Here is a 71806-nt window from a genome sequence, read left to right on the forward strand (position 1 = left end):
CAGAGCCAGACTTTTTACTGATTCTCATCAAATAAGATCTCTTTATTCTCTGCGTGGCTTCCTCTCACAATGGCAGCTTTACCAAGGCACAAGCCTAGGGTGTCTCTGGTGCACACACACCATGTGCAGTGAGAAGACAGTCGGCATTCCATCAGGACAGAAGCTGGTACCCCAGACTCGGGGAATTTCTACTGGAATTTCTAGAAGTGCTTACCTTTGGTCTTTCCCTGCATACGAACACTAACATCTGTTTTCACAGACTTGGAAATCTTCACAGAAACAAAAGGCTTAAAAAGAAAAATACTAGATTTTATTCAAGATAAGCAGAGGATTAGAGTGACTTATCAAATGAAACCATCCAAATATTTCTTGATAAAATATTTCACAATATTTCATCAAGAATCCCACCAGTGAAAGCCCAAAGAACCAGGACTAAGCTGTACATGACACATTTTTACTTTTATGAAAATGACAAGAGAACAAGCCTCTTCCTTCAGGAGGCATGGAGGGGGTTTCTGGGGTGGGCACGTGGGGAGTTCAGTGCAGCTTTCTATAAATGCAACTTGATAAAAACAGGAGATTATAGACACGCCATTTTTCAATGGTTTATTACAAAAGGAAGACAATTCCCACAGACAAAATTTCTAAATCCGTTTGCTGTCTTTTTTTGTTGTTGTTAAACTTCTGAGATGTCACACCCTTCACAACCCCACAATCTGCCCAGCCCACACTACAACCCAACTCCTTGGCTCCTGGTTGCATGGGACAGAGGTTCCAACATCCTGGACCATGGCCAATGCACCCTCTAAAGTGGCTGAGCCCTGTTAGAAAACATTAAATTTTTTTAAAAATTTGATTTTATAGAGAAAGGAAATGAGGGAGAGGGAGAGAAGGAGGGAGGGAGGGAGGGAAGGAGAGACAGAGAAACATCGATTTGTTGTTCCAATTTACGCATTCAATGGTTGCTTCTTGTATGTGCCCTAATTAAGGATTGGTTTAAGGGGACGATGCTCTAACCAACTGAGCTACTTGGCCAGGGCTAGAAAAATTTAACCAGCTGCTAACTCATTCTAAATAAACAGTGGATGGATTACTTTCACCCCTAAGATTCAATCCTGAATATCTGATGCTCCAGCTTGGGTCTTCCTGTTACCACTTGACCCCTGAAAAGTATGGTAGAATATTCACCGATTCGTTCATCCTAGGAGTGCTACTTATGATCCAGATGAGTCAAAATAAACAGTCAGGATATTGTCTAAAAAGGCCACGATGGCCCTTTTGGCTGTGTCACCAGCCAGTGCCTGGACACTGCTGATGTGCTCCAGGGCCGTTCTGACCATCTGGTCTCTTTCCTGTGGGCTGTGGGGCGCTCCAGTGTCATCTCCCTCTGCTCCTGATTTTAAAAACTGTAGGAAATAGGACTGGACCATGTCTCCATTCAATTCAAGGGTTTCTTTGATGCAAGGAAGGTCTGAGGCACTGGCCAAGCTCAAGAGGTGAAGCAGCGCCTGACAGATTTGGGCCCGTAAGCTGGCGCAGTACTTGAATTCCAAGAAGTCTGTGGTGTCTTCACTCTTCTGTAAGGCAGTGACCAAGGCGTTCCAGATCTGAGCGTACTGGTCCACAGACCCATAGTGTTCTCTCTTGCCTGGGATGGAAAGGGCGGTGGCAGACCGGATGCGCACTTTGAAATTCTTGCATGATGTCACAACCGATGTCAGGGCATGGTAGGCCTGGGAGGTCCACGCAGCTGTTCCTAGAAGAATCCAGTCATTAAAGGGAATGAAGATTTAGAAATCAACAGGGGGAGAAGGAGAGGGGCGTGCAGAAGGAAACATATACATTAGTGCTCAAGTTGTCAGTTTATGGGTTTTTTTTTAAAGAATTATAGCCACATTTTTTGGGTACTTAAAAAAAGATTTTTAATTGGCCCTAGCTGGCTTTTTCTCAGTGGTCAGAGTGTTGGCCTGGGACTGAAGGGTCGTGAGTTCGATTCCAGTCACGAGCATGTACCTGGGTTGCAGGCTTGGTCCCCAGCCCTGGTCGGGGTGCATGCGGGAGGCAACCAATTGATGTCTTTCACATCAATGTTTCTCTTTCTGCCTCTCTCCCTCCCTTCCATTCTCTCTAAATCAATGGGGGGGAAATATCCTTGGGTGAGGATTAATAAAAAAAAAATATATTTATACATATATATTTTTAAATTGATTTTGAGAGAGAGGGGAAGGGGAGGGAGAGAGAAACATCAACGGGCTGCCTTCTGCACACCCCCTACTGGGGATCAAGGCTGCAGCTTGTGCTTGTGCCCTAACCAGGAACTGAACAGGCAACCTTTCAGTGCACAGGATGATGTTGAAACAAGTGAGCCACACCAGCCAGGCTGTAAACATCATTTTAAATGGCAACAAAATATCCCAATGAATATATAAACCATGGTTGATCTCAGACAGTTCCCCTAAACTTGGGTGTTCAGTATGTTTCCATTTCTTCTAATACTGTGATAAATAATATTGTGATGAACATCTTTAATAACAATATAGATGGTGTGTGCTGGCCAAAGAGGCCCTCCACCAGAGGGCAGAGGAGAACTTTCTTACCTAATGGAAGAGCAGGATTTTTAAATACATTTCCCACAGCATAACAAGCATTCCATCGGACTTTCATGGCAGCCTCAATCAGAACAGTAGAAATCAAGGCCTGTATAGACTCCTCGATGATTTCAGCAAATTGGGGTTTCTCTATATGAGATGGTTGTAGAAAATGAAGCAAATTTCCAAGGGCCCGGACTGCATTACTTTTTACCTAGAATAAACGTAAAAGCATTAGAAGCCTGTTTTGCCAAAGAGATATTGCAGAAATTATAATGTCGGCTTTAAAATACACAGGAGGCCCTAGACGTCTTGAAGCCAGAGAACTAATGAAAAACGCAGCCCGTAAAGGTGCGAGTTCTCAAAATTCCGCAAGGTCTGGCCTGGCTCACACTCTGAGCCTCCAGAAAGGTGAGGTTCTCAGAGGTCCCTCACCCTGACATTTTAGTGTCAGACTGGACTTCAGAGATATCCATCTCCCTCGAGTTAGAGATGGCAGGGAGCCCCGGGGCAAGAGGACACCGTCGGTTTGCACAGAGCTGGGGGAGACGCTGGGTTTCATAATCCCAGTCCATGCTTTTCTACTAGAGAAAAATAGTTTCTTCTTTGTAGCATACTAGAATCATCTGGGAGCTTTCTTTTTTAAAACCAATTCCCAGACCCTGACACTAGAAATTTGGATTGAGTTAGTCTGAGGTAGGGCTTCCCAGGTTTTCAGAACCAATACTTGATATCGGTCAGGTACTGTGTTAGGTATTTAAGATTAGATATCTCAGAGTCCAATGAGGTATATGTAACAACTTCCATATTAGAAATGAGGAAACTGACCTTCACAGAAGTTAAATAATGCACCAAAGGCCACCCGCCACTAAAGAGCAAGCCAGGATTTGAACCATGTCTGCCTGATCCTAAAGCCCAGGATTATGCTTTTTAAACTTATTAGAGTAACAGCGGATATTAAAAACCAAGGCTGCTCACCTTTCTGACTTGTCCATTCTACTTAAAGATTTTTTGAAAAAAACTGGACTTATATTAAAACATGGACATATCATGGAGTAGCATTACAAATGGCACTGATGTTTTTTGTTTTTTTGTTTGCCACTGATGTTTTTTATGAGATAGGAGATAAGAAACCAACTGTACAAGTACAGGGCACTTTATACCCTGAACGCACACTTACTCTCCTTGAAACAGGGATCTACCTGGTGGAATGAAGCTATAATACACTCAGTATCTACCTGACAAACACTAGATTTTGTTGTGCGTCTACCTTGTCTTTATCCTTGGAAGCTTCTATAGCTGATCGCAACATCTTCAAGAGCAGGAGGCCAGAGAACTCTTCCTGGAAACTGGGGTCTGGTGTTTCCCTGTTCCCCCCAAAGCAGGCAAAACATGTTAAAAGGTAAAACCCATTAAAATGTAGATACAATGAAATATATTCACTTAGTATAACTATAAAAACTTTAGGAAAACAGCTTAACAAATCTGTCCTGCTTATACAGAGAACTTATAGTTTATACCTTTTGACCTAGAAGGTCCACATTTAGGAATGTAACCAATAGAAATAACTTAAATGGAGATTTCATGCAAAAGCCTAACACAATGTAAATGTCCAATAATAGGAAATGGTTAAATAATCATTGTACGGTGATGACCGCAATAAGTAATGATCTATAAAAAGTCAGCAGAAATCAGGAGAATGCTTATATATGTTATATGTTAAAGGTAAGCGACAAAAAGCAGGACACTTTAAATTTGTATATGATTGTATGAGAAACAAGTTGCCTCTGGGGAGGGATACTAGATTAAGATAAAGGCTTCACACTGACTATCCCTTTGTACTGTTTGATATTTTTTAACCTGTGAATATATTACTTAAAAACATGCAAACATGGCCCTAGCCAGTTTGGCTCAGTGGATAGAGCGTCAGCCTGCGGACTGAAGGGTCCAGGTTTGATTCCAGTCAAGGGCATGTACCTTGGTTGCGGGCACATCCCCAGTGGAGGGTGTGCAGGAGGCAGCTGATTGATGTTTCTCTCTCATTGATGTTTCTAACTTTCTATTCTTCTCCCTCCCTCTGTAAAAAGATCAATAAAATGTTTTAAAAAAACAAAAAACATGCAAATGTGATATTTAAAAAGTAGGGCAACCATTACAGAGGTTTTGGATTTCCACTTTTGTGTTTCCACATTTTCTATAATGTTGGATATATTTCTTACCAGCATATAGTATTTTTATACATATATTAAGAGGCCTGGTGCACGGATTTGTGCACCGGTGGGGTCCCTTGGCCTGGCCTGCACCCTTTCACAATCTGGGACCCCTCAGGGGATGTCAGACTTTGGGTTTCGGCCCAATCCCTGCAGGTCAGGCCAAGGGACCCCACTGATGCACTGGGACTCTAGTATGCATATAAGATCTTTGGTTAATCTTTTCCCACCCTCCCCCTCCCCCTCCCCTCTGAGATTCATCAGTCTGTTCCATGTTTCCATGCCTGTGCGTTGAGCGTCTGCCCCTTGGTGGTCAGTGCGTGTCATAGCTACTGGTCAAACGTCCAATGGTCCATGGTTGCTTAGGCTTTTATATATATAGATATTAAGCTTACTAATCTCATTACTTCAAGGAATATAAAACAAACAAGCCAGGAAGACTGACTACATAATATGAGGAAATTGTTGTTAATTCCTTTATAGTAGGGACCTCAGCCTCAGAAGTTACACAGGGGAAATGAGCTGAGTCACCTACATGTTGACAATCAGAGTGTCTGTCAGGTTGCCCAGGGACCAGGCTGCTTTGGCCCGGACATTCAGAGACTTGTCTTGAAGTGACATCAATATTGCATTTGCTGTGTCTGCAACAAATATGACATCCTATAAGATAAACAAAACAAAATGATGTAGTCACTTTAGAAGTTCACACTGCTACCTTGGAAATTCTCAGTTTATTTTCAGATAAAGTAATAAACCTTTACCACAAATTTCTATTTGGAAATCAAAATTCATTTACTTCATCCATTTACTATTCTTTGTATATATTACAATGTGGACACCCATTAAAATCCCAGGGGAAGGTTTCCCATGATTTTGGTATGTGCCACACACACCTGAGAAGCCTAAGCACAAATACCTTATTCCCTGGCCTGCGAGAGTTACCTATGAATTCTGTGCTTGGATAGATCTCCACCTTGAGAAATGTTGACAATGAATGCATTTCCAAAACACATCCTATTTACTTAGTGAGATGTCACAAGTAAGAGAAATTTATTTCCTTCTTAGTAAAAACTCTATCAGCCTTCTAAATTATTACTACCACATGGTAATGCCTCATCTCATGTTTTTCAGTTATTCATTACACATTTACTGGGCATCTAGGGTCCTGGGCTGTGTGCTAAGTAATTAAAAATAAATGAACTATAGGTATTCCCAGATTTTAGTGGCAAGTAAGGAAACCAGAATACAAAGCAGTTTCATCTCCTTTACTGTCCAACTTAAGAGCTCTACATCCACCAACAAAAAAGGACTGATATGGACTTTAAAAGAGGCGCTGAAGAGCTACACAGGCTCATCTGACCTGTCTGAGACAGGGAAAAAGCACGTAGACTCCGAGGGCCCGTGAGGCTGCAGCTTTCACTAAACGGTTCTTGCTGTCGTTCAGTCCAAGCAGCACTGTGATGCACAGGATTTGCCAGTCACTCTGCAGTGAGAAAGGTTGGCAAAGGAAAGCGAGAATGAAATAACCATGAGTGGGTCTTTGACAAGTGACTGTGGTATGTCATGTCTGTGTCTGAGTTCGCATTCAGGAGTTAAACACAACTGAGACCTTGAGGCTACCTTGGTAGAGAGCAAAGGTTCGCTTCAGATCCAGTTAATATCTGAGCACCGACTGGGTGCAGGGCACACACAGCATCTGTGCTCATTTAACCTGTACAGCTGTGTGAATTAGGTCATTTTATTCTCCTACTTCATTAAAGCTGCCTTCTTTATAAAGCTAATTTAGCCCTAGCCAGTTTGGCTCAGTGACAGAGCGTTGGCCTGTGGACTTAAGGGTCCTGAGTTTGATTTTGGTCAAGGGCACATGTTGGGGTTGTGGGCTCGATCCCCAATGAGGGGCATGCAGGAGGCAGCTGACCAATGATTCTCTCTCATCATTGATGTTTCTCTCTCTCTCCCTCTCCCTTCCTCTCTGAAATCAATAAAAAAAAAATTTTTTTCAAAAGCTAATTTATATAAGTGAAAACAGATGCAAATGCCATTGAGAACTAGAGGAAAGGAGTGGTTTGAATACCATATGGATTGGGCACCAGCTAAGTATTTTCACATACTTCTTGTTGTTACTCACATAATTCCCATTTTAGGTAGAGATGATAAAGGCAGTTTTAGAGAAGTTAAGATAATCAAAGAGCCAGAAAATGGAAAGGCTAGAATTTAAACCCAGGTCCTTCTAACTTCTGGATCTGAAATCTCTGCACGGGGAGGAAAAACTTTCCCGAGATATTAAGGTTTTAAGTTTTCCCATTGCCCTCACCCCACACTCAAGTAGAATAAGCACGTTTCCTCAGAGATGATGTGGAAAACTGGTTCAAAATGAGAAAGAATCAAAATCAAACTGGAGCTGTGATGGCACACTGACGGCTGGGAACCCACTCCTGACGTTACCCGCAGACTGCTGAAGGCTTCTGGCAGGATGGACGACAGGGCGTCGCAGGCACTCGCCTGCAGAGTCGGGTGCTCTGCGTTCTGCAGGGCTCTGGGTAAAGGGCCGCTCAGCATCATAGTCCAGAAGAGCACCACCTGGAACAGGGCAGTTACAACCAGATTCCTCATGGGCACAGAGATCAGGGTCCCGGAGTGGCTTCTGGGCCGTGAGCCAGAGGCAGAGCTGGGGATGAGTCCTTCAGCCATGGCTTCCTGTCTCTGCAACCTTGGGCGAGTCACTAAACCTAAGCTCTGGTTCCTCCTCAGTGAAGCAGGGCAAAGACATCTACCTGACAGAGTTTGTGTGATAAGAAAATGATACTGTGCCCCTCGTTGGTTTGGCTCAGTGGATAGAGCATCGGCCTGTGGACTAAAGGGTCCTGGGTTCGATTCTGGTCAAGGGCACGTACCCGGGTTGCAGGCTTGATCCCCAGTAGGGAGCGTGCAGCAGGCAGCCCATCACTGAGTCTCTCTCATCATTGATGTTTCTATTTCTCTCTCCCTCTCCCTTCCTCTCTGAAGTCAATACAAATATTTTTTTTAAAAAAGAAAAGAAAGTATGATACCATGTACAAGTTCCTAGCATAGTACTCGGTGCATGGTGGACTCTGAAATTGAGCAGAAGGCTCTGTTTAAGCATTTTGCAGAATCATCTCATTTCAAAGTCCCTCAAGGGAGGCATCTGAAGAGTACCTTTCCAATTTCCTTCCCATGCAACCCTGGCTTTCACTTTGCACACCTATCTGGAGTTTCGGTGTCTCACTTTCTGCCCCACAGATTTAGTCCTAAGTGTTGCCATGTATCCCGTGCACCAGTTCTGTCCTCCCCACAATCCTAGCTCCTGGAAACCCAGTCTGGGCCTTCCCCAGCCCAAACCAGGAGAATGTGGACAGCTGTGGTTGCCAACCTCCAAGATGGCCCACAGTGATCCTCGCTGCCTAATGTTTAAGAGGCAGTCCCCTCCCACACTGACTGGGGCTGACCTGTGTAACCAACAGGATGGTGTGGTAATGACACTGAAACTTCTGAAGCTGGGTCATAAAAACCCTGCAGCGCTCTCTCCCTCTCTCTCTCTCTCTCTCTCTCTCTCTCTCTCTCATTCTCTCTCTCTCTCCCTCCCTCTCTCTCTGATTCACTTGCTGTGGGGAAGCCAGCTTCTAAGTCAAGAGAACACTCAGGCAGCCCTCTGGAGAGGTCCTGGTGGGGAGGAAGCGAGGCCTGCTCCCAATGGCCAGCACTAACTTGCTAGGCATGTGAGTGAGTCTCCTTGGAAGATCCTCCCAGCCTGTCAAGCTCAGTGACTGCGCCCCTGCCATCATCCTGATTAACAACCTCATGAGAGTCCTGAGCCACAACCACCCAGCTAAGCTGCTCTCAATTCCTGACCCAGAGAAAGTATGCGAGGGAATAAACGTATACTGTTTTAAGCCAAGTTCAGGATAATTTCTTATTCAACAATAGATAACACAGAAAGTATATCCCATTTTTAAAGATGAAACAATACTTGAATGTGAACAGCGTAAGAGTCTTGCCCAGTCACTTGACAAACAAGGGGAGAAGTTTAGATTCTAACCCAGGTCTTTCTGATAGCAAAACTCAACTCATCTCCCTGCAAATGGTGACATTTCAGCTTTAGTAGCAGACGAAGGAAGGGACTAGGGCTAGACATTCTTAATTCCCTGCAAGGATGATGGAAACTGTGAAAGAAAAAGGATAAATGGGATGAGGAGGGCAGAGGGAGAAAACTGTTGCATTGATTTTGCTTTTGGCACTAAGTAGGAGCCTTTTTTTGGTGAGATCACGTGTTCCTTCTCCAAAGAACTGGCACAGTGTGGGGCAACAGACACAACCTAACATCTCAAGAATTTAACCGGAGTCAGGAAGGGGGTTGCAGCAGTGAGGGATTAGCATTCATTGAGCACTACTATTTGTCAGCATCTTTACCTTTCATTCCATCTTCCAACAGCCCTAGGAGTTAAGGATTTTTCTTCCTCTTTAAAATGAGAAACTATATTCACAAGCACATAATTAGGTGGTGCTCCCTAGATTTGATGTCTTGTCTTCTGATTCTAAATTCTAGGCTCTCCTCACCATTCTAGTCTGCCTCTTGGACAGGCTGAGTAACCAAACTAGATTTTGTGCAAAAGAAATCATTGGTTTTTGCATAGCTAATAATTTGTTACACATAATCTTACCACACCCTGGACTGCAAATAAACTGAAATGCAAATAAAACCTATTTATCCTAGTATCTCATTATCCAAGATAATAAACCGTAAGTTTTGACATCGGAAAAAACCATCCACTCCACTTTATCATTGAACCTAAAAAATGAACTGACCGAAGCACTAAGAAAAGAGGAATCTATGAATTGACATCTACTTACCAAGGTGACGGGCACTCTCTGTTCAGGTGCTAGGGTAGAATCTGGTTTGTACTGTTGTATTAAGCCTGTACCCAGTTCTTCCAGAAGCTGTGAAGATAAAAGAAATAGGTTATCAAAGCAGAGTATTAGAACTGTGGAGGTAAAAGACTACTTCCATGTGAAGATTACCTCAAATCAAGGGGAAAAATAATTTCCAATTGATTCTTTCTTTTCTATGTAACTTCTATGTCAGAGGCACTCTTTCCGGAACAAAATCACCAGCTATATACTGTATTGTTAATCTCTTCCCAAATCAATTCTTTAGGTTTATATAGAGAGCTGAAAATAGAGGAATGGATGACTTTCCTACCAGAAACCTCTTGAAGAAACCTCTGATGAACAGGCAACAGAAGGAAGAATATAAAAGGAAGAAAAGAAAAAGAGCCTGTGGCTTTTAATGAAAATCACCTTTGCTCCATGAAGCTGGATAGAAGGATCTGCTTCCCCCATGCACTTGCAAATCACCTCTGCAAGCTCCATCAAGTAGACCTGAGCCACTGAAAAGTAGCCCTTTGCCAGATGAGCCAATACCTGCAAAGAGAACAGAGTATGAACTCCAAGCCCTGAATGCAGGGCTCCAATACCCAGAAAAGTATTTCAATATTTCAGAAACCACTCACACTTAACAAAGTGTTGAAATATGATGTTGAATGAAATGCAGAACAACCATAACCTTTATTTTATGACTAAAATCAATGAACTATATCATATAATTTTATAGGGCTTTATAATTTACAAAATACGTTTCATTAAGGTTATCAACATTATTGCATTTAAGGAAGCCTGGGTATAATTTTTTGAGGTAGGTCTTAATTTAACATTTCAGCTGAAGAAACTAAGGCTAAAAAAGTTAAAGGTTAAAGAGGTTAATGGACATGTTTAATATTAAGCAGATAAAGACCCCAGGACCAAAACTGTCTTAGATCATACTTGAGTACAGAAAAAGCAAGTACTTTAATCTAGAGTTGTTTTCTTCCTTTGAGGGAGCAATTATATTTTGTTGTCTCTAAGCAGATAGAAGATAAAAGATTAACCACACAGCCAGTTTGGCTCAGTGGATAGAGTGTCAGCCTGTGGACTGAATGGTCCCGAGTTAGATTCCGGTCAAGGGCACATGGCCGGGTTGTGGGCTTGATCCCAGTAGGAGGCGTGCAGGAGGCAGCCCATCAGTGATTCTCATCATTGATGTTTCTATCTCTCCCTCTCCCTTCCTCTCTGAAATCAGTAAAAATATGTTTTAAAAAAAGATTACACAATTTCTTTCAGAATTACTATGTAATTATTATGTCTGTCATATAACACCTGAGGTGAGTAAAATGGCTTGCAATGAAAATGAGTGAACCTGACATTTTACAACCAAAGCCAAAAACAATCTTAACAAAACAAGCACCAATAAACAAGGCACTCACATCTACAATACAACTCCCACTGACACCGCTGACATGGCTCAGCTTTACATATTTTCACGGACTCACTCCTCACCCGCACCCTATGAAGGAAGAATAATTAACTTCCGTTCCAGAGACGAGGAAATGACACCTCCTACCTGTAAGGCCTCCAGTCGCATGGGGGATGGCATATAGGTGCTTCCTGCTGCACAGCCAGCATCGCTACCTGAACAGGAGTCCTCCTTGGGCAGCACAACAGTGGAAATGCAAAGTCGAATGAGCCAGCAGGGCTCTGCAGACCCCGCTGGGGAGCTAACTGATGCTTCTTCCAGAAGGGGTCCTTCGGGGGCTTTCTTCCACCAATCAGGGGGGCCGAGGTGGGGAGTTGCTGAATCGCTACTGCCGAGTCCAGAAGAACAGGGCTGTTGTAGAAGCAGCTGAACTTCAGGTAAAGGTGCATGAGTGGATACTATGGCTCCCAAGAGTGTGAGACTTGACACACGGACATTAACATCTGTCAAAGGAAACAGTATAAAACTCTATCACCATGGGAACAGCTGTTAGAAGGACCACAGTTATCCCTGCAAGCAACTAAGAATTATGGCCTCCTTGTTTAATCTGAATCTAATTAAACCAGACCTATTTACTAGCTTATAGGAAATACAGGGGCCAGAAACAGAAGTGAACACTATGAAGAAACTATCAGATAAACGGAGAATATGAGATATTCTACAGGGCAATTGGCTTGGACTTCTCCTAAACTCAGTATCATGAAAGAAAAAAAAAGGGGTTGGGGGCTATTCTAGATTTAAAAAGGCTAAAGGGACATAAAAACTAAATGCAATATATAAACCTTGAATGAACATAGGTGTTTTTTGTTTTGTTTTTTACAAATTTGCATGTCATCCTTGCGTAGGGGCCATGCTAATCTCTGTATCATTCCAATTTTAGTATATGTGCTGCCGAAGCGAGCACATAGGCGTTTTTTTTTTTTAAAGCTATAAAAGACTTTTTTGGGACACATGGGGAAATTTAAGTGTGAATAAGATGGTAGACAATATTATAGAATCAATATAAATTTCTTAGGTGGAAAACTGGTTTTGTGTTTTTTAGGTTATCTTTATTATTAAGATATGTATGCTAAGGTATTTAGGGTAAAATATCATACCTATAATTTACTTTCAAATGGTTCAAGGAAAAAAGTCAATATAAATATATACACATGAAAATACACATACATACACGTATTTATATATACATACACACACACTTATATATATGTAGAAAGAGACACAGAAAGCAAATATGACAAAAATTAACAATGTTAAATCTAGGTAGAGATAGAGATGTTCAGGAACAAAATGTACTATTCTTTCAAATTTGAAAATTTTTGTGGATTTGAAAATTTTATTAATAAAAAGTTGATGGAGGAGAGTCAGACACTTGAAAGGGACCTCTGAGACATGGTTTACAGATGTAGTAGAATAAACAGACGACTGAGCCACAAGACCTGGGTTGTTTTAATCTTACTTCTGTCACTAATGTGATGAGACACCTTCAGGCAAGATTTATCTTTTGGGGTCCCATTTTACACATTGGTAAAAGGAGTGAACTGGACTCAGTTTACGCCTCACTATTTCAGTTAAGCCTTATAAGTCTTACGAGATAAGTATAATGCTTCCTGTTAGGAGGAAATTAGAGTTTAGAGAGGGCAGAAGTGGCAGTTCGACTGACTCCAGGTCCAGGACCCCTCCCACGATGTCACAGAAAAAATACACACCGCCATCAAGTTCTGTAATTTTGAATAAAAAACTCAACTTTTCAGAATGTGGTCAGATCATAAAGCTTGCAAACAAAAGAAAAACAAATGTTTTAAAGGCAAGTGTTTATAGTACATAATACAGGGGTTGGCAAAAGTAGATTTACAGTTGTTCATATGGAAAATAATAATTAATAAATAATACAAAAAGATATTTCACATACTCACAACTGTAACCCAAGTTTTGCCTACCCCTGCATATTATGTATGGAAGAAGTCAGGAAATACCAAGAAATAAGACTAGTGGGGATTTAAGGTTAGTGAGGATTTAAGGTTCTGGAATTTTAACTGATCTTCAGAGGAAATAAAGTTAAAGAAGTTAGGTTTTATATTCCAGTTTTTTGTTGTTTTTTTTTTAAAAAAAGATGATGTCTGTCTATTTGACTGTCCATCCATCCTCTACTTATGACTAAAGGATATAAACTATTACAACGGGAGGGGATCCCTTGCACTTGGCTCAGTCTAAAGGGATACCCTGATTACTGCACTGAAGTAGCAAAGAGGCATTCAACGTTACAAACAATTTTCCAGCTCACTCCCATCCAGTGGTACTTCAGAGGCCAAAAGTGGAGTTCTAGCAATTTGATTCTCCTGAAAATTTGGGGAGGGTAAGTAGAGATATCTTAGAGCTGTACAATTGCTGTGAATATTTTTAAACTAATAATCTAGATTTGACAGATATAAAGAAGCAAATAGTTTTAATACTCTGGTGTCGGGTGAATTTCCCGCCAAAATATAAGCTGGCGTGGGCAATTATTTAGGTTTCCCGCGCAAAATCAGAGTTAGTTTAAAATGCCTATATCTTTTGAAGTATGGGTTCGATTGAAATGGGTATGAAACGGTTCGCATACGCAGGTAGGTATCTTTGAAACAAATATTTGGTAATACGCAGTTACAATCGGCCCGAATTTACACGTTTCCCGCACTCCACCGCAAATCTGTATGAACCGAGTTAAGACGGCTCCCCCCGAGTACGCGCAATTCACGCGAGCCGACTTAACTCGTTTCCCGCAACCCAAGTGTTAAATTCCCACCAACCTTTGTGGCGGACATAAGGCTTTATTTGGTTCCAGACTTTGGTCAGCAGGCTGAGCTTCAGACGGTTATAAGGCGAATTTGATACTAAATTTGCAAGGCACTGCAAAGCACAAGAATAGCTGCTTAACAGACCTGATTAAGCCATAACATAAAAACAAAATTTTACAGCATTTAATTTAAAAAGAAGTCTTCACATTTATTTGAAAATCACTCATTTTCTTTTCTGTCTTTGGGGGTGGGAGGGAGATAGCACTTGTTTTCTCATTGGTACAACTTAAAACTAAATATAAAGGAGTGTTCTTTGTTTTTTTGTTTGCTTGTTTTTAGTAAATCATGTATTTAGACATACAGGGTAGTAGGTAAGATCAAATAAGTAGGTACAAATAGGGTATCTTCAAATAAAATGACTACTTAGTTATATTCTTAAGTCAAGTTACTTTTCAGCATTGCAAAACATTATACACATATGTAATACTCTTTGTAATACTTTAAGCAATAAAACAATTAAAAAATAATTATACAAAATTGAAACAGATAACTTGGCACATTTACCTTAATGATCTGAGTAAGGGTCTGTGAGGATGACTCAGCCACCAACGCTAACAAAAGACATCTGTGCAACTCTCTGATACTGGAAGCGATCATGACAGAGAAGGGAGTGAAAGCCCTTCTGTGGTCACTGGTATCTTCAGCAACAGAAAGAAACTGCTTTGAGCCTTCCAAGATGGCAGACAAAGCTTGCAGAGCGCAGGCACGCGTCTGAAATTTCAGGATGATTCACATCAGTTAGTTAAAAATCAGGAGTCAGATCCCCTTCTTCCGATATACATTTTTCATTTTCAAAATTTTTAGGATAATTTTAATTGGAATAAAGGCAATGGGATTATCTACCAGGTCCTAAAAGTAGCCATGAGCTAGGCCCTTGCACCCCACACCTGGGTTGGTACTAGTAAGAGCTGTGTTCATGTAAGATTGGACAGGGCAGAGAAAACAACAAAAACAACAGGGCAGAGAAAACAACAGTAAAGTTTTTCTTCCTAGCATAACACTGAGAATCTAAGTGCTCTTACCTTTGGGGAAGGATCTTTTAATGTAAGAGTCATCAAGGAAACAGACTGTGGGCTTCCAAGCTCAGGTGTATCAGAAACAAAGGCTGACCAGTAGCCATAAAGAACTTTTTTTTCTATTGATTTTATAGTAGAAAGAAAACAAGCTAATGCTCCTTGGCGAACTTTGGCTTGGTAAGACCTTTAATAACCAAGAGAAAAAAGTCTTTTAATAGTTCTTAAAAATATAAGCATGAAATAAAATTTATTTCAGCCAACTCAAATGATACATTGAGAAATTCAACATTCTAAGTCCTAAAGATGCTAATACAATATTAAAAAATTATTTTTCAAAATACAATGAAAACGTGTTAAAGCAATTTGTTTATATAACACATTAATAAAATTGACAATTAAAAAACACAACTAGTTGCCGAAACCGGTTTGGCTCAGTGGATAGAGCGTTGGCCTGCGGACTGAAAGGTCCCAGGTTCGATTCCGGTCGAGGGCATGTGCCTGGGTTGTGGGCACATCCCCAGTAGGACATGTGCAGGAGGCAGCTGGTCGATGTTTCTCTCTCATCGATGTTTCTAACTCTCTATCTCTCTCCCTTCCTCTCTGTAAAAAAAATCAATAAAATGTATATATATATATATATATAAAAAAATAAAAGTACATTGTCATAAGTACAAAAAGCTATTAAAAAAAACACAACTAGATAGAGAATAAAAGGGCAGCATTTAAAAAAAATATATAGCCGAGACCGGTTTGGCTCAGAGGATAGAGCGTCGGCCTGCGGACTGAAAGGTCCCGGGTTCGATTCCGGTCAAGGGCATATACCTTGGTTGCGGGCACATCCCCAGTGGGAGATGTGCAGGAGGCAGCTGATCGATGTTTCTCTCTCATCGATGTTTCTAACTCTCTATCTCTCTCCCTTCCTCTCTGTAAAAAGTCAATAAAATATATTTAAAAAAAAAAGAAGAGATTCTTCTTTAAAAAAAAAAAAAATATATATATATATATATATATATATTTTATTGATTTTTTTTACAGAGAGGAAGGGAGAGGGATAGAGAAAAACATCAATGAGAGAGAAACATCGATCAGCTGCCTCCTGCACATGTCCTACTGGGGATGTGCCCGCAACCAAAGGTGCATGAAAAGGGCAGCATTTTGATGTTAGGAAACTGCAGAGTATCCATTCATCCAACAAACATGTCCTGAGTATCCTCACTGATGTGCCAGACACTGTGCTGAGGTTGGCAGACATAAACCAGCCCCTGCCACTGGCCGGCTTATTAATGGCAGAGACAGAGTGGAAGAGAGAACTACAACACATTATGATTGACACTAAGGTACAGATAAGGTCACACAGCAGAGGTACCTAAGCCAGAATGGGGGCGGGGAAGCTCAGAAAAGGCTTCTCAGAGGACATGACTGCTGAGTAATGGTTAACAAGACAAAAAGACCAAAAAAAAAAAAAAGCGAAAGAAAGAATATTCCAGGCAGAGAAACCTCATGCACAAAGGCAAATCAAAGAATGGGCAAAATGCAGAGTAATGCAAAGTCCCATAAAAATTAGAACATTTAAGTTGAATCACATGCAGCAGTCAGTGTTTTAAGCAAAGTTATAAAAACTTACATGCAATTTAGAATATTAAAAATATAACAAAATACTACTACCTCATTTTACTCTGCATGCCTCCTTCAGTATCAGAATAGTCTGAGTCACTACTGCTGACCCTTTTCCAACCGGAAGAACTGAAGGGTGAGGAGACTCCATCTTTTCCTGCAGTTCCACGTCCATCTACCCGCAAACTCTGGACAGCCAAGGAGGAGGGAGACTGGGTGCTCCCTTCATGCAGGTTCGCTCTGCCCAAGCCAGTAACTGGGGCTGCTTCTCTTTCACCACTGGACTCTTCCTCCTCCTCTTCCTCTCCTGGCTGGATTTTCCTTGGTTTTATTTTTGATTTTTTCTTTCTATTCTGATGATAAGAGCAAATGAAAACATATATATATATATATGATAGTAATTTCAAAACAGCTTCTGAGTCACTAGTCCTTTCTCATTTGTTAATTACCAAATATGTCCCCAACATGTAGTTGAAAGAAGTAAAAATAAAGTGGCACTTACTTAACACCCCATGTGTCAGTCACTATGCTAAGTGCTTACACGTACTCTATGGGATTAAAAGAAGCAAGGTATGAAAAATGTGAGACAGCAAAACTTGTGGCCTGGGTTACCAGGTATCTTCCACCTCTGTGACCCTGGGCAAATCATTGAGCCCCTGTGAGCCTGACCTTCATCACGTAAGTATAAGGCTAATAGCACCTACCTTGCACAGTTGTTGTGAAAGCATTCAGCCTTCTCAACTGGGGTTCTGCAAGAGAATCAAGGTCTATAGAAAATGACGAGTGACTATTTTCTCAGTTCTCCCAAACAAGATACATAGTCAGTACCACTCTAGGTGTATGGGAGAGACATTCATCCATTAGGTACAATGCATGTTTTAGAGCATTGGGGCTTTGTAGGTGTAGATATTAAGTAAAAGCCGGTTACTTTTCTCCTATGGCTTTTTGACATCCCCAAATCTTTGGAATCCGTGCCCTCCTCTGCATTCTCAAAATCCATGACCTTGGGGAAGAAGGTCCTCATCACTCCTATCTTACATTATTAATGTGGCTCCAGACTCATACCCTTTTACTTGCTACCAGTTATTTTTCTAAAATGCAAATCTTATCTCACTCTGCTCTATAAGATTCTTTGAATCTCTACCCCCTATATGATAAAAGTCCAAACTCCTCAGCATGCTATACAAGACTCTTATGATTTGGCCTCTGCTATATACTTGCCTGACCTTTCCCTTCTGCACACCCGACACTCTACACCTACTGGTTAACAATGGGCTATATGCACTCTCATTTTCTATATTTTTGCATTTTTTGTTCCTTCAAAATAAAAATGTTCCTTTTCTGTACTAATACTCATTCTGGAGTCTTAGTTTAGCCACATCTTTTAAAAAGTCTCTGACTCCTCAATTTGTTTGGATGTCCTGAATGTGTTCCCAAAGTACTCTGTGAATATGCTGATGAAAGAAATCCCAATACTGCATTGCAGTTATTTATTCATCTTCGTCTTTCCCTTCAAACTCCTAAAAACTATGTGTACTAGTTAATAATGCGGATTTTTTTCAATAGATGGAGTTACACATATGTTGATATATATGTGATTTGATATGCATGCTATTTTATTATATTCACAAGCTTCAAAACTTCATATGTCAAATTTTCTGAAGGTGTTAACATCATAGGTATTTCTATGCTTAAAAATGTCGAATTTCGTGCCAAAAAAAGAGCATTTGTGGAAAGTTTTAATTCATTACTTTATTTTGAAGAAAAGTGCTTCTGAAAGTTATCATATACTTCAGGAAGCTTATGGTGAACATGCTCCATCTCAAGATACTTGTGAACGCTGGTTTAAACGCTTTAAAAGTGAGGATTTCGATGTGAAAGACAAAGAACATCCAGGTCAACCGAAAAAAGTCTGAAGACCAATTACAAGCATTATTGGATGAAGATGCGTGTCGAACTCAAAAACAACTTGCAGAAAGATTAAATGTTGCTCAGCAAAGAATTTCTGATCGTTTACAAGCAATGGGAAAGATTTTAAAGGAAGAAAAATGGGTGCCATGTCAACTGAATGAAAGATAAATGGAAAACCAAAAAGTCATCAGTAAAATGTTGCTTCAACGGCACAAAAGAAAGTCTTTGGCATTGAATTGTGACTGGTGATGAAAAGTGGATTTATTTTGAGAATCCCAAACGCACAAAATCATGGGTTGATCCAGGTCAACCATCAACATCGACTGCAAGGCCAAATCACTTTGAAAAGAAGACAATGCTCTGCATTTGGTGGGATCAGGAAGGTGTGGTATTATGAGCTTCTAAAATCAGGTGAAACCGTTACTACTGATTGCTACTGACAACAAATAATCAATTTGAACCACGCTTTGATCGTAAAACCACCAGAATGGGCCAGAAGACACTTTTGCTTCATGATGACGCACCACTACACACTTCAAAATCAGTTAAAGACACGTTAAAAGATCTTGCCTGGGAAGTATTAACCCACTCGCTGACTGGTTATTAATGGTCTAGAGAGGAAAAATTACAGTCCAAAGGCCAAATCCAGCCTCGCACACACAGCCTGTTTCTATAAATAAAGTTTTATTGGAATCCGCCACACCCATTCATTAACAAAGTGGCTGCTTTTGCACTAGGACATCAGTTGCAAATACATACCAGCAAGCCCTTCACAAAAAAAGTTTGTTGACTCTTGAGCATTTGAGGGATGAGGATGCTGGACTTTGGGTGTAAAGTGAATGCTCATTTTTATTGCTGTTATACTTACTAGATATCTTACAAGTATAAGATGCTCTAAATGGTATTTTCAGCAGTGTGTTGAATTTAAATTTATTATTTTAAAATCCCTAAACTGAACCAAATTCAAATGAGCCTTTGGCACAATAGTGATGCAAATCATAGAAAACACATAGCAAGCAATAAAAACAATCTGCAACTTAAATCTAAACAGACATAAATGTACCATAGTTGGTCGAGAAGCACTGGATTCTGGTAGTTGCAATTTGACAGGTGGTCGTCCATCATACTGAGGAAGTGGAGTCGGGTATAACACCGTGGGCATCTCTATGTTTATTCCGGGGAGTCCATGAAACATGGATTTCTAATGATGACAATTAAGAAAGCACATGCAAAAAACCATAAAGAACCAGAATTATCCATTATGTTCTGGATCACAAAGACAACAAATTAATGTTTAGAAGCTTATTAAGGAAATAAAAATGGGACTGAGGATAGCTTATAAGACTTAATGAAGAGTTTAATCACATCTAGCTAGATCTGATTTGATCAGACCAGATTAGACCTGATTTTAGTTTATTCATTTACTTACTATTTTATTTATTAACATAAAATTTATCCAGGTTTATGTAATTATTTTATCTAAATATAAATTTTTAATTTAGCTTATCCATGTCCACACGTAGATATCTGTCTGCCTATCTCTTTGGGAGTAGGGGAGATGGCACAGGGAAAACATTAAAATTTCAGTCATGATAAAGCTAAGTTATCATACATGGCTTTCATCTGAGGCTAGCACAAAGCTTCATACTATTTTCTGACCGTACTGATGACAGTTGGGTCCCCAGAGAGGCTGACCTGACTTTCCCACTGACTGGCAGGCTCAGAAGCCAAAGGATGTCCTGGCAGCCTACTAACACACATCTTTTTTTCTTTTTCTTTAACATTTTTCATTGATTTCAGAGAGGAAGGGAGAGAGATAGAAACGTCAATAATAAGAATCACTGATTGGCTGCCTCCTGCACACCCCCTACTGGGGATCGAGTCCAAAACCGGGGCATCTGCCCTTGACTGGAATTGAACTCGGGACCCTTCAGTCCACAGGCTGACGCTCTATCCACTGAACCAAACCAGCTAGGGCCTGACACACATCTTGATTGGCCTATCTATTATAGGGGGGCGAGAGGCAAGGAGAAGACCTGGTTCTTCTTTCAAATATAGTTTCAAGATCATCTAAAATTAAATTATTTCCAGATCATACAAAATCCCTTCCTAAGTTAAGATAGATAAAATTTTAGAATTTTGAGACATGTACTAAATAAAGCAAGGTTTATTGTTTTCAGTTCTTAATTTTAAGTAAGTTTGAATATGAACATTTTGTTCTTCTCTCTTAAAACATAACACCCCAAAACTAGCCTTAGAGTGATAACATGGTCCTTATGCCTGGGGTTTAAATAGGAAAGATATTAACCATAATCAGGATGTGGGTTTAAACAGACAATGCCTTACCTTGAGCACAGCTAGAAGAGCTCCAAGTTCATCAGTCTGTGTCAATTTCATTTTCCCACCATTTAGAAGAGACTGTATACCTTTTAATGCATTTTGTAACAACTAGCGGGAAAAAAGAAGACCAAGTTAAAAGGTAAGTGAAATTTGGTTGCCCAGGGATCAACTTTCTAGCACCACTTATGATGGAAGAGAAAATGTCTTCAGATGATGAAATAACCTTTAAACAGGGAGGGGGGAAAAACAAAACAAAAATACCCCATGAAGATCCAGGGAAGATATCTGGTGAACTACTAGTTATTTTCTAGAACAGAGTGTTTTCATTGAATAAGAGCAGTCTTGTATACATGTTTCCAAATCAGCATGTACAAATGGTAAGAAAAAAAGAAGAGACATTCAGCGGGAAAAATGTGATAGGAATGAAAAAGCGGCAGCAGAGACAAGAGGCAGGGGATCTATAATACAACCACCTCAGCGGCTCTCAAAGGCAAAGAAATGAATGTGGGAGCCGGTTTCTGGAGAGCAATTCTGATCAAGATGGATTTTTTGACTCAGTAATCTCATTTCCAGAATTCTATCCTTAAGAAATGCTCCTCACATGGAGAGGATGTAAACTGCAGTCTTTTTGAAATAGTGGAAACATTGAGAAAACTTCAATTTCCATCAATTATGACAATGATTATATAAAAAGCTAATTCTCCCCTCCACCCCCGTTTTGCCCTTCTAAAAAAAATATCAATAAACATGTCCTCAGGTGAGAATTAAATTAAAAATAAGTAAATAAAAACAAATAAAAAAGTCACTAGTCTGAAACTATATTGCTTTTATAGTCAGGAGGGGGGAAAATAGTGTTATTTAAAAGCCTAGAATTGCAAAACAAAAACAACAGCAAAACAAAACAAACAAAAACAGTTTCTTATAATTTAAACTTGAAAGATATGATTTCAGTCTTTTTAGGTTATCAACATTCCACTTATGCCTAGATCTCTAGACAAAACTAATATACTAGTAGCAACCAAATTAAAATCTTTGGTAACGGCTTTGTTTCCACTGCTGCTTCTAGTCCCATCTGTGACATTCACAAGATTAGTGATAGTCCCACCTACCATGCAAAACGTGATATCATCCATATCAGGTGATTTTGGAGACTGTAAAATGGTCAAGAAAGCTTGGAAGCAGATATTCTGGTAGGGCTCCTCCAAGTACGGCTGTCCTGGCACACTAAAACACACACAGAGAAAGCAAGTCAGTCTCCTTCGAAATGGGTCTTGCAAAAGAATAAGAATTAAAAGTAGCAATAATATAGACTGACGGAGTTGGAATGTACTCTTGAATGAAACTGTATTATGGAAGACTGTGCACTTGGGTACAGGCCCAAGACTGAAATGAATCGGAAGAAGGGAGAATGGTTTCCATAGGGAAAAGTTACAGAAGTTTGTAGTGGAAGAAATATGGAGAAAGAAATCTTATTTAATTCTGCAAGGAAATCATGCTGACAGATCCTGTCAAGTCAGAATCACACAGCTGAACATGCCTTCCTAGTCCCTGGACAACACTGCAATGTAGAGACAAAATATCCTAATCAGTTCACGTTTGTGCTGCTCACTTTCTACTGCATAAATCCAGAATTGGGCAGCTGGGATTGGTTCCGTTTTCTTAGAAGAAATTGGCCTTGACAGACAAATCTCACCAAAGCTTAAATTCATATGAATAGATCCTTCTGAAACACTGAGTAAGATTAGAATTCATACCAGTAGAAAACAAAAACTGGACATACTGTACATATATCGCTTTTACTATATTTTAGCAATAAGGTCCTAGTCTATTTTCCTTCATTTCTTTACAAGCTTTCTTTACAAACAATATGAGAGCAAAGAACATGAGAAATGCAAAATAGGTTGATTTTCTAAGTTGGCTCTGGCTTCAGACAGATTGAACCACCTACAAGGAGCCCACAAGAGGCCCTATGTTATTACAACTGGGAAGTCTGATGGGATCCACGTACCTGAGACATAAGTTTGCCATACAATGCACTGCAGCTCTCCTAACTTCAGGGTCAGACTGAGCCAAGTCACTCAACTTCATCAAGAGTCCACTCTTGCCTAATAAGTCTGGGAGATACTAAAACAAAACGGCAGCCAGTGTTGGTCAAAGAACAGCTTCTGAGAAATATTACTCTTTAGACAGATTTCATTTTTTAAATTAAAGGGCAGTTAAATACCAAGAGACTAGCTGCTAGATAAATCTTTTCGATGGGGATGCAAAGATATGCCCAAAGACATCAGTAAGAATCATCACTCCCAGCCTAGGTAGTTGCTGAAGTATTTAGTCTTGGCTACGTAATGATAATAAATAATAACGGTTAACATTTACCAAGTGCCAAGCACTTTACAAGTATTCGCACTTCATCCCCGAGGAACTATTTACACAAGAGGAAATGAGCCTCGGAGTGGTCGAGTAAGGGTTGCTAAGACACATCTAATTAATGGCAGGACAGAAACCTGAAAAAAGGCCTGTTGGTTCAGGACCTGTGCTCATAACCCTTCAAAAAACAAAAATAAAAACAAACAGAACACAGTTTAAATTACCTTTTGACATCTTGAGCCATTGCCGTAAACCAGAGCTGCCAGGGCTTGAAGAATTTTCACATGTGTCCAGGAGCTGCACTGTTGAATTGCAGAAATTGTATATGCCAACAGAAAATCCAGGTTTTGCTCATCAACTATCACCTATAGATAGAGAAAAAAATACATATGATCTACTTCAAAATTTTTTTTAATCTGGTTCAGACACATATGCTCATCTGAATTAAACTATGTAAGAAAGGGAGTGTGGTGTGTCCATCTTTTTTGTGTCAAAAAGATCAGCTCGATAGGCCTTGAAAGTTTGATCAATACAGGGCCTTCTCTTCGCCTCAGTCTTGTTTATTTCTTCCCCTTTACTCCCTCTACTCAAAGTAGAATCTGGCAAAGTCCTTGTAACTTTTCCTTGAACTAACCAGACACTGGCAGCTGTAAATATACAGATATGTAAGGCTCAATCCATTGAAATTTCTTCATGCAACTAACTTGCCTTATACATACTAAGTAAATGCTCAACAAAAACCATTGTGAATAAATGTTTACTAAATAGCTAAAAGGTCTCCATAACCCTGTCCTCCAGTTGTTTATAATCTTGTTGGGACAAAGTAGGCTAATCCAAATACCAACTCACAGACAACTGAGATAAACTCATCACATGCTAGAGAGTTGATTAAGGGCTGTAGAGGCCATAGGTGATTAGAATGATTCCAACTGCCAGCGTGACAAAGATGATATACCTAAGAACAGTAAACATTCAGAAGCTATCACATCAACCTGAAAAACTCTAAACTTGAAAACAGCCTTATTCCATTTATGAAGTCACATGCAGCAGACACTGTTGGTAGCCTACCACCATTTACTTCCCCTTTTTAAGATTTTGTTTGGGTGCCCACTTCTTCTACATGAGACCTGAGGATAAAGCCTAATTAATCTAAGACAGTGGCTCTCTACCAGGGTCAATTTTGTCCACTAGGGAACATTTGGCAATGTTTGTATACATTTATGATTTGTCACAACTGGAGGGATGCTACACACATCTAGTGGGTAGAGGCCAAGGATTCTGCTAAACATTCTATAATGCACAGGACAGAATTATCCAATCCAAAATCAATAGTGCTGAAGGCGAGAAACTGATGTTAGGTTTCAACTTCACATTGTAATCATCTAGGGCAGCGGTCGCCAACCAGTGATCCGAGGACCACTGGTGGTCTGTGAGGTCCGAAAGGTTGGCGACCGCTGATCTAGGGAGCTTAAGCCCTCCAGATGATTCTAATGGGCAGTCAAGGTTGAAACTCCCGATTTAAGCCACTTATGGTCATGCCATTCCCTGATCAAACTGCTGCAGAGAGGTTTTCATATGACCTACATCTCCCCAGCCAAATATCAAGGTCTACTGGAGCACATGTGGGCCAAATTTCCTCATTCTTAAAAAAAAAAAGACATAATACCCTGACTGGTTTGGCTCAGTGGATAGAGCGTCAGCCTAGGGACTAAAGGGTCCCAGGTTCGATTCCAGTCAAGGGCATGTACCTTGGTTTCGGGCATATCCCGAGTGGGGGATGTGCAGGAGGCAGCTGATGGATGTTTCTCTCTCATCGATGTTTCTCTCTATCCCTCTCCCTTCCTCTCTGTAAAAAAATCAATAAAATATATTTTTAAAAAAAGACATCAAATAAACACTTCTTTTGCTTCTGCTGGGTGTTCTTTATTTTGCATTGATGCCTGGAATTGAAGCAGTCATCAGTCTTCTTATGACTGTGAGAGACGCTGGCTAAGGATAACCCATATACTGCAGGTGGCAAAATTGAAAGATACCAGTAATCCTCTTATTTTTAAGTACCCCTAGAGCTGCCTCCCTTGGGGGATAATTAAAAAAAAACTGTTTAGCTACCCTGGGTTGGCTTTTCTGTTTCTTGAAGCCAACAGCAACCTAAATTAATAAGTTTTGTGTGAACTACATTCCTACATTCATATACTATGTAGTATCTTATAGTAATAGCTTTAATATTTTAACCATTCATAAAAAAATAATAAATTTGTTTAGCAAATTGGAAACAGTTCTAGAGAGAAGGAAGCTATAGTATAGATTTTGATATAAAAAAGGGTGTTTTTATCTAGCATCCTCTTACCTCTAAGCTACTTCTCATGTTTAAAAAATACCAAAAGTAGACCACAAAAATGGCAGTTTTTGGAAAGAGGAAAAAAAATATTGATAGGAGAGGTATAGAGGACTATTCCAATTTATTATTAGATATATCTTAGTCAAATACACCTTCATGAAAAATTTTAAGACCTGGGGGCCTGAGTGAAATTGGTTTCTTTAGAAATGTCTAGAATTGTACAGCATATCTGGAGAAACTTCTAGAATTGTACAGAATTTTTTTTAAAAAATCAGTTATATTTGTTTAATATCATTCTTAGCAGGCATTTCCTTTCTCTTTCAGTGGTTCTCAACCTTCCTAATGCCACGACCCTGTAATACAGTTCCTCATGTTGTGGTGACCCCCAACCATAAAATTATTTTCGTTGCTACTTCATAACTGTAATTTTGCTACTGTTATGAATTGTAATGTAAATATCTGATATGCTATATGTGTTTTCCGATGGTCGCGACCCACAGGTTGAGAACCGCTGCTAGCTTCTCAAAAGACCAGCCTATCATACCAAACACAGATGCAGTGTTTCAAAGGTACTTATTCTCAAAGCGCACAATCTGAATTCTAAAGTTTCATGAATGATTACCTGTAATGTGTTAAGTAAATGGTGGGTAAGCTGAGACACTTTGCTGACAAGATGATTCTGATTAAGTGGCACCAGTCGGCAAGCTTGGACAAGAAGAGTACTGACATCCTACCAAAAACAAAAACAAAGACAATGAAAGGTGATACAGTCACGTGAAGAACCCCCCTCTGCAAAAGGCAAAATAAAAGTGAATGTTTTACACTCAAAATTGAGGCAGAAAGTAGGAAATGACAGCACAAAAATAGGATGTGCTGGAAATAATTAATATGGTTTTTGTCAGGTTAAAGATTCCAGAGTCTTATATAAGTAGAGGCAGTATAATTAATAACCAAAGAAAGGCTTCCATAATATAAAAGCACACACTGGAGTAAACAATACCAAAAAGTAGCAAACCAGATTTTTAAAAAAAATTTTTTTTATTGATTTCAGAGAGAAAAGGAGAGGTAGGAATGAGGGAGGGATGGAGGAAAGGGGGGAGAGAGAAATATCAATGATGAGAGAGAATCATTGGGCTGCCTCCTGCATGCCCCCCAATGGGGATTGAGCTCACAACCTGGACATGTGCCCTGACCAGGAATCGAACTGTGACCTCCTGGTTGATAGGTTGATGCTCAACCTCTGAGCCATGCCAGTTGGGCAGCAAACCAGATTTTCATTGCCACTGGGAAAATCAGAAACGACGCTTGCATGAATTTAATGTAAAATTAGGGAATTCTAAAAAAAACAAAAATTGCACCATTCATTCATTGATGTTTATTGAATAAAAAGGCTCTGAGCATCTACTATGTGCCAGGTCTTTGTGCTCCAAACATAAACAAACATATTTATGAGCCCTAAAAAGCTCACCATCTAATGAGGGGGATGAAATACAAATACTTAAAGTGACCTAAGCGCTGAAAGAATGAAGTACAAACTCTGGGATAATGGTAATTAGGGAGGCCTTGTGGAAGTGAGTTTTCAGCAGAATGTGGAATGATTTGAAGGGTGAGTACAAACCTGTAGACAGACAAGGCTTGAAAGACATTGGAAGCAAAGGGAATGAAGTTCGAAGACTTGGAAATACTCATGGGAGTGAAATACCAACAGGTGCTTGCAGAACAGTAAGTTGTAAAAGACTGCACACAGGGCACAGGAAGAGGAGTTACAGAACAGGAAACTGGAAAGGCACCTATTTTTGGTACAAAAATATCCAATCATACAAATAAAACAGAAGTCCCCAGCTACCCCCTTAATTCCACTCTGCTCCCTAGTAACAGGAACTCTTTGTTGTGAACTCTTTGTATCTATAAATGTACATACACTCTTAAATCTCCCCGCCCTCTACTGGTCTCATACGGTATGAACTGTTCTGTAATTTGCCTTGAGCATTTACTAATACATATTGAAGATCTTCCCAAATCAACAGTTCTACTTCTCCAGATTTTCTTCCACCAAAGAAAAGATCACTCGGTCAGCGAAGCAAAGAATGGTTTGTAGAAGGGCTGGATGGAGGCAGGCGATAAGTTAGAGGAGACAAGTGGGGTGGTCCAGGAAGAGTCCCCTGGCCCGAGGGCCTAGGCATTGGCATTTGGTATGGGATGGACAAAGGAATATGAGGAGATAGATTGTAAAGAATCCAGGTTGGATAGGCTCCAGAAGGAAGGAAAGGGGAAGAACCGGTTTGCACCTGTGTGACTTGGCAGACTGTGCATGTGCTTGTGTGTGTGTGTGTGTGTGTGTAGGGGCTGGTATGTGGACTCACTGTTGGGAACTGTCAAGTCCGAGGTGCCTGTGAGCACCAGTGTGTTGGGTCAGTGTTCGGGGAATGCAGTGAAGGGTACCCAAGGCCTGACGTGTGAATAACATCACTCAAAGTACTTCCAAAGGGGTGGCAGGGGGAGGCAGAGCTGGCGTGAAGGACCGGAAAAGGCAGGGACCTGTGACAGACGGAGGTTCCAATCCCAGCTCTGCCTTGGCCAGCAATGACACTGGATCTTCATGAGCCTCCGTGTTTTTACCAGTAAAAGAGACTCAATAATACCCACGCTCTCAAGTCCCTGGAACCGCACACGGAAAAGCACAGGGCGTGGCCCCTGCACCGTGCACTCAATAAATAACTAGCAGCAGGGAATTTTATATACAGAGTATTCTGGACGCAGGGAGCGGAGCGGGAAGGGGAAAGCAGGGATGACACCTGCGTCGGGATCAGAGCAGAAGTCACCCAGTCGGGCTTGGAAGATGCAAGTGTGGCCAGCCCTGCCGGGTCCCCCAGGCAGAGGGAAGGCCACGGGCCATGCTCGGAAGGGGCACCAGCCTGGAATCAAGGAATGCGAAGTGGGAGGGGCTGGGGGGTAAGAAGAGCCCGGAGAGGCAGCCGGGAGCTGCGGCCTAGGGTCCCCGAGGGGTGGGGCCGGGGCCGCAGACGCCCGGAGTCCGCCCCGCCGGCACCCCGCCTACCTCCGGGGCCACGCCGCCGCCCGCGCCGTAGTTCTCGGAGATGAGCTGGTCCAGGAGCAGGTGGATCTCGGTGCGGGCGGCGCTGCTGTCATCCGGGCGCAGGGCGCGCAGCCGGGCCGACAGGCGGCGGAAGCCAGCGCCCTGCTCTCGGGGCAGCTCCCGCGGCGCCTCTCGCGGCGGCCCGCCCAAAGGGGAGCAGGCCACTTGCACGGTCGCCATGTTTCCGACATAGAACGTGGGGAAGTACTTCCGGGGCATCCCGGGCCCCGCGCTCCACTTCCGGCTACGCCTTATTCAGAGCAGAACCCGAAGCCTTAGGGTTCCGGGGCTTGGGGGAACAGATCCCGAGACTGGAGCTGAACACCTGCCCTATTTAGCTCGGAGACTTTCCCCCGCTCACCTCTCCCTGGGCCCTGACCGAAAGGTGGAGACTGTGTTTGTTCTCCCAGAAAGTTTGCTCCTGAGCAGGGATGACGTTCCTGTTGAGTACCAGCGCCTCCGATTCGGGCTGGAGCTGGAGGGGGCCACTGGGGATGGCAGTGGCAGAAACTGCTGGTTCTGCTCCATTCCTCTGCGGACATCTATCACAGCCCCTGGCTTTTTCCCAGGCACAAAACCGCCCCGAATAAGGTTACGTTCCCCCGTATTCCTTGCGGCTGGTGGGGACTCCCCCTGTGGATTTTGAGACATCTCACCCCACAAGTAATTCAGGAGCTCAAACGGAACCATGTAAAATATAACCCGCCCAAGGGTGACCTGGTGAGATCGGACACCCCAAGGTTTCCTGAAACCGTAAACGCAAAATGCTGGAAAAGAGAAGAGCCATTTAAAAAGCTGTGAACAGTGTTCAGTCACCCAGAGGGTGAAGCCTTGGAATTTACATTTGGGTAGACTGGGAAAACCTTCGAGTTATGCAGATATAAAGCAAATTCTCACCCATGGCTCTTGGGGGAAACCTGGAAGTCACCTGAATGTACATGTTTTATCCTGAGAATAGAGCACTTCTGTTCAGCAATGAAAATTGGGAGTATGTTCTTGGAAGAGCTAATTCTCTGAAGATTTTGGGCTTCTTTGGGGAGAAATATTTATTTTTTATTTGAATTTAGATTTCACTTTGCTTGCTATTATTATTTTGGGATGTGCACGTATGTATGTATATGTATTTGTGATATTTAAGCATTTGCTCAGAGAAGATCTGGAATTGATAGGTAGTCACTGATGTTTTAGTTTGAGTTCTCAAAAAGCAGAGCCTCAGTTAAGGTTAGTATGTGAGTGAATTATTCAGGAATAAACATGGAAGAAAGAAGAATCAATACAAATACATGCTATTGAGTTGGCCATTGCAAGGGGTGAGTGAATTCCCCAATCCTCATTACTTTCTGAGAAGCCTTTAAAAAATTTTTTTAAAAGGAAGAAGAAGGGGGTAAAATAAGAAAGAGCAAGGCAGAGGTTTGCCACATCTGCTAGCAGGGAAGGCTAGGGAGGGAGAGGAGAGCATTCAGAATGCTCTCAGAACCCTCCCCGCTCCCAGGAATGGAAGGGGTAACCACATAACTGTAAGTCTTTGACCTTTATTGCCAAATGTTGCCCCATCAAGCATGAATTCTCCAGTGCTTCTGAGTTGAGCAAGCATCAGTATGTGATGGTTCCTGCAGGAAGCTCTGATTATATAGTCAAAGAAGCCCCGAGGCAAAAGTTAGAGGTGTGGCGTACTAGAGTACAAATGCAAGGCAAGGCTCGACAAATTATTTTATGCTAAACTGATAGATGACTGAGATAAACTGATTACTGTAGCAATGATTACAATAGGAATGTAAGGGGAAGAGTCTTTGTAGCAGTGCCTAAGAGATGTCCAACATACTGGGCTAGAAGGATGGGAGGCCTGTTTATCATCACAGTGGAAGTGGCATAAAAGAGACTGTGAAAAGGATTTGGGTTTGACATGGCTCATCTTAGGTTGCATGGGATTATAGTTAAGACCCTGATACATATGACTTTGAACAAATTACTTAATTTCTCCAAGCCTCAGTATCCTTATATATAAAATGGTAATGATAATAAGCATAGCCACAAGGCTGTTGTAAGGATAAATTGGACAGTGCTTGTGGAGAATATAATACAGTCCTTGTTGTATAACAAGTGTTCAACAAATGTCATCCAGCCCCACCTTCTCTTTCTCCTTCTCCTCATCACCCCTGCCCAAATAAGTCAGGTAGTGTGGGTACTTTTTTTTACAATGCTGATTTATTAAGAGGAACAGATTTTTTTTCCTTCTCCACCACATCCCTTATAATCTTCATCCACAGGCCCCCATTTTCATCTGTCTTCCTGTACAAGGAGCTCCAAACAGCCACATGTTTGAAGATAGGAATTCTAGGGAGAGGTGATCAATTATCAGAGAAGGATGACCGTTGAGATAAGTCTTCATCTGAAAAATGGACAAAATATTATGTGTTAGATCTGCTGTTTTGGGGACCCAAATATACTTATACAGGTGAGAGCCAGCAAGGCAAAAAACATCCCAAGGATTGTAGGCGGATTGGACAAATAATAGATTATGAACCCAAATGGGTTATTTTTAAATTATATGTTGATTCTGTTGTATTTAATACAACTTAATTAAAATTTTTTTCCAAGGGGAAATAGTGAAAGGGAGGAAGGGGAAAATTTTTTTAAAAAGAAGAAGAAGGGGGTAAAATAAGAAAGAGCAAGGCAGAGGTTTGCCACATCTGCTAGCAGGGAAGGCTAGGGAGGGAGAGGATCAAAAGAAGTTTCAGCTTATTCAGCTCTGTCCTAAAGGACCAATTCAACTTAATTTGTAATAAAAACTGAATCACAGTAACTTTTAATTATGATTTGTTTTTATTTAATGGCTACTGAAAATTAAAAAATGAAAAACACTATCCTATGAGGACTCTGAAATATTTTTAGAGGAAGGGGGTTTTCATAGGTTAATATGGAACTGCACATTAAAAGCTTAAAATGAGCATATTCTTTGGTCATTAATTATACTTAGAATTTATCTCAACAAAAATGAATAAGGGCAGGTACACTAATTTACTATTCATTACAGCCATATTAATAATATAAAAATAAGAAATATATTAAATTTGTATTAATGGAGGTTGCTAAATATATGAGCATGTATGATGGACTTCTATAAGGCTATTAAAGTTGATGGTATAGAAAAGCATTGGTGTTGACATGAAGAGTTGTTCACTAGCTATTTCTAAGTGAAATAATCAAGAAAGCAAAAGATTATCTTATTTTTACATAAACATTATATAATTGTATGTGTCTAAAGTATTCATCAAAGTGTTAAGCAGGTGCCATTCTGGGATTATGGGTGATTTTTATCTCTTCTTTGATCAAATAGATTTCTTTCCAGAATATACTGGGTAATTAAATTATTTTAAATTGGAAACCACTATTCTATGATAGATGCTTCTTTGGGGGGGGGGGGGGAGAGGAGTATTGGTGAAGGGGAGAGACCACAGAGAGACAGGCTTCTGTCACGTCCATTTCTGAAAAGTCCCATCAGGGCCAAGTGTACAGCCTGCCTGGCTTGGACAAGGTTTGAAGGCAGAAAGAAAGGGCCTGATGTTTTTACCTGTCCTTAGTCTGCAGCGCAGATGTGGCCACACCCATTGCTGACGCAGTGCTCCCCTAGGTCACAGTCCCAGTCACCGCTGCAGAGCTCAACGCAGGTGCCTACATTAGACGAGACCAGCTGAATGCATTATGCTTTAGGTACAGGGCCTAGAGAGGACAGCCCTTGTTTAAGGAGCCAGTTACATCTTTTTTTTCTTTTAGTTTAATACATAATGTAATTTAAATGATTACTTTCAGAATAACATTCATTAATATCTTATCTATTTTATTTTTAAGTTTTTAAAAATATGTTATTGATTTCAGAGAAAGGAAGAGAGAGATAAAAACATCAATGATGAGAGAGAATCATCAATCAGCTGCCTCCTGCAACCCCGCCCCCCCCCCCCCGCCCCCCAGGGGATTGAGCATACAACCCCGGCATGTGTCCTGACCAGGAATCGAACGGGGACCTCCTGGTTCATAGGTTGATGCTCAACCACTGAGCAACACTGGCTGGGCAACATCTTATATATTTTAGTTAAAAATTATACATTCACATAATCCCAATAAAACAAGGACTACTTTAAAGATGTGTAAGAAGGGGATCTGGTGGGGTGTCTACAACGCACTTGCAGATTTCAGAGCAAATCAGTACTATCCTCCCATGTTTCTATTAGCTTTTGTTGATTTATGGTGAGAGGGTTAAAAACTTCTTGTCCCTGCTTATGGAAGTTTGAACACTCATTATATCTGATTTCTTACTATGTACAAATCATAGAGGTAAGTCACTCAGGAAATACAAAGATGTAAGATATGGTCATTACCTGCAGCCTACAGTCTAACAATGAAAATAAGACATGTTTAAAGCACTAACGACAGAGCACCTTGTGATAACTGTCCTGAGAAAAGTATATCCAAAGGACGAAAGGGGCTCCGAAGAGAGAAGACATTTATTTCCAATTAATCAGAAAAAGGTGAGGGATTTTTAAAAGCAGAATTGGGAGGGGCGGTAGAGTGTTGTGAGAAGAGAAAATAGTTACTAGCAAAAGTCCACATGGGAAAATGGAACAGGCAGGTAAGGTGCCGTGGGCACAATATTTAAGGAGGCATTTGCACAACTCTGAGAATGAGTAGCTTCTTAAATGTTGTGTCCTAGGTGCCTCATCTGCCTCCCTCTTCACCCTGAAACACAAGGAATACAGGAGGAATGGCAAACGGAAGGTGGATAAGTATTAGAAAACTGCTGGAAGTTAAGCAGGAAAAGTAGGCAGGGGACAAAGTTACAGAGGATGGGTCTTGAGTACCTGAGGAGTTTGGATTTCATTTGGGCAAGCCAAGAGGGAAACATGATTGCTGTTTGCTTGTGAAGGTGATTCTAGTGTCACAGCACAGAACGAACCAGGATTCAACAAGCAATTAAACTCCAGGAGGAAGAGGGGGGCAGGAAGAGCTGCTGAGAAGCTATGGATCAGGCTCAAGCATGGGGTAATCAGGGCTGGAAATATAGCGTGGCAATGGGGGGTGGAAAGGAAGGAACATATGCAAGAGACAATTTCAAAGAACGGGCGATAATTGGCAAACAGTTGCATGGAGGGGAAGTAGAGCAAAGAAAAGAGAGGGGCAAGAGTGGGATCTAATAGTCCTTAGGGAGCAGAAAGAAGTACAGTTTGCGAGTTGGTGGAGGGGGCAAAAATTGCCAGATGCTGCAGAGGCTAAAGACTTTGGCTCCTGAAGAGAGTAAAGAGATTTGTCAACAGGATCCAGGAGAGAAGTTTCAGCAGGGATGGGGGCAGCAATGGAGACGATAGTCAGGCTTCAAGGGGTTAAGGGATGAAGTATGGGTGGAGAATTAAGATGACTTCTTTGAGAATGTCGATGGTGAAAGGAAGAGACTGAGGTGATTAGTGTTCAACATAATTAAGAACATACTTTCTCTAGACAATCCAATTTATTTGTAGCAAGAGACGAAGAAACTGGTAGAGAGAGAGAGAGAGAGAGAGAGAGAGAGAGGGAGAGAGAGATGCTGGGGAGGTGAAAGGTGGCTGATGAGGGGGTAGAGGAGGAGGAAGGGAGGAGAGTCCAGGTGGAGGGGTGACCAGGGAAAGGAGGAGAAGAAAGTGCAGGCAGAAGAAGAGAGATTCTGCAGTCAAAGTGGGTCCCTGCAACGACTCCTTGACTAGAATATTTATCCTTCTCTTATTCCGCGCCCCCCCCCCCCCAACCCGCACACACTGGGCCATGATGTCCAACTTTCTGGCTCCCTCATTCAAGAAAACAGGGCTGCATTTGGCCTGGACTCACCCAAGAGTTTCAAGGGTACCACCGAAGCCTGAAGCTCCTGTACCTCTGCGCTGAGGGTGATGATGGTCACAAGGAGGAGGAAGCCCACCAACTTCATGGTGCTGTTGGAAGTCTGTGGTATAAATGCAGCAGCAGAGCTGAGTGAGAACAGCTGAAAAGTATTCCCTTCTGCCCACTGAGCTGAAATGCAAGGCTAAGGGTGGGACTAAGGACTGTGGGAGCCTAAGCCCTGCCCAGACTGATAGTTCTTCAGAACACACCGTGTGCACCCTGGGTCATGCCACGTTGTTACCTAAGCAAGTCTCTGAGCCAACAGGACATCCTCCTCTGATTGACAAATAAAACTCCTAAACCAGGAAAGACATGAGTGACTGAGAAAGGGGTGGGGGAGGGGGAAGGTGGGCACTAACTTTTATTATGTACTTTCATGTGGGGAGCTGATATAGGGTTAAGCCTCGGACTGACCTGTGGGCAAAGTCACAAACAATTCCCAGCTTAGAGGGCACAGTCCTCTTAAGCATAATTAGGCTTGACCTTATGACGCTCCCTAGATCTTACCTGGGAAGCTAAGGGGCTGAGGGAAGTGCAACAAGAACAAAAACAAGTGAAACTCACAAGAACTGTGTAACTATGGAAACCACTACCTTGTTTACCTCTCACTGTAAAATAAAGGCTCAGCTTGTCTGGGGATCTCTCTCTGTGGCCTCAGCCCGGCACAGGGAAGATCCACGGAGACTAAGGAAGGCTAGAGAGTTCTGAATGCTGTCTCTGTGTAAAACATTCTTCGCCGACTCCGTCCACACCTTTGGGAACCCCTGGACCGCTGGGGCAGGACCCCAGCACTTTCATTCACAAATTCATTTTTTATTTTTATTTTATTTTTTAAAAATATATTTTATTGATTTTTTACAGAGAGGAAGGGAGAGGGATAGAGAGTTAGAAACATCAATGAGAGAGAAACATCGATTAGCTGCCTCCTGCACACTCCCCACTGGAGATGTGCCCGCAACCAAGGTACATGCCCTTGACCAAATCGAACCTGGGACCTTTCAGTCCGCAGGCCGATGCTCTATCCACTGAGCCAAACCGGTTACGGCCACAAATTCATTTTTTAACACAATTACCAAATGTCTTCTCTGGGCTGAGCACAGGCTAGGAATGAGGAATATATCCTTATGGAAATTACAACCTAGGAACTAGGTGCTAGCTAGTGAGGGTACAGTCCATTCTTCCCTGTCTCCTCTCTATGTTCTGTGCCCTCGAGCTTCTGAGATTGATGGCAGAGAGAGGTGGTAAAAGAGCAGGCAGGGGCGGTCCTAAGTCAGCTGCAAGTGGTAAGGAGGTGACCTTAGTCTCCTTCTGGTTTGGCCTGGTTCTCTCCACTGCTGGGTACCTAGGCAGGTGTGGTATCTTTGCCCATTTGATATTTGTAATTTTCCTAGCATAGACTTCCACCTTATCTTGTCTATCTTTATTTCTGACAACCCAAACTCCCGATGTTAAACTCTTCCAGGATGTCTGTCATCAGGAGGGGGGTGGGGCTGCAGTAACCAATCAGTTGGGGGGTAAGCTTTCACACACTCCCTTCTTATAGGCACTCCTCATCTAGATGAGTGATTTTCTGAAGCACACTTCATTTTGGGGGGGGAAATACGCCCCCTTTCCTTCCCAATGGCAGTGGGGATGGGTGGGAGGCATGGATAACTTTTGTCCATGAACACTGTGTCCCATAAAATGTCTTTTAAAAAAATATATATATTTTATTGATTTTTTACAGAGAGGAAGGGGGAGGAATAGAAAGTTAGAAACATCAATCAGCTGCCTCCTGCACACCTCCTACTGGGGATGTGCCCACAGCCAAGGTACATGCCCTTGACTGGAATCGAACCTGGGACCTTTCAGTCTGCAGGCCAATGTTCTATCCACTGAGACAAACCGGTTAGGGCCCATAAAATGTCTTAATGGGAGCCAAGGATGACTGGGCTGATTAGGAATGGCAGGACCAGTTTGCAGCCTCTGAATAAGGCCCTGCGGTGACAGTTGAGAGAGCATTATGCTAAGTGAAATAAGCCAGTCAGAGAAAGATAAATATCACATGATCTCACTCATTTGTGGAATATAATGAACAACATAAACTGATAAACAGAAACAGATCCAGAGACAGAGAAGCATCGATCAGATCATCAAACCTCAGAGGGAAGGTAGGGGAGGGTGGGGGGGGGAGGGGGAGAGATCAACCAAAGGACTTATATGCAAGCATATAGGCCTAACCAATGGACACAGACAACAGGGGGGTGAGGGCATGATTGGGGGAATAGGGGGTAATGTGGGGGTAAGGATACATATGTAATAACTTAATCAATAAAGAAATTTTAAGAATAATTTTATTGATTTCAGAAAGGAAGGAAGAGGGAGGTAGAAACATTAATTATGAGAGAGTCATTGACCAGCTGCCTCCTGCATGCCCCTCATTGGGGACCGAGCCTCCAGCCCAGGTACATGCCTTTGACTGGAATGAACCCAGGATCCTCCAGTTCACAGACCGATGCTCTATCTCCTGAGCCAAACCAGCTAGGGCTTGGCTTCTCTTTAGAATGTGGAGTACTTGATGTTTCACCAGGGGACCTGGATCCAAATTCTGGGGCTGCAGGAAGAAACCCTTCCAATTATGCTTCATTTGTCCCAGTTTCTGAAATGCCACAAATTGGAGGTCCTTTGGGCTAAATATTGACCTCATAAATTGCTAGTACTTTTAGGTGGGTTCAGGGGTAAAGTCAGTTTTATGATGGGTGGTCAAGAGGCCACATAGGCTGTACATGGGAGAGGCAGCCAGCCCAGAGGTGATGAAGAGCTTTGACTGATTGAAAAATGCCTACCGAAAATATATAATTATTCATTTTTAAAAATATGGGTGGGCAGGGGAATCCTAAAGGGTTCTGAGCAAACTTTCCTTTAAAGCTTATAAAGCCCATTGCAGATGACGGTGTGGAAAGAGAAAAGACCCAGTCAATGCCCTTCTGCTCCACCCTCCCTGTCCTGGTGTTAAATATGAAACATAGATAATCCATACGTGTCTTTCTATTGAGACTGTAACACCTGACCAGGAGAGCCCTGCCAGTGAATATCTTCCCTCTTTAGGAGAGAAGGTCAGCATGGTACAGGGCATGGAGCATTTACCTAAAAGCCAAACAGACATGGAGGAGAAGACTGGCTCCTCTACTCACTAAGAGTGTTGGGCTTGGCTAGTTTTGCTCACTGGTTGAGCATTGATCTATGAACCAGGAGGTCATGGTGTGATTCCAGTAGGGGCACATGCCCAGGTTGTGGGCTCAGTCCCCAGTGGGGGGCATGTGGGAGGCAGCCAATCAATGGTTCTCTCTCATCATTGATGTTTCTATCTCTCTCTCCCTCTCTACTCTTCTTTCTGAAACCAATAAAAACAATTTTTTTTTTTTAAAAAAAGGAGTGTAAAGTTGGGCAAGTCATTTAGCTACTTGGACACTCTGTCTCTTAATCTGTAAAATTTATAAACAATTCTGCTACTGAGGTGATATTATAGAGCTGTGGTGAGTGTAAAGTGAGATACTACATGTGAAAGGGCCTGTGAATGGTGAGTGTTAATTATCCTTCTCTAACCTATGGCACCAAAATCTGGGTGACCACAGAGACTGACAAGTCTGCATGCCTACAGAGCCTGTATAAACGTCAGGACTAACTAAAGGTCAGAAACCTAAGTGGACATTGTAGGATGCCATCCTCAAGTATCTTTGCAGGAGAAGGTCATACCTTGGCATTCAGAATTGTAGAGAGCACCTGGGAAAGGCCCCTGAGCTGATAGTCATCTGAATCCAGTGGCGTCTGGCAGAGCAGTGCCGTGGAAACATACTGTGCCAGAGGCAGGTGTGTTGTCAGCCTGACCTTTAGCTCTGGCGCCAGGGGTGGGTTTCATTATCTAAGTTCAGCCAGGCGCCAAGAACGAACACAATTATCCAGGTCCAGCCAGAAGTGACCTTTATAAAGAAGCCACAAGAATGAAGAATTACAGCTTGATCTTTAACCATGATTTCACATAATTTCCTTTATCTTAAACTTTAGGAAAACTTCCTGGTATCATACTGTATAAAATAAACATGCTGCGCCAGTTCTGGGTCACTGTCTCTCCATCAGAGGGCCAGCTGTCTCACCCGGCCCCAGGTTTTCCTTTCTGTCTCTGTGTCTGTCTCTTTCTTTCATTTTCTCAATCCCCAGCTGCCCCTACTCAAGATTTATGGTTCGCTCTCTAGCCATGCTGGACATGGTAAAAGAGAGAATCTTTATACAGAATGGAAGATAGTTGAAATTGTTTGAGAACATGTTATGGGTGTGCTCATGAACCCCCAGTAATGACCAAGAGAGACAGAAGCAGGGTGGGATTTGGGGTGTGGATGACCAGCCAGTAAAAGAAGGTATCAAAGCTAATATGCCCTCATTCCAATGCACAGGCTGGTGAAGCCATGGGCCATTGGGGTTATAAGATGTGCTAGACGGCAGGGACAAGCAGGCATGGTCGACCATGGTAGAAGGCTACGTGGGGCAATCGAGGTGGAAAAGTGAACAGGGAGCGATGGGAGATGGAGCTTGTAGGGTCAGCCCAGACCATCGCTTTTGTCAGGGCTTCTTTGGGAGACCAGGCTTATCCTCTGCCTCAGAAAAACTCTGAATCAAAGACCCCACCAACAGAGTCTAAGTCCCAACTTACCCTAACACCTAACCACTTCCCAGCCCACGTCACTCAAAGCCCCACATCCCAAGGGCCAGAGTTGCTCTCTGATCTATCCTGAGGGCCAGAGTTGCTCTCTGATCTATCCTGAGTGCCTTGCATTCATGGGCTCAGTACAGGGCACACAGTCCGTTCTGTTCATCCACAGAGGGTCCACTAGAAAGAATGTCTAAATGGAAAGAGTGACACAGTCTAAATAATGCCACAGATAAAATTTATTTTGGACACAAGCTCTTTAGAATCGGCCAATCCACCATTTTAGCTCTTTATCTTCTGGGACTGCACGTCAAGGGATAGACACTTGCCAGGAATGGTGTGTGGAAAAAGTTATGCCAAGCACTGGATGGATGCATTCATGAGCAATCTTCTGGGGCTGGTCTCCAGGCAGGCTTACACCCCCCATTCTTCCTCCACATGGTCATCAACACCACCCTTTTAAAATACAAATTTGATCATGACATTTCATCTGCTCAGAAACCTCCAGCAGTCTGCCAAACTCTTTGGCAAGGCAGCTCATTCCTTTCTGGACCCTGGCTTGGATGATCCTCTACTGAGATGGTGCAAATTCTAATGACCACAATCTCAATCACTTTACCATCTCCAGTGTAGGACCCACATTTCTCCATCATCTGGACTGTCCTTCCTTACTGTGGCAAACTGTATGCCTCCTTTAAAGTCTCCCTTAAATGTTCTCTACTCTCTGACAACCTTCCCAACCCCCACTGATCCACCCACCAAGAACCCAATAACTCTTCCCTGTGCTTCCACAACCTTAGTAGAAATCTGTACAAAACCACGGTCACCCTGGGTTGTAATTATTTACATAGTTCTGTCTCCATGAACTAGCTGTGTTTACCTTTTCATCTCACCTTCAGCACAATGCCTGACTGACACAGGAGATACTCCCTAATTGGGGTTCTTTTTGCTTTCCCTCTGCCTCCCAGGATCACCCATTTTCTAGGAAGAGTGAAGCCCCCTTGGTGGGGAAGGGGAAGAGGGGTGACAAAGCCTGGGTCAGTAATGACCTGTGAATCTAGGATCATGGTTACTTGTCTCAACTGAGAGCCCATCGGGGACAGAGACAGGGATAGGGCTTCTCTTTGAGGAGAGGGTCTTAGATAATGCAGCCAGGTGTCCTTCTGCCATTCACTTCCAGCCTCTTTCTCTCGGAGTTACCCAGACTTCTATGTGCAGTGGACATGTGAACATACATCGGCCCCAGGAAAGTCCACTGGGGAGTTGTTAACACCCTTGTCAGCTCTTGACTGATTTAGACTCACCACATGGATAGCATGTTGGCATTCATGGCCACATCCATTGAAGCAGCATTTCATTCCCCTGGGACATGAGTCATCTCCTGTGCAGCTTTCAGCACAAACCCCACCGGTTTCTTTGGTCACCTTGGGGCAGAGTCCAGGTCTGTTTTTCCCTGAAAGATACAATGGTGTTTGTGGAGTCTGGAATAGTCACTAACCAGGTATAAAAACTGCTGTTAGAGGTCAACGGGCTCACTGCTAGCAGGACTGCCACCTCTTTCATTTTTTCCTTTGTACTCCTGGACCCTCCCTCAGCCTCGGCAGCTCAACCCTCACACTGAAGCCCCCATAGTCACAGTCAGGCCCTTAGGAGAATGTTCTCCCTGCTACAAAGGCTGCCCAGTTCCGCAGACAAGAAACCTGCTCTGTCATAAGCCTCTTCTTTCCACGTTAGAGTAAGATATATTTTTTTTAAAATATATTTTATTGATTTTTTACAGAGAGGAAGGGAGAGAGATACAGAGTTAGAAACATCGATGAGAGAGAAACACCGATCAGCTGCCTCCTGCACACTCCCCACTGGAGATGTGCCCGCAACCAAGGTACATGCCCTTGACCGGAATCGAACCCGGGACCCTTCAGTCCACAGACCGACGCTCTATCCACTGAGCCAAACCGGTTACGGCTAGAGTAAGATATTAAAAACATCTCTGATCCCAGACATCCGTCTTTCCACCTCACACGTACCCCATGTTCATCCCGGAGCTACTCTGTGTTGGAGCCCTACATCCCAGGCACATGCAGAGAGAGCCCCAACTTTTAATAAGGCCCCACCTGATCTGATAAGAAGAATGGGGCCCTGGCTGGTGTGGCTCAGTTGGTTGGAGCATCGCCCCATATATTGAAAGTTTCCAGGTTGAATCCCCACTTGGGGCACGTATTGTACGCAACCAATCAATTTTCTCTTCTTCTCTCTCTCTCTCTCTCTCTCGTCAAAAAGCATGTCCTGGGATGAGGATTAAAAAAAAGAAGAAGAAGAATGGGAAACGCAGGGTGATCACTCCTAAAGGTTAAAGAAAGTGGGTCTGATCAATGCCAAATCTCCACTCTGCAGCCTGTTCCTGTGCCCCACCATCCCAGGGAAGAAGCTGGGCTCTGAGCCTCCTCTGCTCTCAGGAAGGACCCCCTCAGCACCCTTACCTCCATGACCACCTCTCTGAGCGAAGGCCATCTCCATCCCCAAGATGACAAAAGCCACTAAAACAAAGACTGTGCCTGTCCTCATGTTGGCCTTTGATGTGAATGCACACACTGATCCCAGCCCCAATTTATACCCTCAGTGACACCAGAGAGGAGTGTGGGGTGGGGCAGTAGAACAGGAAATGTACAACATGATCTAGTTAGTTTGTTCTATTTCATAACTGGTTACTCTCTAGTTAGGGTATGTTTTCTTATAGATGCAAATCCAAACAGGAGAGTTCATTGCTACATCACAACTTGGCACTGTTTTCCTGGTGTCATTAGAAAAAAATGGCCAAAGAAAATAATTTTCTGTGTATAACTTAGAATTTCAGAGTGAGAGCTTAAACTATGCAGGTAGGTGTTATTCCACCTGGTGCCTCCTGGAGGTTCCCTTCCAGGAGGATTCAATGTGCTTCTGGGACAGATGGTGAACGGGTTGTGCTTTGGAGCCATCCAGGGCTGAGATCCCCAAGTAGGGGTGGAATGAGGACCTCCCCTTCATCACAAAGGTAGGTAGTAAGGTCTCTCATCTGAGGAGATGGATGTTCAAAGATCACAAGCTGGCAGGGCCCTTGGTGATGAAGAGACAGGGTCCACCCCTGATGACTGGTGGTCTCTGAGCCTACCCTGCTCCATACTGAGAGGTCCGTAGAGAGAAGCCTGTGTGGGTGAGCTACAATGAGTTGAACTACAGGAAAATACTGTTAACAGTTGCATAGGGGCCTGAGTAAGAAGCCCACTCTCTTCCTTATCCCAATTACAGAATATCCGAAAAAGGGGTATAGAGGTAAAACGCCAATGACTATAGGAATGAAGAGAAGCCTGCTTTGTCCTTGGGAGTCAGATCTGGGACAAGCACCTCATGAGCACCTATGGGGAGGCCAGGATGAGGTACTCTAAGATCACAGGAACACTAAGTGAGCCAAGAGAGGAGGGCTCAGACCAGCCATCCCAGGTAGTTAGCTCACACCCAGTATCTCAGACTCTTTGGATGTTCAAAGGTTACAGCACCCAGGACCCCTCTGTCTGAAGAAGGGACCAGAGTACCTGAAGAAGACATGGCAGCTTAGTACAGGGTGGAGAACAACTGCCCAAGGCAGCACAGAGCACAACAAAGAGCACAACAAAGAGAAGCCCAAATGCAAATCCGAGGTGTCTGGCCAGATGCCAGACTGCTGAGTAGCATGGCCTTGGTGAGTGTGTGGGGCCAAGGTGCACAGCCCCAAAGAACTTGCAGGAGAACCCTACAGAGCACTCTTGGTAAGGGGAGGACTCCCTAATCCCTCCCTAAAAGTGACTTAGACACAACTACTATCACTTAATTAACATCATTTTTTAAAAAAATTTTCTCATGTGTTTTGTATGTATTTTTCTAAGTCCTTTCCTATAATTTGCATACACACATATATATATGCAAATATGTATCTTTGCTGCAGAAATGAACTTTTACTGTATGTATTGTTTTGCTTTATTCACTTAACATTATGTCTTTTTTTAATATATTTTTTATTGCCTGAGGAAGGGAGAGGGAGAGATAGACTGATACATCAATGATGAGAGAGAATCATGGATCAGCAGCCTCATGCATGCCCCTTACTTGGGATTGAGCCCACAACTTGGGCATGTGCCCTGTCCGGGAATCGAAGGGTGATATCCTGGTTCATAGGTTGATGCTCAACCACTGAGCCACGCTGGCTGTGCTTAACATTATGTCCTGGAGAGATTCCATGTTAGTATCCCCCCTTTTAAAACAACTGCTATCTAATATTCTATTATATAACTGATTCATAATTTATTTAAGAATATTTCAATTGCTGAACTTTTTGGTGGTCTCTGTATCATTAACAATTTGCTGTTATATGCATGATATACTTTGTATATGCTTCTTTGTTTATGTATGTCAGTATTTTCCCCTGAATAGATGCCTAAACATGGAAATTCAACGGATATGTTTCCTGTAGAGTTGGAAGATATTGCCAAATTGTCCTCCAAAAAGGCTGCACCCGTTACACTTGCTCCCGTTTACACTGGGCCCATCATATTCATATTTAAGCCTATAGTTCAGTGGTATTAAACTCACTCATATTGTTGTGTAGCCATCACCACGACCCATCCCCATAACTCTTTTCATCTTATAAATCTGAAACCCTATACCTATTAAACAATAACTCCCCATTCTCTCCTCCCCACCAGCTCCTGGCAACCACCTTTATACTTTCTGTCTCTATGATTTGACTACTCTCAGTACTTCATATAAGTGGAACCACACAATACTTGTCTTTTTGAGACTGGCTTATTTCACTTAACATGATGTCCTTAAGATTCACCCATGTTATGGCATACTGGAGAATGTCTTTTTTTAAAAACTTTTTTATTTTAGTTTATATTTTTGCTGTAACATTTAATTTCTTTATTAATTATTTAAAAAAAGTTTTATTGATTAAGTTATTACATATGTGTCCTTATCCCCACATTACCCCCCTCCCCCCCCAAAACAGATCCAGAGACAGGGAAGTATCAAACAGACCAACAAACCTCAGAGGAAAGGTAGGGGAGTGAGGGGTAAGGGGGAGAGATGAACCAAAGGACTTATATGCAAGCATATAGGCCTAACCAGTGGACATAGACAACAGGTGGGTGAGAGCATGAGTGAGGGGTATGGTGACAGCTGGGTTCTGAAAATATCAGCAGAAACACTTTGTAAAGTATATGATTGTCCAAGCACTATGCTGTGCACTTGAACCCAATGTACAATAATACTTAAGTAAAGTGTAATTGTAAAAACCTATACTAATAAAAGACAAACATGCTAATTCACTGTACTTTCACTGCACCTTAAGCCATGCCCACCAGCCAATCAGAGCAACTATATGCAAATAACCCAACCAAGATGGCGGCCGGCAGCCACAGAGCTAGAGTGAGCAGGAGGCTTGCTTGCTCCAGTGATGGAGGAAGCCAGCCTGCCGACAGCTCTGAGCTCCACTCAAAAGGAACAAAATTTCAATTATAGAAGGTAAATAAACCCCAGATCCCTGCTTTCTGCCAGCTGTGGCCACAGAGCTGGAGAGAGCAGGAGTGCGTTGCCCCTGGAAATGGAGGAAACCAAACTTTCCACAGGCCTCTGCTAAAGGCAACAAAGTTTCAATTATAGAAGGTAAATAAATCCCAGAATAAAAAAAAGGAAAGAAAAAAAAGGGAGGCTGGGAGCTTATGTCTCCAGGGTGCCTGAAAACAGCCCTCAGCCCCTCACCCAGACTGGCCAGGCACCCCAGTGGGGACCCCCCCACCCTAAAGAGAGTGTAGCCAGCCCGAAAACAGCCATCAGCCCCTCACCCAGGCTGGGCAAACCTCCATGGGGTGAGGGTTCCCACTGGGGTGGACATCCTCCTAGGGGTCACACACTGCAATAGGACATAGGCCGGCTGAAGGACAGCCAAGGGCACAAATTTTTGTGCACCGGGCCTCTAGTTAAAAATAAGTAAATTGAAATTTAAAAAAAGACTTACCTATTTGAATAATGGGGGAGCAGATGTGACCACAGTTCTCCTTGCCCACAGTCCCTGCCTGCTCTGCATTGGTGCTTGCAGATGCCTAGGAGAGGAAAGACGAGTTAAAAGCTTTTAAGTCTTACACTTGAAGAATAAAATTTTAAATGCCTTCACAGTATCATCCAAAAACCCATCAATTACCTAAGTATAAAACTAACAAATTATATTCAGAAAATACATAATATTACTAAGAAAAAAATTGGAAAGATCTTAATATACGGAGTTGTATACTGTCTTCATGGATTAGAAGATTCACGATCATGAAGATATGAGTTTTCCTGAAATTGAATGTAATTCCAATGAAAATCTTAGAAGGATTTTTAAATGAAAATTCATAAACTAATACTAAAACTTATATGAAAGTCCTAAAAATCAAGAATAATCAGGACAATTTGTCCTTTTTTTTTACAGTTGACATACAATATTATATTAGTTTCAGATGTACAACATCGTGATTAGACATTTATATAACTTATAAAGTGTTCACCCTTAATCAAGACAATCTAGAACAACGTTGTTGGGGTTGGGGGGCAGGGAAGGGGTGGAAGAAAAAGATGAAATTAGCTAATTTTATTATGACTATTACTCATAGTAGTTCACTTATAGATAATCATCCACACATAAAAAAGGGAGGAAACGTAATACTTAAAGGTGTTAGTATAACTATTACAACAAAAATTTAAACTTTTCTAAATACAATACATATAGTAAGAGAGAGAGAAAGGGAGATGGATTACACCACTAGAATATGTTACACAGTGAAAGATCATCTAGCTAATAAAGAAGAAATAAAACCATAACAGTAAAAAGGTATGATAAGTCACCCAATTTAGAGATACATACAGAAATAATCTATAATAATAAAAGCATAATATGCTAATTAGAATGGATAATCCTTCCTGGCGACCTTCTGGTCAAGCTTCTGGACAAAGCCCGGGCTGAGAGGGAAGCCCAGGTGCCCGGTGCCAGACGGAAGCTGGTGCCCACAGCCAGGGAAAGGAAGGCCTACTCTTGCACGAATTTTGTGCATCAGACCTCTAGTATGTAATAAAATAATGTCCGGAATGTTCTTCAAAATAGCATGAGATGAGGGGAAATGAATGGGATTATGAAAGAAGAATGATTACACATTAACAGTGGTTGAAGCTGGGTGATGGGTATGTGGTATATCATTAAACTATTCTGACTGCTTTGTATGTGTATACATTTTCCCATAATAAAAAGTTTAAAAATAAACTATTTGTCCTTACAAACAAAGCTCTATTAATTAATCATAGATTAAAATAGAACCTGTCAAATTTCTCCCAGGTCCTGTAAGGACTGTGCCCCAGAGTGTATACCTCAGTGAGAAAGTCCTCGTGAAATAAAATAGTACATTTCCCAACTCCATAGCCAACATTCCCATTCTGATCTACTCACACTTTCCACACGGCCTGTCAAACAGCTCGTGCTGCACCTGCCCTCACACACTGAGATTTGGTTAAATGATTATTTGGAGAAAGAAGCTGGAAATAAGCTAACTTTCTGTGTAAACTGGGCGGGGAGAGCTGTTAAGTGCAGGAGTGGACCGGGTGTTATTGGTTTATTGGATCTATGGGTATCATTTTTTGTTTTCTCAATCACTTTGCAAGGAGTGAATATGACTTCCAAGAGAATAAGGCTTTTGGTTCATTCGGTCAAAAGGCTCTATGTAGGACCTGTGATTTTTTCTCAAAGTCAAGAGCTCATTTGGAATTAAGAAACAAACTTTGTCCTGATCATCATGGCTCAGGGGTTGAGCATCAACCTAGGAACCAGGAGGACACGGTTCGATTCCTGGTCAGGACACATGCCCAGGTTATGGGCTGGATGTCCAGTGGGAGGGTATACAGGAGGCAGCCAATAAATGGATGATTCTCTCTCATTGTTGATGTTTCCATCTCTCTCTCCCTTTCCATTCCTCTCTATAATCAATTAGAATATATTTTTAAAAAAGAAACAAACTTTGAAAGGCATTGCCTCCAGGGATAACTTGCTACAATAATCTGTTCACAGACTTCCAGAAGAGCAAAAACCAGAGCAAGGGGAACAGCCCAAGTAAGCACACCTTATGCATGTGCTATGCCTTGAGTGTGCTCTGGAGCTTGGCATTGCAAGAAGGTAAATAAATAATCACATAAAAAGAGCACTTTAAAAAGTCTTTCCCAAAACAGGCTTTTATATGACTTCCTTGTCTAAAGTATGCATGCACTGATGGTGAGGGAAAGACTCAAAAGCTACCTGGCCAGACTGGAGGAAGTCTCAGATTTCTGTGACCCAACTACACACATAGGTACATTGCTGCTGTGTTAGGAAGGTGGAGCCAACGCTACTTCATGGCATAGAATTGGGGAATGATGGGTGGTCAGGAAGCTACACATAGGCTGTACATGGGAGAGGCAGCCAGCCCAGAGGTGATGAAGAGCTTTGGCTGACTGAAAAATGCCACCAAATATATTCATATAATTCTTCATTTTTAAAAATGAAAATATGGGTGGGCAGGGGAATCCCAAAGGGTCCTGGGAAAACTTTCCTTTAAAGCTTACAAAGCTGGTTGCAGATGACGGTGTGGAAACAGAAAAGACCCAGTCAATGCCCTTCTGCTCCACCCTCCCTGTCCTGCTGTTAAATATGAAACATAGATAATCCATACATGTCTTTCTATTGAGACTGTAACACCTGACCAGGAGAGCCCTGCCAGTGAATATCTTCCCTCTTTTGGAGAGAAGGTCAGCATGGTACAAGACATAGAGCATTTACCTAAAAGCCAAACAGACATGGAGGAGAAGACTGGCTCCTCTACTCATTAAGAGTGTTGGCTTGGCTGGTTTTGCTCAGTGGTTGAGCATCAACCTATGTACCAGCAGGTCATGGTTCAATTCCCATAGGGGCACTTGCCCAGGTTGTGGGCTCAGTCCCCAGTGGGGGGCATGTGGGCGGCAACCAATTGATGATTCTCTCTCATCATTGTTATTTCTCTCTCTCTCTCCTACACCTCTCTTCTCTCTGAAACCTTTAATAAAAACAAATTATTTAAAAAGGAGTGTATAGTTGGGCAAGTCATTTAGCTACCTGGACCCTCTGTCTCTTCATCTGTAAAATTTACAAAAAATTCTGCTACTGAGGTGGTATTATATAGTTGTGGTGAGTGGAAAGTGAGATGCTAACTGTGAAAGTGCCTGTGCATGGTGAGTGTTAATTATCCTCCCCTAACATATGTCTCCAAACTCTGGGTGACCACAGAGTCTGACACGTCTGCATGCCTACAGAACCTGTATAGACTTCAGGACTAACTAAAGGGCAGAAACCTAAGTGGACGTTGTAGGATGCCATCCTCAAGTATCTTTGCAGGGGAAGGTCATACCTTGGCATTCAGAATGGCAGATAGTACGTGAAATTGTTTGAGAACATGTTATGGGTGTGCTCATGAGCCCCCAGTAATGACCAAGAGAGAGAAGCATGGTGGGATTTGGGGTGTGGATGACCAGCCAGTAAAAGAAGGTATCAAACCTAATATGCCCTCATTCCAATGCACAGGCTGGTGAGGCCATGTGCCACTGGGGTTATAAGATGTGCTAGACGGCAGGGAAAAACAGGAGGGCAGACCAAAGCAGAGGCCACGTGGGGCAATCGAGGTGGAAGAGTGAACAGGGAGCGCTGGGAGATGGAGCTTGTAGGGTCAGCCCAGACCATCGCTTTTGTCAGGGCTTCTTTGGGAGACCCAGGCTTATCCTCTGCCTCAGGAAAACTCTGAGTCAAAGACCCCACCCACAGAGCCTATGTCCCAACTTATCCTAACTCCTAGTTACTCGAGGGAAGCAGCTGGAACTTCCCAGCCCACACCACTCAAAGCCCCACATCCCAAGGGCCAGGGTTGTTCTCATAGAGTTAGGCATCCAGTCCTGCTACATGTCGGTGTATTGCTTTAGAATAGGGTATCTCCACAGTTGCGTCTGCTCTAACTCCTTCTGAGTCTTGCCCTATTAAAGGCTCCTACTACAGGCCTGTTATTCCCAGAATGCTTGAGAAAATATTATCATGCCCTTTGCCCTGTTTAGATACATGGACATGGAAGGAGGAAAGAAACTAGCTGGCAGACCTTGCCTCTGATCTATCCTGAGTGCCTTGTATTCATGGTCTCAGTACAGGGCACACAGTCCGTTCTGTTCATCCACAGAGGGTCCACTAGAAAGAATGTCTAAATGGGAAGAATGACACAGTCTCAATAATGCCACAGGTAAAATTTATTTTGGACACAAGCTCTTTAGAATCGGCTTTTCCAGCACTTTAGATCTTCATCTTCTGAGACTGCACGTCAAGGGATAGACACTTGCCAAGAATGGTGTGTGGAAAATGTTATGCCAAGCACTGGATCCATGATTCATGAGCAATCTTCTGGGGCTGTCTCCAGGCAGGCTTACACCCTCCATTCTTATTCCACAGGGTCATCAACAACACCCTTTTAAAATATAAATTTGATCATGACATTTCCTCTGCTCAGAAACCTCTAGTAATCTACCAAACTCTTTGTCAAGGCAGCTCATTCCTTTCAGGACCCCGGCTTGCATGATTCTCTACTGAGATGTTGCAACTTCTACTGACCACAATCTCAATCACTTTCCCATCTCCAGCGTAGGACCCACATTTCCCCATCATCTGGACTGTCCTTCCTTACTGTGGCAAACTGTATGCCTCCTTTAAGCTCTTCCTTAAATGTTCTCTACTCTCTGACAACCTTCCCAACCTCCACTGATCCACCCACCCAGGCAAAACCAGTAACTCTTCCCTGTGCTTCCAGGGACCTTGGTAGAAATTTGTGCAAAGCTGCGGTCACCCTGGGTTTTAATTATTTACATAGTTCTGTCTCCATGAACTAGCTGTGTTTACCTTTTCATCTCACCTTCAGCACAATGCCTGACTGACACAGGAGATACTCCATAATTGGGGTTCTCTTTGCTTTCCCTCTGCCACCCAGGATCACCCATTTTCTAGGAAGAGTGAAGCCCCCTTGGTGGGGAAGGGGAGGAGGGTGACAAACCCTGGGTCAATAATGACCTGTGAATCTCAGATCATGGTTATTTGTCTCAACTGAGAGCCCCCTCGGGGACAGAGACAGGGATAGGGCTCCTCTTTGAGGAGAGGGTCTTAGATAATGCAGCCAGGTGTCCTTCTGCCATTCACTTCCAGCCTCTTTCTCTCCGAGTTACCCAGATTTCTGTGTGCAGTGGACATGTGAACATCCATCGGCCCCAGGAAAGTCCACTGGGGAGTTGTTATCACCCTTGTCAGCTCTTGACTGATTTATACTCACCACATGGACAGCAGGTTTGCATACATGGCCACATCCATTGCTGCAGCATTTCATTCCAGTGGGACATGATTCATCTCCTGTGCACCATTCAGCACAAAGCCCAATGGTGCCTTTAGGCAGTTTGGGGCAGAGTCCAGGTCTGTTTTCCCCTGAAACATACAATGGTGTTTGTGGAGTCTGGAATAGTCACTAACCAGGTAGAAAAACTGCTGTTAGAGGTCAACGGGCTCACTTCTGGCAGGACTGCCACCTCTTTCATTTCTTTCTTTGTACTCCTGGACCTTCCCTCAGCCTCGGCAGCTCCACCCTCACACTGAAGCCCCCATTGCCACAGTCAGGCCCTTAGGAGAATGTTCTCCCTGCTGCAAAGGCTGCCCAGTTCCGCAGGCAAGAAACCTGCTCTCTCATAAGCCTCTTCTTTCCACTTAAGAAGAAGATATTAGAAATATCTCTGATCCCAGACTTCCATCTTCCCACCACACACATACCCCATGTTCATCCCAGGGCTATTCCATGTTGGAGCCCTACATCCAAGGCACATCTAGAGAGAGCCCCAACTTTTAATAAGGCCCAAGCTGATCTGATAAGAAGAATGGGGCCCCAGCTGGTGTGGCTCAGTTGGTTGGAGCATCGCCCCACACACTGCAAGGTTTGCAGGCTCAATCCCCACTTGGGGCACCTATGGTGGGCAACCAATCGATGTCCTCACTTATCTCATTCTCTCTCTCTCTCTCTCAAATCAATAAGCATCTCTCAGGTGAGGATTAAAAAAGAAGAATGGGAAACGCAGGGTGATCACTCCTGAAGTTTAAAGAAAGTGGGTCTGATCAATACCAAATCTCCACTCTGCAGCCTGTTCCTGTGCCACACCATCCCAGGTAAGAAGCTGGGCTCTGAGCCTCCTCTGCTCTCAGGTAGGACTCCCTCAGCACCCTTACCTCCATTACGTCTCTGAGCGAAGGCCATCTCCATCCCCAAGATGACAAAAGCCACTAGAACAAAGACTGTGCCTGTCTTCATGTTGGCCTTTGATGTGAATACACACACTGAGCCCAGCCCCAATTTATACCCTCAGTGACACCAGAGAGGAGTGTGGTGTGGGCCAATAGAACAGGAAATGTACAACATGATCTAGTTACTTCGTTCTGTTTCATAACTGGTTTCTCTCTAATTATGGTATGTTTTCTTATAGATGCAAATCCAAACAGGTGAATTCATTGCTACATCACAACTTGGCACTGTTCCTCTGGTGTCATTAGAAAAAGTGGCCAAAGAAAATAATTTTCTGTGTATAACTTAGAATTTCAGAGTAAGAGCTTAAAACTGTAAAGCTACCTGTTATTCCACCTGGTGCCTCCTGGAGGTCCCGTTCCAGGAGGATTCAATGTGCTTCTGGGAGAGATGGTGAACAGGTTGTGCCTTGGTGCCATCCCGGGCTGAGATCCCCAAGTGGGGGTGGAAGAAGACCACCCCGTAATCACAAAGGTAGGTAGTAAGGTTGCTCACCTGTTATGGCCAAAGGTGATCCTGAGGGGGGAGGGGGGGTGAAAGAATTGAGAAAAGACAGACAAGAGAATGAAAGCTGGGTTTTGGTGGGCGCTGCTCCCTGATGAGGAAGCAGCGCCAGCGCCCACAAGCCATGTCTTTATTTTATAGCAGATGCCACGAGGCAAAGTAGGGGCGTGATCACGTTGTTTACAGCATTCTCGTGAGTTCCAACCTCACTCAACTACATGCACCTGAACTCTATAACAAGGCATGTGGGGCTATGTGTTCGGACTGTAGGTTCAAGCTTACAACCACAGCCGTTGGCTATAATTGTGCTGGGAGCGCCCTGCCCTCCAGCTGGGACTTGCAAGTGGCAATGAGAGGACCCTGTCCTTTTCTTAGTCCGAGGCTTGAACCTGGCCATTACACTGTAGCCACGCCCCACATATCCCCCTTTACTTTTGTTTTTAAACACGCCTTTTTACATTGTCCAAAAAACTCTAAACAAATTATTCAACATCATCAAAACATACTTCTGGTTATTAACAAAACTACAGACACAGCAATGTTAACAAGAGAGAACAAAACTCTGGCTAATAATGCAATACCAATGCAAAACCAAACTACGAACATGTCAACATTTTCAGGACATTCCACCCAGGGTCCTTAGACTTAGCTCCGCAAGATTTTACAGAAAACTGGCAGTTCACCAACGCTAGCATAGCTTCCACTTGCTTTTCTAACATCTGCTTGGCCTCAGTTGCCATCTTCTTCAGCTGACTCCATGCTGATACCTCGGTCACTAGCATAGTAAGATGCCGCCGATGCAAAGATGTTGTAGATGCAAAACTAGTCCCCTGGATCAGGCTGTTTGGACAGCTGACCTCGGCACTGAGTTTGCACCAGTCCCAGTCAAATCAATCCCGTCCACGCCGGTGGAAGTCTGGTCCCTTCTCAGCTTTTTTCTTTATCCGAGGCTGCATGGAAACGAGCAACCCTCGGTCCTGCAGAGCTGGAGACTTCCAATTCTGAGTCTGGGGTCTCACACAGACCCAAAGTCCCAGGGAGCTATCAGGTCGCACAAGCAAAGATAACCAAAGCCTAGAAACAATGCAACTGCTGCAAGAGCTTACAATCTGGATCTAAAACAAAAATTACTTCCTTAAACTTCATCCACCACAGCCATCTTCTGCTTTACAGTAGCTTAAACAAAACCTAGGAGATTTCTACCTTATTTTGTACCTCCTAAATACTTATATCTACTACTTATTTCTACTTATTTCTCTATTCCTACAGCTAATTTCTACCATTTATTTCTACTTATTTCTCTATTTCTACAGCTTATTTCTTACCGCTTATTTTTCATTTATTTCTCTACCTCTATGAACTATAGGTCGGCTTGGCTGCCCTTGCCCACACCTTCCTGGGTTGCAACCGCCGCTTACAGAACCATAGGTAAGTCTGGCTGCCCTTGTCCAAACCTTTCCTGGGTTGCAACCCCTGCTTATTTCTACATTTCTACAACTTATTTCTACTTATTTTCCACCGTTTATTTCTACAGCTTATTTCTACCTTACCGCTTATTTTCTAACGTCTCCCACTTACTTTCTATTGCTTATTTCTTTCTACCACTTACTTTCTATTTCTACCGCTTATTTCTACATATTTCTCTATTTCTACCGCTTATTTCTACTTATTTCTCTATTCCTACAGCTTGTTTCTACTTATTTCTCTATTCCTACAGCTTATTACTACAGCTTATTTCTACATATTTCTCTATTTCTCCAGCTTATTTCTACTTATTTCTCTATTTCTACAGCTTATTTCTACCGCTTATTTCTACTTATTTCTCTACCTCTAACTATGAACTATAGGTAGGGCTGGCTGCCCTTGCCCACACCTTTCCTGGGTTGCAACCCCTGCTTATTTCTCTTTTTCTACAGCATATTTCTACTTAGTTCCTACTGCTGCCGCTTATTTTCTACTTCTTATTTCTATATTCCTACAACTTATTTCCTACTCTATTTCTACAGCTTATTTTCTACTGCTTAGGTCTCTATTTCTACCACTTATTTCTACCTATTTCTCCATTTCTACAGCTTATTTCTACCTTACCTATGTTTAGCTCAACAAAACCTAAGAGAATTCTTATTTTCTACTGCTTATTTCTACTGCTTTTTTGTTGTTGTTTTTAGGGATCCACTTCTTTTTATGCTTTTCTACCTTATTTCTTGACTATTTTTTACTTATTCTCTCCTTAAGAAATTTAAAAATGCTTCAATGAAGCATTGCCCCATGTTTTACACCGAGCTATTACCAAACCTCAGCTCCCTACCTTATTTTTGTTTTTTGGCCTTCTTACTTTTGCTTTTTAAGCTTACTCTCTGCGCACGCCTTGGAGCCTCCTTTCACCTGACCACTTTTTAAATTCCCCTGAACCCAGACCTGTTCGGACGCCACCTGTTCCGGCCAAAGGGGCCTGCTCGGGCACCACTTGTTTTAGCCAAGCTCAGTCCCTGTTCGCAGAACTCAGTCCCTGGTCAGGCGCCACTTGTTATGGCCAAAGGTGATCCTGAGTGGGGGGGTGGAGGGTGAAAGAATTGAGAAAAGAAAGACAAGAGAATGAAAGCTGGGTCTCGGTGGGACACTGCTCCCTTTGAGGAGACAGCGCCAGCACACACAAGCCATGTCTTTATTTCATAGCTGATGCCACGAGGCAAAGTAGGGCCGTGATCACGTTGTTTACAGCATTTTCGTGAGTTCCAGCCTCACTCAACTACATGCACCTGAACTCTATCACAAGGCACGTGGGGCCACGTGTTCGTACCATACGTTCAAGCTTATAACCATAGCTGTTGGCTATAATTGTGCTGGGAGGGCCCTGCTCTCCAGCTGGGACTTGCACGTGGCAATGAGAGGACCCTGTCCTTTCATTAGTCTGAGGCTTGAACGTGGCCAAAACACTGTAGCCGTGCCCCACACTCATCTGAGGAGATGGATGTTCAAAGATCACAAGCTGGCATGAACCTTGGGTATTGAAAGACAGGGTCCACTCTTTCTTTTTTATTTAGGGCCCATTCTTGATGGCTGGTGGTCTCTGAGCCTACCCTGCTCCATACTGAGAGGTCCGTAGAGAGAGGCCTGTGGGTGAGCTACAATGAGCTGAACTACAGGAAAATACTGTAAACAGTTGCACAGGGGCCTGAGTAAGAAGCTCGCCCTCTTTTCTTATCCCAATTACAGAATTTCAGAGAAGGGGTATAGAGGTAAATCTCCAATGAGTATAGGAATGAAGAGAAGCCTGCTTTGTCCTTGGGGGTCAGATCTGGGCCAAGCACCTCATGAGCACCTATGGGGACGCCAGGATGAGGCCCTCTAAGATCACAGGAACACTAAGCGAGCCAAGATAGGAGGGCTCAGACCAGCCATCCCAGGTAGTTAGCTCACACCCAGCATCTCAGACTCTTTGGATGCTCAAAGGGCACAGCACCCAGGACTCCTCCAACTGAAGAAGGGACCAGAGTATCTGAAGAAGATATGCAGCTCAGTACAGGGTAGAGATCAATTGCCCAAGGCAGCACAGAGAACAACAGAGAGCAAAACAAAGAACACAACTAAGAGCAAGCCAAATGCAAATCCGAGGTGTCTGGCCAGATGCCAGACTGCTGAGTAGCATGGCCTTGGTGAGTGGGTGGGGCCAAGGTGCACAGCCCCAAAGAACTTGCAGGAGAACCCTACAGAGCACTCTTGGTAAGGGGAGGTCTCCCTAATCCCTCCCTAAAAGTGACTTAGACACAACTACTATCACTTAATTAACATCATCTTAAAAAAGTTTTTCTCATGTGTCTTGTATGTATTTTTCTAAGTCCTTTCCTATAATTTGCATACACACATGTATATACAAATATGTATCTTTGCTGCAGAAATGAAGTTATACTGTATGTATTGTTTTGCTTTATTCAGTTAACATTGTCTTTTTTAAATATGTTTTTTATTGACTGAGGAAGGGAGAGGGAGAGATAGACTGATACATCAATGATGAGAGAGAATCATGGATCAGCAGCCTCATGCATACCCCTTACTGGGGATTGAGCCCACAACTTGGGCATGTGCCCTGTCCGGGAATTGAACGGTGACCTCCTGGTTCATAGGTCCATGCTCAACCACTGAGCCATGCTGGCTGTGCTTCACATTATGTCTTGGAGAGATTCCATGCTAGTATCCCCTCTTTTAAAACAACTGCTATCTAATATTCTATTATATATGTGATTCATAATTTATTTAAACATATTTCAATTGCTGAACATTTGGGTGGTCTCTGTATCATTAACAATTTGCTGTTGTATGCATGATATACTTTGTATATGCTTCTTTGTTTATATATGTCAATATTTACCCCTGAATAGATGCCTAAACATGGAAATTCAACGGATATGTTTACTGTGGAGTTGGAAGATATTGCCAAATTGTCCTCCAAAAAGGCTACACCCGTTTACACTTGCTCCCATTTATACTGGGCCCATCATATTCATTTTTAAGCCTATAGTTCAGTGGTAATAAACTCACTCATATTGTTGTGTAGCCATCACCACGACCCATCCCCATAGCTCTTTTCATCTTGTAAATCTGAAACCCTATACCTTTTAAACAATAACTCCCCATTCTCTCCTCCATACCAACTCCTGGCAACCACCTTTATACTTTCTGTCTCTATGATTTGACTACTCTCAGTACTTCATATAAGTGGAACCACACAATACTTGTCTTTTTGTGACTGGCTTATTTCACTTAACATGATGTCCTTAAGGTTCACCCATGTTGTGGCATACTAGGAATGTCTTTTTTTTTTTTTTTTTTTTGGAACTTTTGTATTTTAGTTTTCATTTTTGCTGTAACATTTTTTTATTTATTATTTTTAAAAAGAATTTTTTTATTGATTAAGTTATTACATATGTGTCCTTATCCCCACATTACCCCTCCACCCCCAAAAAAAAATCAAGAGAAAGAGAAGCATCAATCAGACCAACAAACCTCAGAGGGAAGGTAGGGGAGAGAGGCGTAAGGGGGAGAGATGATCCAAGCATATAGGCCTAACCAATGGACATAGACAACAGGTGGGTGAGGGCATGAGTGAGGGGTATGGTGACAGCTGGGTTCTAAAAATATCAGCCGTAACACTTTGTAAAGTATATGATTGTCCAAGCACTATGCTGTGCACTTGAACCCAATATACAATACTGAAAGTAAAGTGTAATTGTAAAATCCTATACTAATAAAGACAAACATGCAAATTGACAGTACTTTTGCTACACCCACCAGCCAATCAGAGCAACTATATGCAAATTAACCCAACCAAGATGGTGGCCGGCAGCCACAGAGCTGGAGCAAGGAGGAGGCTTGCTTGCTCCAGTGATGGAGGAAGCCAGCCTGCCAACGATTCTGAGCTCCACTCAAAAGCAACAAAATTTCTATTATAGAAGGTAAATAAACCCCAGATACCTGCTTTCAGTCAGTGGTGGCCACGGAGCTGGAGCAAGCAGGAGCCGGCTCTGAGCTCCACTGAAAGCAACAAAGTTTCAATTATAGAAGGTAAATAAATCCCAGAATAAAAAAAAGAAAAGAAGAAAAGGCGAGGCTGGGAGCTTATGTCGCCAGGGTGCTTGGCCAGCCTGAAAACAGCCCTCAGCCCCTCACCCAGACTGGCCAGGCACCCCAGTGGGGACCCCCCACCCTAAAGAGGGTGTGGCTAGCCTGAAAACAGCCATTAGCCCCACACCCAGGCTGTCCAAAACTCCATGGGGTGAGGGTTCCCACTGTAGTGGACATCCTCCGAGGGGTCACACACTGCAAGAGGGCATAGGTGGAGCTGAGGGCACAAATTTTTGTGCACCGGGCCTCTAGTTAAAAATAAGTAAATTGAAATTTAAAAAAAGACTTACCTATTTGAATCATGGGGGAGCAGACGTGACCACAGCCCTCCCTCATGCACTGTTCTCCTTGTGCTCAGTCCCTGCCGGCTCTTCATTGGGGCTCGCAGATGCCTGAGGAGAGGAAAGACTAGTTAAAAGCTTTTAAGTCTTACACTTGATGAATAAAATTTTCAATGCCTTTACAGTATCATCCAAAACCCCATCAATTACCTAAGTATAAATCTAACAAATTATATTCAGAAAATACATAATATTACTAAGAAAAAATTGAAAAGATCTTAATAAACGCATTCATATACCATCTTCATGGATTAGAAGATACACGATCATGAAGATATGAGTTTTCCTGAAATTGAATGTAATTCCAATGAAAATCTTAGAAGCATTTTTAAATGAAAATTCATAAACTAATACTAAAACTTATGTGAAAGTCTTAAAAATCAAGAATAATCAAGACAATTTTTCCTTTTTTTAAGTTACAGTTGACATACAATATTATATTAGTTTCAGATGTACAACACCGTGATTAGACATTTATATAACTTATAAAGAGTTCACCCTGAATCAAGACAATCTAGAACAACGTTGCTAGGGTTGGGGGGCAGGGAAGGGGTGGAAGAAAAAGATGAAATTAGCTAATTTTATTATCACTATTACTCATAGTAGTTCACTTATAGATAATCATCCACAAAAAAACAAGGGAGCAAAGGTAATACTTAAAGGTGTTAGTATAAGAGAACTATTAAAACAAAAATATAAACCTTTCTAAATACAAAACATATAGTAAGAGAGAAAGCGAGACTGATTACACCAATAAAATTGGTTACACAGTGAAAGATCATCTAGCTAATAAAGAGGAAATAAAGCCATAACAGTAAAAAGGTATGATAAGTCACCCAATTAAAAGGAATTCTTATCTTTTAGAGATACATACAGAAGTCATCTATAATAATAAAAGCATAATATGCTAATTAGAACGGATAATCCTTCCTGGTGACCTTCTGGACGACGTTCTGGACAAAGCCAGGGCTGCCAAGAAAGTCCGGGTTCCAGGTGTCACAGGGAAGCCAGTGCCGGCAGCTGGGAGAAGGAAGGCTTCCACTTGCACGAATTTTGTGCATCAGGCCTCTAGTATTTAATAGAATAATGTCCGGAATTTTCTTTAAAAAAGCATGAGATGAGGGGAAATGAATGGGATTATGAAAGAAGAATGATTACACATTAACAGTGGGTGAAGCTGGGTGATGGGTATGTGGTATATCATTATACTATTCTGTCTGCTTTGTATGTGTTTACATTTTCCCATAATAAAAGGTTTAAAAATAAACTATTTATCCTTACAAACAAAGCTCTCTTAATTAATCTTGGGTTAAAATAGAACGTGTCAAATTTCTCCCAGGTCCTGTAAGGACCGGGCCCCAGAGTGTATACCTCAGTGAGAAAGTCCTTGTGAAATAAAATAGTACATTTCCCCACTCCATGGCCAACATTCCCATTCTGATCTACTCACAGTTTCCACACAGCCTGTCCAAACAGCTCATGCTGCACCTATGCCTCACACACTGAGATTTGGTGAAATGATTATTTGGAGAAAGAAGGTGGAAATAAGGTAACTTTCTGTGTAAACTGGACTGGGAGAGCTGTTAAGCGCAAGAGTGGACTGGTTGTTATTGGCTTATTGGTTCTATGGGTATCATTTTTTGTTTTCTCAATCACTTTGCAAGAAGTGGATATGACTTCCAAGAGAATAAGGCCTTTGGTTCATTTGGTTGAAAGGCCTTTTTTAGGACCTGTGATTTTTTCTCAAAGTCAAGGGCTCATTTGGAATTAAGAAACAAACTTTGTCCTGATCAGCGTGGCTCAGGGGTTGAGCATCGACCTAGGAACCAGGAGAACACGGTTCGATTCCTGGTCAGGACACATGCCCAGGTTATGGGCTGGATGTCAGTGGGAGGGTATGCAAGAGTCAGCCAATAGATGGATGATTCTCTCTCATCATTGATGTTTCCATCTCTCTCTCCCTTTCCCTTCCTCTCTAAAATCAATTAGAATATATTTTTTTAAAAGGAAACAAACTTTGAAAGGCATTGCCTCCAGGGACCTTCCTACAACCATCTGTTCACAGACTTCCAGAAGAACAAAAACAAGAGCAAGGGGAGCAGCCCAAGTAAGCAGACCTTACGCATGTGCTACGCCTTGACTGTGCTCTGGAGCTTGGCATTGCAAGAAGGTAAATAAATAATCACATAAAAAAGAGCACTTGAAAAAGTCTTTCCCAAAACAGGCTTTTACATGACTTCCTTGTCTAAAGTATGCATGCACTGATGGTGAGGGAAAAGACTCAAAAGCTACCAGGCCAGGCTGGAGGAAGTCTCAGATTTCTGTGACCCAACTACACACATAGGTACATTGCTGCTGTGTTAGGGAGGTGGAGCCAACGCTACTTCATGGCACAGAAATGGGAAATGATGAGTGGTCAGAGGCCACACATAGGCTGTACATGGGAGAGGCAGCCAGCCAGGAGGTGATGAAGAGCTTTGGCTGAATGAAAAATGCCTACCAAATATATACATGTAATTCTTCATTTTTAAAAATATAAACATGGGTGGGCAGGGGAATCCCAAAGGGTCCTGGGAAAACTTTCCTTTATAGCTTATAAAGCCCGTGGCAGATGACGGTGTGGAAAGAGAAAAGACCCAGTCAATGCCCTTCTGCTCCACCCTCCCTGTCCTGGTGTTAAATATGAAACATAGATAATCCATACATGACTTTCTATTGAGACTGTAACACCTGACCAGGAGAGCCCTGCCAGTGAATATATTCCCTCTTTTGGAGAGAAGGTCAGCATGGTACAGGGCATGGAGCATTTACCTAAAAGCCAAACAGACATGGAGGAGAAGACTGGCTCCTCTACTCATTAAGAGTGTTGGGCTTGGCTGGTTTTGCTCAGTGGTTGAGCATCAACCTATGTACCAGCAGGTCATGGTTCAATTCCGATAGGGGCACTTGCCCAGGTTGTGGGCTCAGTCCCCAGTGGGGGCCATGTGGGAGGCAACCAATTGATGATTCTCTCTCATCATTGTTATTTCTATCTCTCTCTCCTACACCTCTCTTCTCTCTGAAACCTTTAATAAAAACAAATTATTTAAAAAGGAGTCTATAGTTGGGCAAGTCATTTAGCTACCTGGACCCTCTGTCTCTTCATCTGTAAAATTTACAAAAAATTCTGCTACTGAGATGGTATTATATAGTTGTAGTGAGTGTAAAGTGAGATGCTAGCTTTGAAAGTACCTGTGCATGGTGAGTGTTAATTATCCTCCCCTAACATATGTCTCCGAAATCTGGGTGACCACAGAGTCTGACAAGTCTGCATGCCCACAGAACCTGAATAAACTTCAGGACTAACTAAAGGTCAGAAACCTAAGTGGACGTTGTAGGATGCCATCCTCAAGTACTTTTGCAGGGGAAGGTCATACATTGGCATTCAGAATGGCAGATAATAGGTGAAATTGAGAACATGTTATGGGTGTGCTCATGAGCCCCCAGTAATGAACAAGAGAGACAGAAGCATGGAGGGATTTGGGGTGTGGATGACCAGCCAGTAAAAGAAGGTATCAAAGCTAATATGCCCTCATTCCAATGCACAGGCTGGTGAGGCCATGGGTCGCTGGGGTTATAAGATGTGCTAGATGGCAGGGACAAACAGGCAGGGCAGACCATGGCAGAGGCTACGTGGGGCAATCGAGGTGGAAGAGTGAACAGAGAGCGCTGGGAGATGGAGCCTGTAGGGTCAGCCCAGACCATCGCTTTTGTCAGGGCTTCTTTGGGAGACCCAGGCTTATCCTCTGCCTCAGGAAAACTCTGCGTCAAAGACCCCAACCACAGAGCCTGTGTCCCAACTTATCCTAACACCTAACACTTCCCAGCCCACGCCACTCAAAGCCCCACATCCCAAGGGCCAGGGTTGTTCTCATAGAGTTAGGCATCCAGTCCTGCTACATGTCAGTGTATTGCCTTAGAATTGGGTATCTCCAAATTTGTTTCTACTCCAACTCCTTCTGAGTCTTGCCCTATTAAAGGCTGCTACTATAGGCCTGTTATGTGCTAGAAGGTCATGTTTTTCTTGACCAAAATCATATTCCCAGAATGCTTGAGAAAATATTATCAGGCCCTTTGCCCTGTTTAGATACATGGACATGGAAGGAGGATAGAAACTAGCTGGCAGACCTCGCCTCTGATCTATCCTGAGTGCCTTGCATTCATGGGCTCAGTACAGGGCACACAGTCCGTTCTGTTCATCCACAGAGGGTCCACTAGAAAGAATGTCTAAATGGGAAGAATGACACAGTCTCAATAATGCCACAGGTATAATTTATTTGGGACACAAGCTCTTCAGAATCGGCCACTCCAGCACTTTAGGTCTTCATCTTCTGGGACTGCACGTCAAGGGAAAGACACTTGCCAGGAATGGTGTGTGGAAAGTGTTATGCCAAGCACTGGATCCATGATTCATGAGCAATCTTCTGGGGCTCATGTCCAGGCAGGCTTACACCCCCATTCTTATTCCACAGGGTCATGAACACCACCCTTTTAAAATACAAATTTGATCATGACATTTCGTCTGCTCAGAAACCTCCAGCAGCCGAAACCGGTTTGGCTCAGTGGATGGAGCGTCGGCCTGCGGACTGAAGGGTCCCAGGTTCGATTCCGGTTAAGGGCATGTACCTGGGTTGGGGGCACATCCCCAGTGGGAGATGTGCAGGAGGCGGCTGATCGATGTTTCTCTCTCATCGATGTTTCTGACTCTCTATCTCTCTCCCTTTCTCTCTGTAAAAAATCAATAAAATATATTTAAAAAAAAAAAAAAAAAAAAGAAACCTCCAGCAGTCTGCCAAACTCTTTGGCAAGGCAGCTCATTCCTTTCTGGACCCTGGCTTGGATGATTCTCTCCTGAGATGTTGCAAATTCTAGTGACCACAATCTCAATCACTTTCCCATCTCCAGTGTAGGACCCACATTTCCCCATCATGTGTACTGCCCTTCCTTACTGTGGAAAACTTTATGCCTCCTTGAAGCTCTTCCTTAAATGTTCTCTACTCTCGGAAATACTTCCCAACCTCCACTGATCCACCCACCCAGGCAAAACCAATAATTCTTCCCGGGGCCTCCAAGACCTTAGTAGAAATTTGTGCAAAGCTGTGGCCATCCTGGATTGTAATTATTTTTTTTTTTCTTTAAACAGCTCACATTTATTATCGATAACAATAAAAAATCTTGTAAAGACTATCAGTATTGTATTACCAAGAGTGAGGTAATAGGTTTACAAAACATTTACAGAAGTTGATATGCAAATAATGCATTCAGGGAGGAAAGTGGAAACCAAGTGGTTAGTGCTGGAGGAGGCAGGGGGACAGCAGCGCTGGGAGCGCAGGGCACAGGGAGATGGGACCGTGTCACGGAGCTGGGCGAGACCCTGCACAAGGAGCGCCAGGCGCACAAGGAGAGTGCGTGCGCTGTCTGTGCCCCGGCCCTACAGACGCATTCAACTCTCTGGGTGAACCCCTGGATTGTAATTATTTACATAGTTCTGTCTCCATGAACTAGCTGTGTTTGCCTTTTTATCTCACCTTCAGCACAATGCCTGACTGACATAGGAGATACTCCATAATTGGGGTTCTCTTTGCTTTCCCTCTGCCTCCCAGGATCACCCATTTTCTAGGAAGAGTGAAGCCCCCTGGCGGGGAAGGGGGAGGAGGGTGGCAAACCTTGGGTCAATAAAGACCTGTGAATCTCGGATCATGGTTACTTGTCTCAAATGAGAGCCCCCTCGGGGACAGAGACAGGGATAGGGCTTCTCTTTGAGGAGAGGGTCTTAGATAATGCAGCCAGGTGTCCTTCTGCCATTCACTTCCAGCCTCTTTCTCTCCGAGTTACCCAGACGTCTGTGTGCAGTGGCCATATGAACCTCCATCAGCCCCAGGAAAGTCCACTGGGGAGTAGTTAACACCCTTGTCAGCTCTTGACTGATTTATACTCACCACATGGACAGCAGGTTTGCATACATGGCCACATCCATTGCTGCAGCATTTCCTTCCCCTGGGACATGAGTAATCTCCTGAGCATCTTTCAACACAAGGCCCAACGGTTCCTTTGGGCACCTTGGGGCAGAGTCCAGGTTTGACTCCCCCTGAAAAAAAAAAGGTGTTTGTGGAGTCTGGAATAGTCACTAACCAGGTATGAAAACTTCTGTTAGAGGTCCACGGCCTCACTGCTGGCAGGACTGCCACCTCTTTCATTTCTTCCTTTGTACTCCTGGTCCCTCCCTCAGCCTTGGCAGCTCCACCCTCACACTGAAGCCCCCATTTTCACAGTCAGGCCCTTAGGAGAATGTTCTCCCAGCTGCAAAGGCTGCCCAGTCCCAGCAGGCAAGAAACCTGCTCTGTCATAAGCCTCTTCTTGCCACCTTAGAAGAAGATAATAGAAAAATCTCTGATCCCAGACATCCATCTTCCCACCCCACACGTACCCCATGTTCATCCCGGAGCTACTCCGTGTTGGAGCCCTAAAGCCAGGCACATGTAGAGAGAGCCCCAACTTTTAATAAGGCCCAACCTGATCTGATAAGAAGAATGGGGCCCTGGCTGGTGTGGCTCAGTTGGTTATTGCATCGCCCCATATACTGAAAGTTTGCAGGTTCAATCCCCATTTGGGGCAGGCATGGTGGGCAACCAATTGATGTTCTCTCTCACTTCGATCTCTCTCTCTCTCTCTCTCTCTCTCTCTCTCTATATATATATATATATATATATATATATATGTATATACCTTCTCCTCTCTCTAAAATATCAATAAGCATATCTTCGGGTGAGAATTAAAAAATAGAAGAAAAATGGGAAACGCAGGGTGATAACTCCAGAAGGTCAAAAAAAGTGGGTCTGATCAATCCCAAATCTCCACTCTGCAGCCTGTTCCTGTGCCCCACCATCCCAGGTAGGTAGCTGGGCTCTGAGCCTCCTCTGCTCTCAGGAAGGACCCCCTCAGCACCCTTACCTCCAGGAGGACCTCTCTGAGCAAAGGCCATCTCCATCCCCAAGATGACAAAAGCCACTAGAACAAAGACTGTGCCTGTCTTCATGTTGGCCTTTGATGTGAATGCACACACTGAGCCCAGCCCCAATTTATACCCTTAGTGTCACCAGAGAGGAGTGTGGTGTGGGCCAATAGAACAGGAAATGTACAACATGATCTAGTTAGTTTGTTCTATTTCATAACTGGTTTCTCTATAATTACGGTACGTTTTCTTGTAGATGCAAATCCAAACAGGAGAGTTCTGGCGTTGCTACATCAAAACTTGGCATTGTTTTCCCTGGTGTCATTAGAAATAGTGGCCAAAGAAATAAATTTTCTGTATATAATTCAAAATTTCAGAGTAAGAGCATAAACTTTGAAGCTATGTGTTATTCCACCTGGAGCCTCCTGGAGGTCCCGTTCCAGGAGGATTCATGTGGTTCTATGAGAGATGGTGAACAGGTTGTGCTTTGGAGACCTCCAGGGCTGAGATCCCCAAGTAGGGGTGGAATGAGGACCTCCCCTTCATCACAAAGGTAGGTACTGAGGTCTCTCATCTGAGGAGATGGATGTTCAAAGATCACAAGCTGGCAAGGCCCTTGGGGATGGAGAGACAGGGTCCACTCTTGATGGCTGGTGGTCTCTGAGCCTACCCTTCTCCATACTGAGAGTTCCATAGAAAGAGGCCTGGGTGGGTGATCTCCAATGAGATTAACAACAGGAAAAGACTGTTACAGAATTTCAGAGAAGGGGGTATAAAGGTAAAACTCCAATGACTATAGGAATGAAGAGAAGCCTGCTTTGTCTTTGGTGGTCAGATCAGGGACAAGCACCTCATGAGCACCTATGGGGAGGCCAGGCTGAGGTACTCTGAGATCACAGGGACACTAAGTGATCCAAGAGAGGAGGGCTCAGACCAGCCATCCCAGGCAGTTAGCTCACACCCAGTATTTCAGACTCTTTGGGTGTTCATAGCGTACAACACCCAGGACACCTCTGTCTGAAGAAGGAACTAGAATACCTGAAGAAGACAAGCAGCTCAGTACAGGGTGGAGATCAATTGCCCAAGGCAGCACAGAGAACAAAAGAAAGCACAACAAAAAACAAGACCAAATGCAAATTCGAGGTGTCTGGCCAGATGCCAGACTGCTGAGTAGCATGGCCTTGGTGAGTGCGTGGGGCCAAGGTGCACAGCCCCAAAGAACTTGCAGGAGAACCCTACAGAGCACTCTTGGTAAGGGGAGGTCTCCCTAATCCCTCCCTAAAGGTGACTTAGACACAACTACTATCACTTAATTAACATCATCTTTAAAAAATTTTCGGTGTTTTGTATGTATTTTTCTAAGTCCTTTCCTATAATTTGCACACACACATGTATATGCAAATATGTATCTTTGCTGCAGAAGTGAAATTATACTGTATGTATTGTTTTGCTTTATTCACTTAACATTATGTCTTTTTTAAATATATTTTTTATTGAATGAGGAAGGGAGATGAAGAGATAGACAGGTACATCGACGATGAGAGAGAATCATGGATCAGCTGCCTCCTGCATGCGCCTTACTGGGGATTGAGCCCACAAGTTGGGCATGTGCCCTGTCCGGGAATCAAACCGTGACCTCCTGGTTTATAGGTTGATGCTCAACCACTGAGCCACACTGGCTGGGCTTAACATTATGTCTTGGAGAGATTGCATGTTAGTATCCCCCCTTTTAAAACAACTGCTATCTAATATTCTATTATAGGAGTAATTCATAATTTATTTAAACATATTTCAATTGCTGAACTTTTAGGTGGCCTCTTTATCATTAACAATTTGCTGTTATATGCATGATATACTTTGTATATGCTTCTTTGTTTATATATGTCAGTATTTCCCCTGAATAGATGCCTAAGCATGGAAATTCAAAGGATATGTTTACTGTGGAGTTGAAAGGCATTGCCAAATTGTCCTCCAAAAGGCTGCACCCGTTTACACTTGCTCCCGTTTACACTGGGCCCATCATATTCATTTTTAAGCCTATAGTTCAGTGGTAATAAACTCACTCATATTGTTGTGTAGCCATCACCACCACCAATCCCCATAACTCTTTTCATCTTGTAAATCTGAAACTCTATACCTATTAAACAATAACTCCCCATTATCTCCTCCATACCAGCTTCTGGCAACCACCTTTATACTTTCTGTCTCTATGAATTGACTACTCTACATACTTTATATAAGTGGAACCACACAATATTTGTCTTTTTGAGACTGGCTTATTTCACTTAACATGATGTCCTTAAGGTTCACCCATGTTGTGGCATACTGGAGAATGTCTTTTTTTTTTTATTTGGAACTTTTTAATTTAATTTAATTTAATGTTTTGCTGTAACATTTTATTTATTTATTTATTATTTTTTAAATTTTTTTTATTGATCAAGTTATTATATATGTGTCCTTATCCCCATATTACCCCCCAAAAACAGATCCAGAGACAGAGAAGCATCAATCAGACCAACAAACCTCAGAAGGAAGGTAGGGGAGGGAGGGATAAGGGGGAGAGATGAACGTAAGGACTTATATGCAAGCATATAGGCCTAACCAAAGGACATAGACAACAGGTGGGTGTGGGCATGAGTGAGGGGTATGGTGACAGCTGGGTTCTGAAAATATCAGGAGGAACACTTTGTAAAGTATATGATTTTCCAAGCACTATGCTGTGCACTTGAACCCAATGTACAATAATACTGAAAGTAAAGTGTAATTGTAAAATTAAAAATAAGCAAATTGAAATTTAAAAAAGACTTACCTATTTGAATCATGGGGGAGCAGACGTGACCACAGCCCTCCCTGATGCACTGTTCTCCTTGCCCTCAGTCCCTGCCTGCTCTGCATTGGGGCTCGCAGATGCCTGAGGAGAGGAAAGACTAGTTAAAAGCTTTTAAGTCTTATACTTGATGAATAAAATTTTCAGTCCCTCACAGTATCATCCAAAACCCCATCAATGACTTAAGTATAAACCTAACAAATTATATTCAGAAAACTACATAATATTACTAAGAAAAAAATTGAAAAGATCTTAATAAACAGAGTCGTATATGGTGTTCATGGATTAGAAGATTCATGATCATGAAGATATGAGTTTTCCTGAAATTGAAATTGAATGTAATTCCAATCAAAGTCTTAGAAGGATTTTTAAATGAAAATTCATAAACTAATACTAAAACTTATATGAAAGTCCTAAAAATCAAGAATAATCAAGAAAATTTTTCCTGTTTTTTTTTTCAGTTACAGTTGACATACATTATTATACTAGTTACAGATGAACAACATCGTGATTAGACATTTATATACTTATAAAGTGTTCACCCTGAATCAAGACAATCTAGAACAATGTTATTGGGGTTGGGGCTGGGAAGGGGTGGAAGAAAAAGATGAAATTAGCTAATTTTATTATGACTATTACTCATAGTAGTTCACTTATAGATAATCATCCACAAAAAAAAGAAGGGAGCAAAGGAAATACTTAAGTGTTAGTGTAAGATAACTATTAAAACAAAAATATAAACCTTTCTAAATGCAAAACATGTAGTAAGAGAGAGAGGAAGGGGGATAGATTACACCAATAAAATATGTTACTCAGTGAAAGATCATCTAGCTAATAAAGAGTAAATAAAACTCTAACAGTAAAAAGGTATGATAAATCACCCAATTAAAAGGAATTCTTATCTTTTAAAGATACATACAGAAGTCATCTATAATAATAAAAGCATAATATGCTAATTAGATCGGATATCCTTCTGGACGACCTTCCAAATGTAGCTGGAGCTGCGAGGGAAGCCCGGGTTCCCGGGCCAGAGGGAAGCTGGTGCCCACAGCCAGGGGAAGGAAGGACTGCTCTTGCACGAATTTTGTGCATCAGGCCTCTAGTATGTCATAAAATAATGTCCGGAATTTTCTTCAAAATAGCATGAGATGAGGGGAAATGAATGGGATTATAAAAGAACAATGATTACACATTAACAGTGGTTGAAGCTGGGTGATGGGTATGTGGTATATCATTATACTATTCTGTCTGCTTTGTATGTGTTTACATTTTCCCATAATAAAAAGTTTAAATATAAACTATTTATCCTTACAAACAAAGCTCTATTAATTAATCTTGGGTTAAAATAGAATGTGTCAAATTACTCCCAGGTCCTGTAAGGACTGTGCCCCAGAATGTATACCTCAGTGAGAAAGTCCTCATGAAATAAAATAGTACATTTCCCAACTCCATGGCCAACATTCCCATTCTGATCTACTCACAATTTCCGCACAGCCTGTCCAAACAGCTCGTTCTGCATCTATGACTCACACACTGAGATTTGGGTAAGTCAGTGCTTCTCTATCTTCCTAATGCCGCGACCCTTTAATACAGTTCCTCATGTTGTGGTGACCCCCAACCATAAACTTATTTTCGTTGCTACTTCATAACTGTAGTTTTGCTACTGTTAGGAATTGTTAATGTAAATATCTGATATGCAGGATATATTTTCTTTGTTACAAATTGAACATAATTAAAGCATAGTGATTAATAACAAAAACAATATGTAATCATATATGTGTTTTCCAATGTTCTTTGGCTACCCCTGTGAAAGGGCCGTTCAACCCCCAAAGGTGTTGAGACCCACAAGTTGAGAACCGCTGGATTAAATGATTATTTGGAGGAAGAAGCTGGAAATAAGCTCACTTTCTGTGTAAACGGGGGTGGGATAGCTGTTAAGTGCAATAGTGGACGGTTTTTTATTGGTTTATTGGCTCTATGGGAATCATTTTTTGTTTTCTCAATCACTTTGCAAGAAGTGGATATGACTTCCAAGAGAATAAGGCTTTGGATCATTTGCTCGAAGGGCCCTTTGTAGGATCTGTGATTTTTCCCCCCTCAAAGTCAAGGGCTCATTTGGAATTAAGAAACAAACTTTTCCTGATCAGCGTGTCTCGGGGGTTAAGATCAACCTAAGAACCAGGAGTATATGGTTTGAGTCCTGTCAGGGCACATGCCCAGGTTATGGACTGGTTCCCCAGTGAGAGGGTGTGCAGGAGGCAGGCAATAGATGATTCTCTCTCATCATCGATGTTTCTATCTCTCTCTCCCTTTCCCTTCCTATCTAAAGTCAATGAGAATATATTTTTTAAAAAGAAACAAACTTTGAAAGGCATTGCCTCCATGGATACCTTCCTACAACCATCTGTTCACAGACTTCCAGAAGAGCAAAAACCAGAGCAAGGGGAGCAGCCCAAGTAAGCAGACCTTATGCATGTGCTACGCCTTGAGTGTGCTCTGGAGCTTGGCATTTCAAGAAGGTAAATAAATAATCACATAAAAAAGAGCACTTGAAAAAGTCTTTCCCAAAACAGGCTTTTACATGACTTCCTTGTCTAATGTATGCATGCACTGATGGTGAGGGAAAAGACTCAACAGCTACCTGGCCAGGCTGGAGGAGGTCTCAGATTTCTGTGACCCAACTACACACATAGGTACATTGCTGCTGTGTTAGGGAGGTGGAGCCAACTCTACCTCATGGCATAGAATTGGGGAATGATGGGTGGTCAGGAGGCCACACACAGGCTGTTCATGGGAGAGGCAGCCAGCCCAGAGGTGATGAAGAGCTTTGGCTGACTGAAAAATGCCACCAAATATATACATGTAATTCTTCATTTTTAAAAATATAAATATGGGGAGAAAAAATGGCGGAGGCTTAGACGGACGTGTTGGTGCTTTAACCCGGAGCAGATAGGGGCGAGCAGCTGAAACGGGTAACAATCAGCCCGATCAAGCTGGGGAGGTTCAGCTGAGAGACAGTCTGCAGCCAGGAAAGACAGAGAACTCCAAAAAAATGCGGATGGTTAGAGATTGAGGCTGAAACCTCCCCCTGAGCGCCAGCGCAGCGGCGAGACCGCGCCATCTTCGGCAGCTGTTACCGGCATCCAGAGATCGGCTACTAACCCGGCGGCTACTAACCCGGAGGCAACGACTCGCAAGCAACGCGACTGTAAGAGCCCAGAGGAGATCTGCACCCCTCCACGGAAAGGTTAGACTTACCCCAAAGGTGCGGATTGCAGTTCAGGTTGGAGCAAGGAACACGCTCGCGGGCGCAGGGGTAAATCTACCCTCTCCAAAATCCGCGCCCATAGAGGCCAGCGTGACCCGCAAGTGGGGAGGGCTCCCGCAGGGCTGCTGCCAGAAGGTAACACTATAAATGAGCCCATAGTTGGACTGGATGCAAAAGGGCGGCCTCAGAGTTTCCCTGATAGCCGGCTACTTGTCGCCAGGGGCTTGAGCGCGCGCAGACATTCCGCGCAGACACCCCTCGCAGTTCTGGAGGGTGGAACCCTGTGAGTTCGAACAGCTTCCCAGGCTCTTGTTTGCACACTTCCTCTTACTTCTGTGAGTTTGATTGCTGGCCCAGTGCATGTGATTGCCCAGTTGGGGTCACTAGCAGAGCTTGTAGGGGAAGATTGTTTTTGGGGAGCCTGGGAAACGGAGCTGGGAGTGGCGCCTGGGGAACCAACTCTCGGCGGAGCTGGTTCAGGTACAATAGAGAGCTTCTGGACAGAGAGAACTTTTAGCCTCGGAGGTCAATCCAGACACACTGCCACCCAGAGGCAGAGCCACAAACTGACTC

General features: G+C 42.8%; 1 protein-coding gene, 4 long non-coding RNA genes and 1 other non-coding gene across 6 annotated transcripts; all 6 read right to left on the reverse strand.

Moving 5' to 3' along the window:
• Positions 1-288: 288 nt before the first annotated feature.
• On the reverse strand, positions 289-28901 carry HEATR6 (HEAT repeat containing 6). The gene is made up of 20 exons (XM_070393153.1): positions 28644-28901; positions 26208-26315; positions 23472-23612; positions 22889-23004; positions 21990-22104; positions 20887-20988; positions 19604-19741; positions 16681-16982; positions 15022-15199; positions 14504-14710; positions 13952-14051; positions 11253-11608; positions 10115-10237; positions 9668-9754; positions 7244-7378; positions 6159-6281; positions 5334-5458; positions 3859-3955; positions 2598-2802; positions 289-1756 (listed from the first exon to the last, which is right to left on the reverse strand). Exons 1-20 carry the CDS (start codon positions 28899-28901, stop codon positions 1215-1217), a joined length of 3558 nt encoding a protein of 1185 aa, XP_070249254.1. The 3' UTR covers positions 289-1214.
• LOC138995196 (U6 spliceosomal RNA) lies at positions 11966-12069 on the reverse strand. Its single transcript, XR_011468530.1, has one exon. It is a non-coding gene; the product is annotated as a U6 spliceosomal RNA (small nuclear RNA).
• Positions 28902-30887: 1986 nt separating the features above from the next.
• Positions 30888-34742, reverse strand: LOC138994386 (uncharacterized). The gene is made up of 3 exons (XR_011468427.1): positions 34536-34742; positions 32254-32354; positions 30888-31071 (listed from the first exon to the last, which is right to left on the reverse strand). It is a non-coding gene; the product is annotated as an uncharacterized lncRNA (long non-coding RNA).
• Positions 34743-39501: 4759 nt separating this feature from the next.
• On the reverse strand, positions 39502-41835 carry LOC138994506 (uncharacterized). Its single transcript, XR_011468446.1, has 3 exons — positions 41751-41835; positions 40575-40723; positions 39502-39726 (listed from the first exon to the last, which is right to left on the reverse strand). It is a non-coding gene; the product is annotated as an uncharacterized lncRNA (long non-coding RNA).
• Positions 41836-49594: 7759 nt separating this feature from the next.
• Positions 49595-52092, reverse strand: LOC138994415 (uncharacterized). The gene is made up of 3 exons (XR_011468430.1): positions 51608-52092; positions 50670-50818; positions 49595-49817 (listed from the first exon to the last, which is right to left on the reverse strand). It is a non-coding gene; the product is annotated as an uncharacterized lncRNA (long non-coding RNA).
• A 10349-nt stretch (positions 52093-62441) lies between these two features.
• On the reverse strand, positions 62442-65247 carry LOC138993874 (uncharacterized). The gene is made up of 3 exons (XR_011468351.1): positions 65138-65247; positions 64126-64274; positions 62442-62674 (listed from the first exon to the last, which is right to left on the reverse strand). It is a non-coding gene; the product is annotated as an uncharacterized lncRNA (long non-coding RNA).
• Between the last annotated feature and the right edge of the window lie 6559 nt (positions 65248-71806).

The sequence above is a fragment of the Myotis yumanensis genome, unplaced genomic scaffold (assembly GCF_028538775.1).
Source record: "Myotis yumanensis isolate MYYU_CA2020_CCGP unplaced genomic scaffold, mMyoYum1.0.hap1 SCAF_16, whole genome shotgun sequence".
NCBI lineage: Eukaryota > Metazoa > Chordata > Mammalia > Chiroptera > Vespertilionidae > Myotis > Myotis yumanensis.

What these genes read in the sequence shown, in the direction of transcription:
- HEATR6 (XM_070393153.1), bottom strand. Translation starts at nt 28,901, where the DNA reads ATGCCCCGGAAGTACTTCCCCACGTTCTATGTCGGAAACATGGCGACC. An exon ending in GCGGCGGCGTGGCCCCGGAG is followed by an intron (nt 26,316 to 28,643) that starts GTAGGCGGGGTG and finishes TGTTTTTGGTAG; the next exon opens with GATGTCAGTACTCTTCTTGT. An exon ending in TGCGACTGGAGGCCTTACAG is followed by an intron (nt 10,238 to 11,252) that starts GTAGGAGGTGTC and finishes TTCTCTTTGCAG; the next exon opens with GTATTGGCTCATCTGGCAAA.